Source organism: Botryllus schlosseri, chromosome 13, assembly GCF_051294905.1.
Source record: "Botryllus schlosseri isolate E-star chromosome 13, Bs_hap1, whole genome shotgun sequence".
NCBI classification, from domain to species: domain Eukaryota; kingdom Metazoa; phylum Chordata; class Ascidiacea; order Stolidobranchia; family Styelidae; genus Botryllus; species Botryllus schlosseri.
The window spans coordinates 7,799,979-7,864,094 of NC_137248.1; the positions used below are offsets into that span (position 1 = coordinate 7,799,979).

Sequence of the window (64,116 nt, forward strand, 5' to 3'; positions counted from 1 at the left end):
ACAAGTCGAGTCAATACACAGATTGACTCAAGTCGAGTCGAGTCAACAAAAATTCCCTGCTTCAGTCGAGTCATGACTCGAGTCATTACAACCCTGAAATTATGAGTCTGTTAGGGCATGTACGTACCTACATCTTATTCCTTCCACCACACAATTTCACAATACTATACTCCAAATACTGCGAACGTATAGAATACAGCATAGCTTGGTGATTTTAACCACCCACCACACACCTTTTCCCTATTTATTCAATAAGACACAAGAACGAGCACTTGTCCACACTAGTCCACACCCCGAATGTTAACGGAAATTGAAAGCTTATTTTATAGCTATTAAAGTGATACCGTGTACTGTATGATCTCAACTGCCATTCATTCATTCATTCAGAAAACACGAAAATACTAAATTGTCAGGTAACGCAAGTGCAATATAACACTAATATACATTATACATATTCATAAATGAGATTACAATCGTTGCTACATAACAAATAAAAATTTAGTTAATATATATCTATAGTTCAAAACAGTTGTACACAGCAAAACAAAATAGTTATATCCTATAGAAAACTAAACATAGATATATATTTATATATATAAATGAGGTTACAAGATAAGTGCAATTCAATGAACATGATTCGTTATTGAGAAGGGAATATAATTCATTTCAAATCATTTTTTACACAAGCGACATAAGTAATATTTAGTTTCCAATTTGATTTCCAATATCTTCTTCAATATTAACGAGTCTGTTTGAATCACACACACGTTGCAGTATTTTCTGTAAGTGAAATTTTTATTCCAGATAGAACTACAGAATATCCCCTCTATAATAGAGTCCTCTTTTTCAGCAGTGAGAGGATTTTCATCAGTTTCTTGCAAGATCATGGTTGAAATAAATGATATGTTATGGCCACATCTATTCAAACAGTCATGTGTCGCATAAATTGAAATAATAGCGGTATCATTCATCAACACCTGGACTAATAGAGCTTGAGATAAATTTCCTATTTTAAATTAATCGTTTGTCAATGGTAGGTAAACCTGATTTCAAAATGACAATCAAATATACAGAAATAAGTTAAATTGTTACTATATATGTTATATGTAACTAAAGCAATAAGGCCGATCATTGGCTCTAATGTAGATGAATTTGGAATACAAAATAGCGTAGCAACTAATGATCAGCTATATTGTCTGCTGAGGAACTTGTATAATATAAGGCAGGCAGCAGTAGTGCGTCAAAGTCTTTACATTGTTAGTATACACAATTTTCTAATATTCTACATTGACGGAGTCTTGATTGTCTATCGCAGAGATACGCAAATAGCTCTTCTTGACACTTTCCGCTATAGGCCTAGGTCATGATAAATATTCATTTACCGGTAATATAGGAATCGCTTTTGTGCAATAAAGAGCGTTTCAAACCTCTCTATAGAGAAATAAAACGAGGACATAGTTCCAAAATCCCAGATGAGATTTGACCAGCCTGTTAAAATCCCAGGCCAATTCCTAAAGTCATTGGAATGAATCAATTTGGACAAGTGTAAGCAATGGAAATTGGTATAAGTAATGCGTCGACATTGTATCAATCTGTTAAAATAAGCATATCTAATCAAAACTGTGTTAGAAGACATATTGTCTATAGTGCGCAGCGAAGAAAATGCATCAGTGACACTAATAACAATACTGCCTGATAATGCATAGGTATAATATATGATCGCATGCAGGCAGCACCCAGCAAGGCAGCTATGATACAAAAATCGGCGATAGGAAATATCTAGTACACTGTAATAAGGAATATAGTAAATGTTGAACTGAAAGTTGTCCGGCTTGCTTCTTTCATCATATCAACCTTCGTTTTAGTTTGAATTGTATGTGAAGGACCTGAAGAAAAAGATCATTCTCATTAAACAATATTACTAATGTCAATGATATAGTGTCAAGGATACAAGACTTCCAGGCCAAGGCTGATTAAATCGAAGAAGTAATATATTACGCAGATGATTTCTATACCTCCTTTCTTTCCATTAAGTCTCAATCTTTTGATATTTTGACATCATAACATTAATATTGAATGAATGAATGAATGAATGAATGAATACACCTCGACACTCGAAAACCAGCTATAAATATAGGAGTAATACAAACCTGTCCAATCTAGCTGAGTTTTGTAATACTATTACCGTAATTTTCCAAGTATAGTACGCCCCCATGTATAATACGCACCCCTAAAATAGCATGTAAATTCTGGGAAAAAGCCTGTACCCATGTATAGTACGCACCCTTCATTTCAGTACATGAATAGTTCCGAGATGTCACTCTTGAACAATCATTACACAACGATCGCTAATCATTATACAATTAGCGGGATTGTCTTTAAAGGATAGTAGATAGCAGCCAAAGCCTGCGAGGCGGGTGGCGCGATACATCTTCAGCACGAGGAGACCTTTTACAGATGCGATTGCTAATCATTATACAATTAGCGGGATTGTCTTTAAACGATAGTAGATAGCAGCCAAAGCCTGCGAGGCCGGCAGCGAGTTAGTTTAGGCCAACGAACCGACATCTTCAGCATGATGCCTATTACAGATGCGATTGCGCCTAGGCTAACGGTTATGTCATGCGCAACAGGTCTGTTCGAGATGCGACTGATTACGCAAGCGATTATATCTTGCGCACATGGCCTCTTGTATATGCGATTGTTCGGGCCTGTGGTTGACACGATGAATTGGCGAGAATTGCCGCTAGCGATTGTCTATTACTGACCTCATTTCGCTCGCGTACAAACAGCAAACCAACCCAGCAGGAGATCGCGTGATTGTGCACACGGCTGTCGTTAATTAGCAACACGCTTCCGTTAATTGGCAGCGTGTCACACTCTAAATACGAATTACTACCCGCGATGGCTGAAAGTGATGCGCGGTTGGAAACAAACATGAAGAAAGGTGTGATTTCAAGTTTTTTATCGAGGGAGATTTTTTTCAAGCGTGTTGTTCCCACGTATAATACGCACCCCCCGATTTTAGGCCAAAAAATCGTGTAAATTTTGCGGATTATACATGGAAAATTACGTTAGCTAAAAATTACTCACTTGAACGCATCATTTGCTGACTCCATAACTTTTCCGTCTGTAAAATATAAATTATAAGGGTTAACCCCTTGCACTATATTTCCGAGAGTGGATTTCCAGAGAGTTTCCATTGAAAATAGCTTAAAAAACATATTTTAATTCATATCAACTTATTGCAGAACTAACCAACAATAAAACTTAATTTGACAGATTTGTCTCTGAGTTGTATACAAATAAGTTTCATTGATATCTGTGCTGGAACTGAGATCAAGATGGCATAAGAATTTTTCTTGCAGTCATAATTTTACGAATTCTAGTGTATAAAACTACATCTAAATCTTACGTATGAGTTTAGTAAAAGTGGTCATTGAAGGCTGTGGTCATTGACGTGTTACTAGGGATGGTGTGAACGTGAGGTTCACGTTCGCGTTCTGTGTGTGAACCTCGGAAAATTTGAGGTTCGCGTTCACAACAGAACCTTGGTAGGTTCTGCACTGTGAACCTTTTTCATACATAGCAATTTTGACTTCATTATAAGATCTTTGGTTCAAATTTATTGACTTTCAACTGCGGGCCACTCTATGCATGGAGCTGGCAGCATAAACATTCAACACTAAACGAGCATGCCCTTGACAATCTCAAAAAATTACTTGTATTGTTACAAACGTTTGCTCGAAATATCCAGCTTTCCGTTTGTGCATATTTAGTGTCTCTGTGTTGTGAGCTTGACCCGCAATCACATGACATCAAGAGCGAAATACACTGTATTTTGTCAGCAAATTATCCTTATTCAACCAATCAATGAGATTGATATCGTCTTCTGATGTAAAAATCTAGCAGGCGTACGGGGTCAATCTTGACTTCATATGTATACTGTACTGTATCATAAAAACCAAATCCGTGCGACTGGGGTGTTGGCTATACTGGTGTATATCTTGTTAATGGGGTAATATCGGTAGGGGTAGCAAGTATAGAAACTCATATTACACTCTGCTCAATATCCATGTGGCAATAGTCAGACGCCGAATACATTGTCCAATCAGGTCGGAATTGTTGGCAAAGCGACGCAAGATACTGATTTTATGGGATTATTATATCATTTGATTGCCTCAGTTGATACATTTGGCGACGTTTAAAACGTCAATATGTACTTAACTACTGAGCTATTATGTGGCCCCGAGTCGTCGCTCGGTATCGTGTACAGTAGATTAATATAGGCATCACCTAATTGAAATATGGGGTTGAAATTAGCAATATGACGTCACGTGACGTCATGAGGTTCACGTTCGTGTTCACACAGAACCTTTCAAAAAGGTTCACGTTCACACGAACCTGAACCTTTCAGAGGTTCACACCATCCCTACGTGTTACGCTAATTTCCTAAACCAGAAAGAGAACCATATCGTGGAAAAGTAGCAGTCCAATTCAAATAAATCAATTCTTAGCTGAGCTAAGTGTAGAAGTAGTATAGATCGACAGATCAAACCACTCGGATAACCAAGGTAACCGAGAAAACCTACTTATATTTCAATATAGACCACTTCTGTTAGTAAACGAGCAAGATCACAAAAAAAATCGAAACTTACAATCGCAGCACTCACTTCCTTAACAACATAACAGCGAGGACTATAATGACCAACACGGCAATGGCCAACAGCACACCGAGAACGATTGCGGCGGTCAACGTGGAGTCGTCACACGCCGGAGTTTGACCCACCGGGGCTGAAGAAAAAGGCAAGTTTACGATAAGAAATAATCAAGCATAGCAGTCGCCGATAGCCCAACTGTCCAGCTGAAGTTTGCAACCTGACAAATAGCGCATACCTGCAGTGGGTATTGGTATTGTACAGCTGGTTGGGGTGGATGCAGATACGTTTTCCGTTGTGCCAGCTCCTAGGCCGGAAGCGGGATAATTTCCATACACCGTGATGCTGCAAAAATCAATTCCCTGTCATGTGCTACCGTTTTCAAAGGCAATGAAGATGATATCTCCGAGAAAACCAGTCTCCCACTTACCAATCTACCAAAATCCTGTGTACTGGCTACTTGATAAAATTGTTAGGTTGCCTAATTTAAGCCTACACACCAAATTTGGTTCAATTCCAACCGGTAGCGGCATTGCTACAGGAGAAGAAAGTTTCTATTTATTATATAAAAATAAATAACAAAAAATTTGAAAACTTTCTGTTCACCCTATGAAAGTGTTAGGTTGTCTATGGAAACGATGTTCACCAAATTTGGTTCAATTCCAACCAGTGGAAGCGGAGCTATTACCGTCGAAAAATTTGGATTATTAATAAAATAGTATTTACGGCGATCAATTCCTTAATTATTTATTACAGTGGTGCCCACCGTAAATACTATTTTATTCAAATCCAAATTTTTCGACGGTAATAGCTCCGCTTCCACTGATTGGAATCAAACCAAATTTGGTGAACATCGTTTCCATAGACAACCTAACACTTTCATGGCGTGAACAGAAAATTTTCAAATTTTTTGTTATTTATTTTTATATAATAAATAGAAACTTTCTTCTCCTGTGGCAATGCGGCTACCGATTGGAATTGAACCAAATCTGGTGTGTAGGCTTAAATTAGGTAACCTAACAATTTTATCAAGTGGCCAGTACGATTTGAGAAAAAAAGTCATTTTTGAAGACCCCTACTGACCATCCCTGGTAATCGCTTCAAATTTATTAGAAAAAACATGAAATTGCGCACCTGTAATTATCAGAGGCAACGCGATTGGGAATGGTATAACTGGTTGCGTTAGTCGTATCTGTCATGCAGTAAGTTCCGTCGCAATCGGTCTGCAGACAGAAATGACGTTGATCAATAGGTCAACTCAGAATGTAGGAGTAAAATTTCGTACCCGATCATAGATGATGACATAGTTGGTAACACACGCAAGCGGTGTTATCATAATATTAAGTGTGTCTGAGTCGCCCGTAGATACAGAAATGACAGGAGCAGAAGCTGCGAAAGAATCAATATAGTTTCGGTACGAATATCAACATAAAAGCGTTGTAAATGCGAATGACCTTGCTCACCCTAAAACACATATTTTCAATACAATTTAACTCACGTTGTTCTCCAGTTCTACATATGACTGATCCTTGCTGAAGATCGACATGGTCTTGAACGCTGGGATCGATATCAACTTCTACGATGACATTGTAGTCCATGCATTGCGACAATGCAGAAATTGTGGCAGTATTTTGTACAAATTCACGAGTGATGTTGGAAGTCCCTTGTCGAATTGTGTAGCCCTGTAATAAAATTGTTTTTGTTTACTTTAAAGAAGGCCATATCAAACAAACTTTTCTGGTAGTCATCTAATATGCCCCGTGTAGATTATTGCGGTAAAATCCAAAAAGACATGGCATGGTCACACTGCGCTAAAGGAAATAATCAAGGTCCAGACCCACCATTTTCTTGATGACGCATATTATTCCTTGTGACTACAACAAAGTCTAAATCATTACTACTGTTATGTTGTCATAATATGTGATACTCGAATTGAATACCAGCTTAATATACGACTCATATTCGAACCAATAGTAGAGTCGGTTTTGCTCAGCCCTACCCATGAACATTAACGTACCTAAGCAGGTTCAGGTTACGAATTTATCTCATAACTGAATGCATGAATCCATTTCATTAGATACCTGTATTGGAAATACTGCATTAATAATCAGCAGCTCACCTGGATAATACTAGATGTGGCACCAGGTCCAGAGACACTGTAGCTGACTTCGACGCTGTTGTTGGTCAGTGACGAGCACGTCACTTCAGGACGAATTGAAACTTAAAAAGGAGAATACATGCAGGCTTCAAGATGTCATAAGTAGAGCACAGATGACCACGTACACCACGACGCATAAGTGCTGGCATTGTGCAGGATTTGGATTAAATTAGAGGGGTCCTTCCGAAATGGAGTGTCAGCATTAGACAGTGTTTAAGGTTCCGAATTCAAAATCTCATTTCAAATTGATTACACAAGTCTGCTCCAAGCATCAACTGCTTAAAGACAAACAAATTAGTCTAATAAGAGTGATTAAACCAAAGGCTTGGGGCCAAATAATTCAAACTAATACATGACACAATCATTCACAGATGAAAAACACCACATTCTCAAAAACATGATTTGGTAGCAAGTACTTGATTTAATGAGAAATTCCGCAGTGGCAGATACACCTTCAGAAAATGGGAAGAGCATGAACACAGTGCATTCATCAATGTGACATAGTAATAGATACTCTCAGAAAATCAAATGTAACAATATATCATAGTTATCTGGCTACAAGATCGCAGCATTGGCTTGAATGGTCGATACACACTCACCTCTTGTAGTGCAAGTAATTGAACCAGGTTGCACATCAATGTCTGCCTGTGATGTTTTGTTAATGGTCACCATCACCGTGTAGTTGGTGTAGGCTAACAATCCCGAGAATGTAGCCGTCATTTCGCCGAATGTTTTTCGCACCGTGTTCTCCGCCGTTCCAGATGGTGAGATGACAACAGTATAACCCTGGTTACATTGTGAGATGGCAAAATGGGAAATTGTAATTACAGCTTTCCTATGACCTATTTAAATTTCATCGATGGCTCACAAGCACCGAGGCAGGGATCAGTAGATACCAACCGAAATGATGAAAACGACAAAACTTTCCTAGCCACAAAAAACATCTACCTATAACAATGCAGTGTTGGGATCAAGTCACTACCTTCGAGTCACGAGTCATTTCGAGTCATTGCACATTTTGACTCGAGTCAAGTCAAGTCAATCGATTTTCGAATGCGACTCGAGTCAAGTCAAGTCACTCGATTTTTGGAGGTGACTCGAGTCAAGTCGAGTCAAGTCAAGTCAAGTCACGAGTCAAGTCACAATTCAAGTCAAGTTGCTTTTGCGAAGCATGGGGCAAGGTAACGTCGTTGCATTTTGCTAGCTGTCTGAAATACATATTCAATGGCCATTGATCCTGAACCGATGAGCAAATATAGAGTTCAATATACACGCAAAAAGGCGTTGTATCGCTCACATATACGTAGAACAGCTAAACTATGTAAGTAATTGCATAGCCTCGGTTTATAGTTACCAGCCAAATAGAGAATAGAGAAACGAATAGATGACATGCAATACGTTACCCATTTTCAAGTTGATATGATACATTTCGAGCCTGCGCCAATGGTTGATGACTACATAAACTATATTATAATTCAATTTCAATAAAGCAAGAGGTCAAGGTAAGAACAGAGATAGACATTTTGCTATTAAATGACTTTACTGTACTATTTTACAACAACGTGTGTCGTAAGTTTCGATCACTTCGTTTGTGATCAATTTATTTGTGAGAGAACAATGGAGGCTCAGTAAAACGCACGATCATTGAATAATTGGTCGCTCTCACGGGTTACACCAGCGTTTCGTGAACAATCCGACCATGTGCAAGATACAGGGATTTTATCGACGCCGATTACTTAATGACTTGAAATTGACTCGTGAATTTTGCTCCGAGTCACGAGTCAATCCACATTTTTGATACGCCGAGTCAAGTCAAGTCATTTTAGCAAAGTGACTCGAGTCAAGTCAAGCCACACGAAAATGGTGACTCGAGTCATCCCAACACTGTAACAATGTAGTAATATCACATTTAGAACATCTTACGATCGCCAGTGGTCTAAAACAGACATACCTACGGTTTTAATGTCATTGTCCAGATATATTTATTGATTTGGAAAAACAGACAGGTAAGGTTCACGAAAACCAACGTCAGTTAAGTCATCAATAGTCATCATTGCTCATACGATGATAGTGTTCTATGTTACATACACATAGACCAGGCCATGTTTAATAACTCACTTCAACATTGGAAGATGTGAATGCTGCATCGTCTGGCGACACCGTGTAGCTCACATTAACTGTATTTTCACTGGTAGACTCGCAGCGTACAACTGGTTTAAACGATGCTGTTAAAATAAACAAGGTCGTCAGTTACCCAAAAATAGTCAACTCTACAGGTACACATTGCCATATAGCAGAAAGGTGGCAGTCGGTCATTCTGAAATTTATAATTTAGACATTAGGACACCAGAATGTTTAAAACACGGTTTGGCTATTCCGAATGTCAATTCTGGACACACAAATAAATGGAAGTGGTAAAAAAACGGAAGTGTCAACAGTTATGAATTAAATATAATGGAATTGGTTAAATCAAACGATATCTTACGTTTAGTAGCGGCAGTCGTGGACGCTTCATCAATGAAGATATTGGCGCCAGATATTCTGCTGCCAGATATAAATATGGAGTAATCGGTTCCCGGGGTCAATGAAGAAAAGGAAGCTGTTCTATGAATTGGATCAGTTACAACTGCAGTCGGCACTGCACCATTCGATGAGATCCCGACTGTGTAATTCTGAAAGTAGCACATGAATACAATTCCATTCAAACAAAATTTGTGGCGCAGGCAAAATTTGGTATTCCAGAAGGTACAGTCCAAGATTGAATATAAATTAGTAATTTTGTCACTAAAAAGCTTTAGCTTTGATATTTTTGTGCTATTTTCTGTATTTCCATTTCAGTGTGCCATGTTTGGGGTTCTATTGACAAACCGCAGAAATTTATGTAAGTTATGATTCATTCTAGCACAATTTCACAGTGTTCTGAATGGATGGTAGAATGAGCAGATGCGTATTGCAAAATGAATATCGCGAAGAAACATAATTTACTCAAGTATGTGTTGCAACAAATCTTAGGGATACTAATACTATTCGTCTGATTGAAAACTGTTGATCACGGCAATCTACTTCGCTGGATTAAAAGTTTCACCAGACAACTCGGGATAATCCTCACGCAAAATAGTAAAGGCCTTCATGCGCCACGATTAGGTTATCATAAAGTTGGCTTGATTAAGTGTGGATTATCTCGTTCATCAGGATCTAACAACCCATGATTAAAGAAAACCGGTTGATCACTGCGCATAAAGTTGATCGATATACATTTTTATTATCATGATTTACCAAACCTTGACAAACTGTACACGACGTAAAATTCCTACAAAGAAATATATTCGATGATGACCATGACACGAACGTGAGGAATGCATAGGTAATGGCTGCAGCCTGCAGTCAACAATCACCGAATTATGACCGCACTATTGCATAGCAATATATCTCATCTATATTCTATTATCTGTTGCCTTGCTACACTTGGGTGCTTTTCACACCTCCATTTTCCACTTTTATTTGAAATAGTTATGACATGTCTATGAAATTGCTCCTTCTACTCGGAACCGAGCATAAATTTACAGCTTCAGTCTACTTCTGCTTGAGTAGCAAACAAAGCAGTCTACTTTGACCCCCTATTCTCACGCCAATGGCACAATAAGCTTACATCGACAAGTGAAGAATTCACGCCGAGACGAATGGGAATCGGGTAAAAATTCACATTCACATTCTCCGTCGTAGCAGTTGTCTCCGTAACAAACTGGATATTATCTGTGAAGAAGTGGAAACTGGTGGAATATACACAATAGTAGTTTAGGGATTTGATCAAGTATCTAAATTTTAGTTGACTACATTTGAGCATGCGGCACATCGAAAAATGACAGGCGATCATGTGACACTTAAGCATGTGACTTTTTAACCCCAAAATCAACACACACCCAAACTCTAACCCTAACCAGGTTTCTAAAGACTCGAGTCACGATTTTCCGATGACTCGACTTGACTCAAGTCATTTTCTCAAAATACAGAAATGACTCGACTCAAATCGAGTCAATCTGTGCATTGCACATGACTCGAACCAAGTCATATGACTCGAGACTCAGACGGCCAAGACCGACATTTCATTGTAATTTCGAAGAATAGTAAAGTAACCACATTATTGGGATTTCGTCTCTTGGTACTGGTACTTGAAAATGTGACGAGAAACTGCTAAAAAGTGAGGGAAATTAGTATATTATAAATCCGAACCATTCGATATCACCAAACAGAGCTATAAAAACTGAGTTTAACAAGACTTAACTGGAAACTGAGCATTCAACTCAATGACTTGGACTCGGACTCGAGTCATAATACCATGACTCGGACTCGACCCTCTGTTCGTTGACTTGGACTTGACTCAGTGGTGAATTGAAAATGACTCGACTTGACTCGAGTCAAAACTGTAGAATTGAGAATGAATTGTGACTCGGAGACTTGTGACTTGGTTACAACCCTGACCCAAGTCCTAACTTTACATCACATGCTCAAATGTGGCATGTTACTCTGAGGTCATATCTTCACGGACATTAAATTTCTCCCAAACCAAATCTTTAACCCACATGCTTAGATGTCGAACGGCATTAAATTTCTTTGATTGAGTCGAAGGTCTCAGACTTCTATAGGTAAATTCACCATAAAAGTCGATTCGTCCCAAAATCGAAATTTACCTTCTTCGCAACTAGCGTTCCTAATCTTCTCGACCGTGCTCTGAGAAAACCAAACGCTTCTGCTGGTCAGCGGGTTCCCAACGTCCGAGAACAACAGCAGCTGATTAACGTCCGCGTCTTGACCAACGGCGACTGCGATCATGAGGTCAAAGTTGATCCTGGCCAAGTCAATTGCTGCTTGGTCATGAGCCTCCCTTCCCTTTCCATCGCTCAACAAGATGAATATTTTAAATGCCATCTCATTGGTTACCATCCCATTGACATGTCTCAGCCCTGTGTATGGTCTGGTCCCACATTGCAAGGATGCAATGCCTTCGACGGCTGCACGTATTTCTTCCGAAGAACTTTGTATGACTACACCCAAAAGTTCAGTCTGTGCAGTGCTAGAATATTGGACTACGTCGACACGTAGTTTATTTTTGAGGGTTGACGGATTGAAAGCATCCACGATTTCAAGAATGTAGTTTTTCATTTCGGTGAATTGGATTTCCGTCAACGAGTCACTTCCGTCGATAAGAAACACGAGGTTGATCGGAATTTCCGTGCATTCTCGGACTAAACGAATCAATCAAAGAGTTTAAAATTAAGACGGAGTAATGGATTAACTGCATAAGAATTCAAATTTCCAGTTTCAAGTTAGTTATCTTTTGTACGAACATAGGAAACGTTAAAGCTTATTGAGGTAAACTAGAGCATCTTATCGGGCATATATTCAACCTTATTGTGACAGATATGTAATAATTCGATACTCTCTTTAAATATTACTGATGCAAGATTCCAGTCAATTGGTGATAACTGATTTTCGAGTGCCAATGAAGGCCTCCCAACCCTCGACGATTATATTAATAAGATCAAGTGCTTCCCTATCATGAGGTGGCGACTCTGTTCACCATCTAATATCCCCTGTATCTAGAATATGCAACAGAAGACTGTGCCTGTGCACATGGGAATGAGATTTACTGGTATCTTTGCAAGCAGCATTGAGTAACAAGTAGCAACATCGTAATTATCTCTTGCCTAGTTCAAAGAACTTCACAATTTGCGGTTATACAAAATGCATGAATGGCACTCAAATATATGATCAAGTCTAACAATAGTACTAGAAATCAAATCAGTCAGCTACTCAATTCTACCTAGCTTTAAGACCTGCGCTTTCCGTTATACGTACTATCACTGCATGTTCCACAATTTCGCAGCCCTATTGTATATTCTTTCAAGAATATGCGACATTGCTATGCACGAGGAATAGCGACTTACAGTCTGTTTCACATTCCACCGTCGCCGTGTCAGGACTCAAAACAGCTGAAGCACCATTATCCAAAATTGCAGTGATGGTGAAGGAGTATCTCGTAGAAGGAGACAAACCGTAGAAAGACGCCATCAATTCATTGGCAGATTTTAGAGTTGTTTCCCCCGTCACTCCGTTCAGTGACATGACAACACTGAAACCCTAAAACAAAACATGCTAGATATCTTGCCATGATACCGAAACTGATCTCATGCCGCTATAAACCATTCTGATTGAAACCTTATATAATTCCAACTTAGTAGATCATTACATTACAAATGAACTAATCGATAAGACCTCACAACAGGTATTGTATTTGATTCCATATTTCACTGCAAGTCATGGACCCTAGTCACCCAACCTTTATTTTAAGAGGGCATTCGGACTCGCGTGACGAGACAAACGTTATGAATTGTTGAGACCAGCAAAAGGAAGTTTAGCACTTGTCGCAACCCTATCATAATGTTATCTATGTGTGCTACCACGTGACATAATTGGTTACAGCAAGAACACAACACAATCTGGCATCATTTATATCAGGGGCGGGCAACTTGCGGTCCGCGTGATTCTGAGCGGCCCACAGACAGTTTCTACCCTGAAAGAGAAATTCCATCTTGAAAACATGGACAAAGTTTATGCGTCACTGAATGAATCCAAATTTGCCAACCCGAGCAAAATGGCGTTGAAAGTACTTGTTTTGTTCGGATCCAGGCCTACGTACATTCGCGAGCAAATACTTTCGATCATGAAAATTAGCAAGACAAAGATGCGTCCCAATCCAAGGGTTTCTACGTCTGACATGAAGCCAGACCTATTGAAGTACATTACGTCAATAAATTCATTAAATACTGTTTCTGGTCTCTTTGCTGTAAACTGTAAGTTTACATTAAATACAATTTATTCCTTGTATAGGTGGATAAATACGCGGTTAATGTATGGATTCAGGAATTCCGCACGCCAACTACTTCATTTCCCATATCCGTCCCGTCAACTGGAGAAGTTGCCCGCCCCTGATGCATATGGTATTACTTCTTTCATGATGAATTAACTGAAAGGATACTGCGCCAAATGTCCTACTATCAGCATAATTGGAGTATGGCAATTCACGTCATATCGGTTGAATGACTTCGTCGACAACAATTTTATAAGCTAGCATGTCATTCGTAAACACGAAATATCATATGCTTCACACACGTTCTACTGATCACCAAAACTGTGACCAAAAAGTAATTAAGATTTAACATAACAAGGTACATTTTCACATCACAAATTGAAGTCAACTACAAGTAAACCTAATAGCAATTCCACGGCAAGAACGTGGGAATTTTTCTTACAAAGGACAACCAGATACTGGAAGCATACGCCCGGTAATACCAAAAAATAAACCCTCTATCCATCCAATCCGGTAATGCACTTACAGTAACAGAAGCATAACCTGCAGGGACCGTCCCATAGCTCACAGTCAACGAAGAGTCATTACCAGATTGACATGCCGCATTCACCGACACCACATCTGCAAAATTACAGTCAACAGATATCGAAAGGTGGCAATTGTAAAAATGATGTAAAAAATCCTTACAATGAGAAATCAAAACAAACTTCAGAACCCATTTTATTTAGCATTAATTAATCAGCTGATATAAACGTACCATATGTACGACATGTTGTCGACACTGGATTCACTTCAAATACCGCATTGGTGGCCTTTACGATTTCCACACTGATGATGTAATCTGTCGATGACTGCAATCCAGAAAACGTAGCTGCCATCGCAGAGCCAACTGCGTTTGTGACCGGATTCTGCGACATTCCGCTCGGCGTTATTGCGACGACATAACTCTGCGACAGAAAGAGGTTTCTTGAGCACCTTTGAGCCTTTATAGGTCATAACGACACTTCCAGTCAAATTTACGTTTAACGAAACAATAAATGTCTGTCTGTTTCATGAATTCACAATTCGGACAGGGCAAAATAAATCATATGATATATATGATTTGATCCAAAGTGACAAATACTGCAGTAATCGAATAAATTGTTTACGGTACGTATACACTTTATGGCGCATCTTGTAAATATTTGGACGCAATTCTCACATAGGAAAATATCCAATTGCCATATTTTGAATCAACGCTCAAATCGGTTTCAAAGTACTCTGGTCCTTCAGCTCGATATTAGCCTTTTCTAAATACTCACTTGAATGTAGGAGGAGTCGGTGCCAACAGCGGGAGGATTAGTGGAGTAGACCACGGTAATGGCTGAGTCGGTAGTGGCATCGCATTGGACAAATAGATTTACACGCTCTAAAAGTTACGAGAACAGATTATTATGTGAATCCAGTGACGTAGAAGAGCTGCTTCGATATGATGCATTCATCGAATGTTAAAATGTGCTGTGTAATTGCATTAGAGTTACATTACAAGAGCTGCTACTTGGCAATCGAAACCAGTACAGCTACATGATTAGCCTACGGATCGACCGATCAAGGATAATCATAGAATTATCAAAGAAAAACTGAAATAATTCCGCTTCTACAGCTTGGAATTGAGTCAAATTTGTTTTGCATAGTTTTTGAAGACAGCCCAACAATTTCATGGGGCTGGTAGGAAAATTTGAAAAAAAATTTTTTTTGCATTTTCGGGCAAATTCAAAATTTTCAAACTGTACGAAACCCGCGAAAATTGGTTGGAATGAATTCAAATTTGAAGTGCGTCGTTTTTCAAGGTAACCTAACGATTTAATCAAGTAGCCAGCAAGATTCAGGAAAAAAAGTTATTTTTGAACAGCCCTGCGTACGGTACTTGAAGAAATCAAGACACTTCGTCAACGAGGACTACTGCAACGTAAATCATGTGAAAAAGTTCTATCCGATGAGATGATTGGAGTGAACCTGGACAGTCATTCAATCTTTCCATCTATAATACATCTTTGGACACATGGACATCCAATCCACGATTGTACTGGTGCAAGAACATTAACACTAGATAAACATGAACATAAACAAGATAGCTACCATGCACAAAAGGTAACACAGCCTACCTGTAGTAACACAGTTTACAGTGCCTGGAATCACTATAACTTCAGCGCCCGGAGTTGGCACGATGGTGACCGTTATCGTGTACACGGTGTTGGCGGTTAATGCAGAGAATGTGGCTATGCGTTGCTCAGCGATTGTCCTCGTCAAAGAATTGCCATCGACACCATTTCGCGAAATGGTAATTTGGTAACTCTGAATGTAAGGCAAAACAAATGTTAGTTGATTGTCGTGTGATGGAATGAACTTGATAGCTCACTCAACCGCAGGCCATGGTACCATGATTCATTCGTAGTTATGTATGGCCAGTTTTGGGTCAAAAAGTTACGAATAACAGTTAGTCCGAAAAACATTGCGATAGGGAGGCCTACTACACAATTATGTGAAACATAAACCTTGGATACATTATTATATATGGACCTTAACCACTCACTGTTGGATACAATTACGAGCATGCCACACTACCGAAGGCATTTCACAATGAGTGACTTCCATTCAGGGCATCAGGACCTGCAAGTGCCATGCAGTATGCAGCAGTGTTATATCTCAAAAATTTTCATGTTTTTCTAAAATTGATGCACAACACAACTCGTACTCGTGTACTGTAAGCAAGTAATCACAATATTGCACGACCATACAGTCATCGATATCAACCTACCTGGATGAGGGTAGAATCGGTGGCTAGTTCCGCAGGGATTGTGGAATAGCTTACAGTCAAAGTGTTATCATTGGCCGATTCACATGTCACAACCAGCTGGATGTGCGCTGTACATTAAAATAAAGAAGACTTGGGATTTAAGCTAGAACAGAAGGGCATATCTTGTATTTTAAGGCTGTGAAAGTAGAACTGACGCACTGTAACCTACTTGAGCACATTTCCCGTGCCTTCAACGACACTATGTCACATACGATCCAAACTGGCCAATTTTAAAATGAATCGATCGTAGAGGGATTTAAAACATGTCTTGCACTGGTACATTGTGGTAAAAGCATCTATGTGATCTGTAATACTTTGATACATCACTCACCTTTGGTGCGGCAATTTATCGACGCTGGCACTAAAGCAAAGTAACGCTTAGACACTTTGGTGCCGGTAACCGTTATGGCATAATTGGTGTTTGGGGATAGTCCAGTGAATGAAGACGTTAATTCGTCGAAATTTTTGACGAATCTGTTATCAGATGTTCCAGTTGGCGAGATTGTCACTATCAAATTCTGAAATAAATATGTCATCCTATGAAATACATGAGAATTGGCTTGATTTCAGAAACATTACATTTTCATATCTAATTTCAACACAGTAAATCTTAAAAACCTTCCTCGGGTAAATTTTCCTGAGGAAATAGGTCAAGTTTTTACGTTGGTATAAATTTCAAAACTAATATTTCTCACAATCTCGACACAGCACAGAAATATTATCAGGATACTGCCAGTCTAAACACCCATTAACATGAGTATAACATCCATCAACAACTCACTTGAAGATAATATGCGATGTCTCTTGTCGAAGGATACGTCGTGTAGCTGTAACTCACGGTCACGGACGTATCTGTGCTGTTCAACGGTTCACATGCCACGGAGATTATAACACAATCTGTAGAAGGCGGTATGAGAAATGATGTGGTAGGCTGATCAATGTGATCATAGCATGGACAGAAGAAGCATTAAATTCATTCAACTTCATTAGGGACCCATGTCCAAAATTGAAATCAAGTCAAAATCACAACTCAAATGAAATATAGCCTACATTGCTGATTGACTATAAAATAAATTAAAATTGCTTTTCAAATGATAGAAGTTTCAATTTTAGTTACTCTGACATACAGTACTATGAGCTGATACAGGAATTCGAGAATTATAGAGCATTGCAATTACTATGATGGAGTCATTCGGCTTCACCTGAAAGTGAGGTTGCCAAAACAAATCAGTGGTCAGCGATCCGCACTATGAATTACGCTGGATGCCTTCCCTTCTGAACTATTGACTGGAATTGCTATGGCTCACCAGCAACGGGCACTAGGAATCAAACATGAGACCTCTGGAATTGGAACACCAGTGGTATAACCAGTTAACCACCCAATCGCAGTACTCCGGTATCTTTTAATTTGAAGCTTTAAATCATCTATTTTTCGCCACAAATGTTGGAAAATATATTTTAAAGTGAATGCGCAATACTATGAACACATTTTGGCAGTGGAGTTGTGCCTGGCAATAGAGCTGTGGTCGGCTTAGGAAGAAAAAGCACCAAGAATTGACATTCATCTTATAAGAAAACTTGTTACCTTCATGAATTTGATCCAAGATGGATTGGGCGACGTTAGGCAGGACAGTCAAGTTTTTCACCCGCATAACTTCGCTATTGTGTGTCAAATCGCTGAGCACTTCCTGTTTAACATCCTCCACGTCCAGGCCTTGAAATAGAAGCATTCTCGGGAAAATTGCCCTGGCAGTCTCTACAATACTCATATCCCTAGGTTCAATAGAGTTTCCATCGGTAATTGTGACCAGGATTCTGTACTCCGACCCGTCATCGGTTCGACCAGCTTCCATTTCGTTAACATACTGGAGCGCGCTGTATGGTTTAGTGCCAGATCGCAATTGCTCAACGTAAATCGCTTCCGCTTCGCGTCTAATCTCATCGGCGGAATCTGTAACGGTCCGATTCAGCTCGCGTCTCTGTGTGGAAGAAAACTGAACCACGTCGATCCGTAGATCCTTTTCCCTTTCCTGAGGCTTGAACGCGTCGATAACGGTCAGCGTCCAATTGATAAATACTTTGTATTCGCTCTCCTCTATGGAATCGCTTCCATCGATCAAGAATGTCAGACCGATTGCTTTTTCTTCACATGTTGGAGTCACTGCAGAGAGGTTGCTTTATTAGTAGTGGTAGCTACGCAAAATGATTCGAGTAACCGAATCTGAATCGAGTTATTCTAATGATGGGAGTCGAGTAGTGACAGATGAGTTTTTAGAGTACTAAAATTACAGACTCCTTGCGCTTAAGAATGAATTTATCAACGAGAATTTTACTTTTGATTCAAATTTTCACCGCGGTAGGCTGTAAACATCAATTGATCAGCAAACGAAACATGTAGTATAACAAAGCTAGTCACTTTAGTGCAAATTACATACCTTATCTGTGAAGTCGCTATCAACTCAAAGCCTTGTCAAAAAGGGCAATGTTATAGGTAGGCCCTATAGTCGAAAAAATACCAAAAACCTTCAATGCGATGTAGGACTGGCATTATATATTTTTGCGGTAGCATAAAAATGGAGTGAGCAAACTACGACCCGTGCGGCCCGTGGCACGACTGGCACCTTATTGCGTGGCCCCCTAAACACTCAAGAAAAATAATATAATATATTTCACCATGACAATGATAAGTTATAGTCTTACTATGTTTATTTCTTATTTATGTTCATTTTAAAGTTTTCGCTTGCTAAACATCACAAAAAGTTTATTACTTTAAGTGCTGTGCTTGGAAAAACCGATTCGCACGTGTGTTAGGTAGATTCGTCCTCGATATGTGTAGAAATATTTCATATTAATATTATCTATATATTGTAGATACTGTTGCTAGTTGCGACATCGTAAGGGGTGATACGCGAATACTCGACTCAATGCGTAATACTGGATTCAAAATAGAACCACTCAGATAGGCCTACTTGATTTTGCCTGCCCTAGTTACCAAGAGCGGGCCAAACCGTGATCCTCGTAGGAATAAACGTTAGGCCAGAGTAATTCCGCATTCTCCGTGAGCGTATCTCACTAGTTATTGTGCTACAAAGAAACGACGTCAACAAAATCATTATTACAATCACAAGATCCCATGTCATCCCAGTGATAGCTGAATTTATTTCAGGTCACGCTCTATTCATAGTGAACATACAATACTCGTGTCACAGGCAGCACACCTTGATAACATTCAACGGGTCCACATCATGCAAAAACCATTTGCATTGTTGGATAAAAATATTGATATCTTATGCCATTTATAACATGATTATACAACACAGTATGAGCTGCACACCTCTCGTTGCACAAGTTGTAGACCCGGGCGTTACCACAATCTCCGTATCAACAGCCTTGCCAGTGATGGTGACAGTGTATGCTGTGTTCGGATTCAATCCTGTAAACATCACTAATTCATCATCTGTGCTTGTTTTTGTGATCAAGTTTTCGTCAGCGTCCGGCGGCGAAATTTCAACGGAAAATACCTGAAATGTAGAGTGAAATTGATCACAATTGAATGTATTGGCAGGGTGATATGATCACATTTCTAACGTGAATAACCAACCTAACGAAAAAGAATACCAAAAAGCACATGGTTAATTTGGCAACAAGATGAACAAGTTCTTACTCTGACGTCATTGATTCGGTTCGTTGAGCCGACAGTGGAGTAACTGATGCAAAGAGAGCTTTCTGTTACATTCTCGCACTTTACTGCGAGATCAATCCGATCTACAGTAGAAAAAGTATACGAGGAATGTATTAAAACTTCTTCTCAGACACGGGCTAAGAGGGTGGTGAAACACACAACATCATCTGTGTTAACATTTTTGGAGCTTCCAAACTTCCTTCCTGCACCTAAAAAATTTCACCTTTGCTACAGATAATATTCACAGTTATTTTAGGTCCACGATGCTTGATGGCATGACTCACTACATAAAAATGTTACTTCAAATAAGCTGAGTCAGTAGTCTGACTATGGAAGAGTCCTACGTTAAATCGTTTGATCGGAACGTGAAAAATAGAAAGTTGTGAAGGGCAAGTTCAACACTAGAAAAAATGTACATCAATTACATAAAACTGGCACGTGGAAACAGCGGTGTAACAGGAATATGCAAGGTCTTCGAAAACAATGAGCTTGAGCCTTCCATAGATTTGAAAAAATCAGGGTTGAATAAAATGAACAAAAAACACTATTTTGGAAATTATAAGAGCTTGCTCCCACCTGAATAGAAGAATTTAGGTGCATGTAGGTTAAAAAAATGTATACGACAAATGAAATTCTGTCGACAGACGGTGCTCTCTTGGATTATGCTGGATAGCATTTATTCAGAATCTCAATACCTGCATGCATTCCAGATATACCGTGTGTTGAAAATAGATGGCTGCAATAGCTAACGACGTATTAATCCACACCTGTGCTACTGGCATGGGAAATTAGCAATCGCACACTAGTAAGAGAAGCTCATTCAAAGTTTGTGTCATAATGTAGATTCAACTAACCTTTGGTGGTACAGTTTATATTGCTCGGTGCTTTGAAATTGAAACTTCTGGGTGCCGGTGGTAGGAAATCAAGATCAATGGTGAAAACTGTGTTTGGGTTCAGTCCAGTAAATCTCGCTGGTGTGTTGCTGATTGAATTTGAAAAGGCATTGACGTCTCTTCCGGTGGGTGTGATAGAAGCTGTATAATTCTAAATGAAAACAGCGAAGTCATCCATGAGTAGCCTAACCCAATGTGCCAACGATATAAGTTTAAACTGCTACAATAGGTCTACAATCTTCAATAGATACCGTAAAGTAGATACGAGTGGGAAATTTGTTAACTATGTAAGTAGCAGCATTTGGGTTATGAAAATCAGTCTCCCACATGTTTACAAGCTATTTTTCGAGCCAAGGTATAGAAATTACAGCATCTAACTTCATAAAACTACTATAATTGCAAAAGTCAGTATTTTACATCAATGCGATATCACAATGATGCTCAGCATAAGCTGCTGACAGTGACTGCTTTATTTTCGATAAATTTATCGCATGAAGCACCAAATAGTTGTCATGCTGCCCATGAAGTAATTGATGTCGCCTACTGTGTTCTTTACATCCCAACATTCGACAATAAACTTGGTATGTCGCCAATAGAATAACAGCAGACTACTGCACAATAGCAACACCCTGCAAACAATTCGTATATGCCAAGGAACCGGTGACTTAATTCAACACTGCCGGCATCTTAAGAAAGCCGAAACAAAGTGGCATGCCGGAATGATATGTCCAATATCCCAGGTTAGTAATTTGGGGCTCTGTTTGGCACTACTGTATTTGGCTGATTACTGTATCTTCAATTTTCAAAATTAATACAACAATGAGGGGTAAATCTATTTCAGCATTGAGTCATCACAAATCATTCTTTATAAGTCGGTGATAACAGAATATACTTTGGTAATGGATCGGATTAGGTTCGAAGTTAAATTAGAAGTTGAGCTGGGCTAACATCACCAAAACACATACTGACACTGGTGACATGGCCCAAGTATATTATGATGTGATGACATAACCAAAATAAATCCTTACCATTAGGGTTGTGGCTATACGCAAATATTATATGACTAGATTAAGTTATTAATCACTAATCCACAATAAAATATGTCAACTTTAGGGGCTGCCTGTAGACTAAATGAATTCCACATCATCAATCAATCTCATATTTCATATACATTACCGTGAAATGACTACCACGCATAGCGCTGTAGGAAAGTCACCGAGTACTACTAATATAAATTTTTCGATTTGACATTTCCATGTTGAATGTTGATATTAGATTTGCTGGGTAGTAACCTAGACACGACAGATTATCGCTTTGCCGATAATATTGAGTCGATGTCACACTTTGAAAGAAAAGAAATATCGTACCAGCCGTTAGAAGCAAAAAATGTCGGCAATGTTCGTGACTTCCCAGCATATGGTAGTAGGGAGTCGGAGAAACATATTCTGTGACTGCTAGGCTGGAAATATTAATAAATAAATATCTCAGGTGTCCAGATGCAACCTTACTAGTTTATTTAATGTCCAGGCATAGCAACGGTCGTAAAGCTGAATGGTCTGGATTTTGGAAATGCGCCTTAAGATCGGTGCCATATCGGCTGAATATATCGACGTTATCAGTGAAGGTGATAGGTATAATAGCTATAGATATGTCGGTTGGGTACTACACTACTACTAGTTGTAACAACAAGGCATGTTGGTGCTAGTGTTACTTATGTGAGAATATTCGAGACTACTGGCATTCGAAACAAATTGATATATGCACCAGGTCTGTTAGGAAGGATAGGGTGCCAGGTCACGTCACAGGTATGATTGCAAAATTTATGTACCGAGTAACGGTATCGTAAAGTGGTCAGACTTTTGGCTTATAGGAAGAAAGTGTGTGGAAACTTACCCACATGGCCTAAATCCCCCCCCCTGTCCCCGAACAGTTCTTTTGCAGAGAAATACCAATATCAACATATGATCTGCCTCTATGCATATGCCTTTTCTGCACCGTCATCTTCATGCTGTTGCCATTGCAGCACGATGAAATGATCCAATTGATACGAAAACGACCATGAATAGACCATAACCAACGTCATGTTACCGAATACTCACAATTTCCACTATAGGCAAATCGTAAGCTTACCACTTTCCACTACTAAACTACTATCCCACTGAGTTGGAAAGCCCCAGAAATGGAATCTCGGTTGTCGTTGATGGAATTTCCGTCGCCATCTTGCGGTCGGTATAAATTAATGTCGATTTATAATCCTGATTTACTGTCACTTCTAATTTTTGCTCTCTAAAATGGCATATCTATAAATTTATATAAATATATTGATACATCGTTTCTTTAGCAAAAAATACCTATCTTTTGATTCAACTTACTGAAAGTAGGGTTGTAATCTTGTTTGAGTTCCCGGGATTCCGCGTGCAAAAGCCGAGTTCAATAGAAACAGTCGAATCAGTAGATGGTAAACACGTTGCATTAGCTCCGATGCAAACTGACATGAATAAGAGAGGTTTTTTACATGCAATGTCACAAATCCAGACAAACTGTGGAAGACTTCACAACATTTTGTCGGTAGATGACAATAGAGAGTCTGCTTCTCAATCACAAATCGTACTCGGTAGGTCTTGGGTTCGTACCCCGGTCGGGTCAAACCCAGGCGGTTTAAGTAGTCAGCCATGCTACTCAAGTAGAATTTAAATGTTTTACTAAATTACAAGTAGAAGTAGTGAATTTTAAGACATGTCAAAATTACTTCAACTGCGAAGTAGAAAAGAAATATAGTTTCAAGAGTAGGCCTACATTTGATCGAGTGGGACGTATACGTTTAGCAGCTAATCGTTTATGGCTAAATTATAATTAGCGATATGCATTTCTGTGACTATCAAAAAATTAATACTTTTTACTTTTCAAAATCCAAACTGCAAAAAATATGTGGCATTTTCGGGCAACTGTTAAGTATAGAAGTAGGAATAGTCCAAAGTCAAGGTGACTTGTGTCCGTAGCGCCAGGATAGGCAAATCCTACTTGATTACTCGAAAAAAGTGGGAGAACCTATAGTAATCGATCACGTCAGGTCCTACCAAGGACTTGCTTGAAAAACTGGTATTCCAGGCTTCCACGCTATGTGATCAGCACAACGGGATAGCGTGGAGAGGTGATGCTGGCGACTCGCTAGCCTAACAGCTCCTTCGCATCCCTATCGTCAAAGCATATCGATAGTGCGGAAACGAAAAGAAACTGTCCTCTTCTTCCTTGCTGTTCTATTTGTGTCGTCCGATAGGTCGATAGGTATGGCATGAAGTAGTTGGTGCACAGTAGGCCGACAGTGTTCGCTGTATAGTGTCGAGGTGTAAAATCGGGTGATAAAATTGATATTTGACGAACAGGTACACTGCTGCTAAAGTTTCTACGCCAAGTTCTTACCTGGGTTCACGGCTTCTGCGATACTTCCAGTGGCATTCTTCAAGGAGACAAAATTGTCTGTGGTGATAGGCATCACTCCTTTACTGAAATCATCGAGCAAATCATCCCATTCGATGTCTTTTCCAACTCCCACAGCCACCATAAGATCGAAATAATTTTTAGCGTTGTCGACCGTCGTTTCATTTCGAACATCGTTTTCTCTACCATCCGTCATCGTAATCAGAACTTTATATGCGTCATCCCGAAGAGTCTTCGTAGTGATATTGAGAACGAAATCGAGGGCTCCGTAAGTTTTAGTTCCTTCTTTCATTTGAGTAATGTTTAAGACAATATCTCTGATTTCTTCGGATGAGTTTTCCACTCTTACGGCATCCAGCTCAGTTACGAACCTTTCGGAATATTGAACCACAGTCACTTGTAGCCTCGTTTCGTTAAATCTATTTGCTGGTTCAAATCGATCCACTGCAGACAGAGTCCAATTTTTTATCAACGTGAAGTTGTCGTCATTTATTGAATCACTCCCGTCAATCAGAAATATGAGATCGAGAGCGACTTGCTGCGCAGGGCAATCTTCAGCTGGAATAGAGACGTGATAAAACTACTTGAAATAGAAGTCGCGAACGAACGGTCTTAAAAGTATTGAAGTATAAGTGTTGGGACGACTATTATAGTCAAATTTTTCTGATGACATTGAAAAAATGACTTGACTAAGCGTTTCATAAATGTGGATTGACTCGTGACTCGAAGCAAAATTTTGCAGTCAATTTCGAGTCATCATGATCATATAAGCATCATTATCGACGAAGTCGCTGTACTTGTACGTGCGTTCTCTCGACACGCTGCTATGACCTGTGTGTGCAATGAAAGTCATTCAACAATTGCGCAGCCTTATTGCTATATTGACCTGCCGCTGGTATGTCACAAGTAAATTGATCGCGAACGCAGTGATTAGAACTTGCGTTCTATAAATTACTCAGCGCTCATTGCACACCTTAACGAGCCTCTGGTATGATTTAAATCGGACTAATACAGTTTATACATTCATATTACTGGTCAACAATGGGTGAAGTCCTATATTGTAACGTATGGATGTCTAGGTGTGTTGTGTATTGCATCATATCAATTTGCTTCAACTTTCTGAGGTTTGATATGCTATCATCTATCTGGCTGACTGTTAACGACGTAGTTTAGTAGTGCAACGTATATGTGAGTCATACAATGTATATTAACTCGATATTCGTCATTCGATTAAGAATTAATAGCGACCAGATCGGTATTTCAATCATCTTACAAAACGCAATGACTTGAATTATGCCTATGGTAGCCTACTTCGAGAAGTCGCTCTGACTTGACTTGACTTGTCTTGACTCGAGTCACCTCCTAAAACCGAGTCACTTGACTTAACTCTAGTCACTTTCAAAAGTGGAGTGACTTGACTTTACTTGAGTCAAAATGTGCAGTGACTCGATATGACTTGTAACTCGAACGTAGTGACTTGATCCCAACACTGGTAAGAAGTAGACTTTTGTGTTCAATTTACATTATCAGCATTCAAGACTGGAAGACATATAATTTCGACTAACACAGAATGACCCAAAACGATGCAATCACCTAAATTAGATACTGTTTTCGGGATTTGTGTCGCGGGAGTGGTTTGACAATGCTGAAAGCGATGCTGATCAAGCCGAACACTATATACTTAATTTGCACGTGACAAAATATAAAATGCTATAACTATAAGTTACGTTGCCTCAAAATTTGTTGTAGAAGAAATGCAAGTGGTTTAATAATATCACTCGTTTCAAGTCAAGGCAAATGCGATTCACGTTCAACCCACGTCATGTTCAAAATATGTTTTAAAAAATTGTTTATTTATCAAAAGTTTTATAATTATTTCATAATTGTCTAAATATTTTCGAAAAAAATATAGTATGAACCTTCGGACGGCTTGCACAAGAATTAGTCGATTTATACGATATTGTAACTCAATTGTAATTCCCAAGGAGGTTTATAACAATGCCAATCAACTGACGCCAGAGATGAAGATTCGTGACGTCATTTGCCCCATTTTGATATCTTAAATACTAGTGTGATGTTGAACCACCCTCACTAATCAAGCCAATTAGTTGGACTCCGTATGGTGTCGCGGTGCGATCAGTACATGCCGCGACCTGACTATCATATAGATCCCCTTTCCCTTAAATACCAAACAGCTCTAAATTCGATTCTTGTGCTCTCATAAACGGCGATTTTGTTATTAAATAATTCGTGCTTTGGCTATTGAGTCGAGTCGGAAATAGAAAGTACGGATTATTATCAGTAAATAAATTAGCAATATGTGTCTATGAGAAGCTAGTCTTGGCCCAATCCTACGAATTATGTCACCGGCGTTCAAGGGGTGGAATGAAAATACGACATCAGTAATAATCGCCTTCTCAAATTCTCAATTGACAGACTTATATCAGTCCATAAGTATAAGCCCATGGTCCCTAACGTATTGCCCACAATGGAAAGTTTTGCTAAAAGAAAACAAGACAAGGTCAGTTTTAAACATGCTTGCTCGAATTGGTTTTTGTATTAAATGCAACTCTAATCGAAACGCCGCTTGCGACAAGAATGCTGCCCAACACAAGCCACTGGCAATAATGGCTCACCACACAAAACTGCACAGACTCCACGATATGCTTTCATGCGGTTTGGCCTAAATTAGACAACGACAAGGCGCAGACTCAAATTAAGAATCAACTACTTACCCGATAATGGACAGTTGATTGATTGAGCACCGGCTGACACGATCGACGCGCAAACAAGCAAAAATAGTTTCAACATCGTCTTCGGTGGTACCCAATTTTATGTTCTAGCTGTTTTATCGTATCCAGAATCAAATATTTGATAATATGTAAGACATAGATATTCACAAACTCTCGTGGTTATCATATATCACTGATAATTTTGTAATAAACGATTTTATCCACGGTTTTTCTCACTTCTCTCAGATTGATGCTTAAAATTGCAATTCGATGATATCAAGCTATAACTAAATCAAGCACTCGGTATTTCATTGCTTCTGCCTAAACTGGGCGTAGTTCTCTAAATTACGCAAGATTTTTTCTATTTTGTAAACTCCGAAACTTTAGTCAATTGAAACCGGAGTGACTTTTTTGTTTCCTCCGTTTTCGGATAGGATTCCGGAACGGAACGCGAGCAACAATACCAAAGACGTGGGGCGTCTTTGTAAAGTTACAGACCTATAATCTACTTACGCCACCAACTTCGCCAGGATGCGATTATTCGTAGACTTTCAACAAGTAGCCTACCCTTCGCATCGGGTTTACTTTCCCTTCAACTATACAACACACCACGAATGCACGACCTGTTGAGCAATGGGGAATTGGAATAGTAACAATTTAATAACATTTTGCATATGCCGCGTATTTGTACAAACCTTTTGCTATTACAAAACATATTATTTGGTATGATTCAAAACTATAACGTTGAACCTCAGAATTCAGAAACTCCGTTCTCGTGGTGTCAATCGAATACTTCACCGATCGTATGAGTGACTCAACAGCATTACCTTATTCGTGTGCTTGAAATTAAATATTTCACGGTTCGAACCGATCATCATCATCATGAATCGACGTTTTAATTTTCAGTATACATTCAATCGCTAGCTTATAGTTCTTCTGGTTGCTCTGCGGAAGAGATAGTTCTTATTGATTCATCTTAATCATCATCATCATCATTTAATTAAAATTGTCATCAAATCAAAAACCACAAGATTGTGATGTAATGAAAAGATAGGACTGTGCCGAAACGACTTGGAGTAGTTTTCAATCAGACACCCACCTTGGCCTTAGTTGTGTCATGTTATTAAGATACCTGCACAATTCCACAAGGCACATTGATTTATGGTGTATAACTCATTTTTATAAATCCCACGTGCCCACCTTCCCATGTCCCAACGCTCCTTCGTATACTCCATTTGTACCTATTCGAATTTGTCAAGCACTATTTGGAATTAGAATGTTATCTTTGATTTGAGCTGAGGTATTACTCTAAGTCAGGCATATAGGTTATATTTTCGTCTAGCCCCCTTTGGGTGTGACAGTTACATACACTTTTCGCTGATTGTGTGGTGTATGTTGATGTCCAATTGACTGTACATGATGGCGGTGGGTTTTCTCAGTCATACTGCTACATCCAATATATTATATATATCTACTACGTGTGGATGATTTGCTACTCAATGGCGAGGACAGCTAATACTTGTAATTCAGTAATGAGCAGTGGAGTTGAAAATTCTAAAGTTTCTACTATTAATAACCTGCTATGGCGTACCATTCCTCCTTCAGGAATTCAGTTTATACCATAATAGTCATCGTAAAAGTAAAGAGTCGAGCAATCGCTATTTTACAAATAAATTGATAAGATATGTGAAATAATTGATCATCATTACTTCGATTTTTGTCGACTGTAATAGAATACGATTACAAGTTACAAATCACGATTACCCTATGTCTGATCTGCATGAGTAACGTCGAACTATATCACGGTTTGTTTTGGGATGTGTGGCGATATTTTGAAATCAAATTGGAACAGTGACGAAATCTTCATCCAAATTCATGATTTCTGTCAAATGCTGATTCCTACCAGCCATAAGTATTATGTGTAAATATATTAAATAAATTTCGGGGAGTTACTTATACATTGCCCTCATGATTGGGTTCGTGAAAAAATGTAAAAATATTATATGCCGAAGTCAAAGAAATTTGGGTCACGAAAATAAACGGGTTTCAATGGTCCCCAACCAAAGATGATTTCTTAACCATATATGAAGTATGCCTAACTCACTCAATGTGAGTAAAACGTCGAACATTGTCGCTATATGAAAATAAAGTTTTAGGCAGAGAATAATATAGACGAGTTACTTTAGAAAAGCGATCCTGTATTGCCATTTGCCACCCGCATGTCTTATCTGTAGGTGTACATATACTTGTGAATACATAGTGTTCCGGGCCAATATTACTATGACCGAATAATGTCAATGAAACTTTGAGCACGACAGCACTTGCTTGGCAAAGAGAGGCGATGGTTGACTTGCAACATTGCGATTGTAACAGAATTGCGTTTCAGGAAATAATGCCGCTATCTTCCTTGAATGCCAAGTGCCTGGACTCCATGGAATTTCAATTACAAAGTGAATAGTTGTTTGGCAACATTAGGGATCTTCATTGACCGTTACCTATCAATAGCAAAAACCAACGTTCGCATCCAACCTGATGCGGTAAGTTATACAATGAAGGCTATTGGAAGCTATCCAGAATCACGTAGCGGAAAATGGTGAACTGTGTGCCATTGTGCAAATGTAGGTAACTTCCATTAAGATTTTACAAGATATATCGCGTTGCGGTTGTGGCATCTGTGTTCCAGTATACGATTGCAGTGGTTAGCTGAACGGTTGCGCGGTCTACTGCGTCACAGCGGATTACGTACGATACCGCGGAGGTAGTTGTTTGATTATATATGTATCTATCATTCTATCCTCTAAACTGTTTCTACTATACAGAAATGGGTGGTAACTAGGGTTGCATCAGGGATATCTAGAACTAGTTAGAACTAGAACTAGTTCTAGATATCCCTGGGTTGCATTTAAAACAAATGGTGTTTGAAAATACTTTGTTTAAAGCCTGTTCTAAACAGCGTTTTAAAAAATGTCATTTCAGAAGAACAAAATTGTGTTTTTTTAAAGAATTGTATATTTGTGCCAAAATTTAAAACTAAAAACAATTTAAAACAAACATGTTATAAACATGGTCCTTGTTTAAAACATGTTTTTTTATTGTTTTCTTTTTTTATCAGTCATGACGCCACAAGTCTTTATTGGTGACGTCACAGTGACACAACATCGATAATTGAGAATTATAGTAAATATGGCTCCTTTGTCGAAAAATGTTTCCGACCTCTGTCTTAAACGGACCAAAAAATATGTTTGACCAGGTCTACATTGTAATGCAGGATTTTTACGATCGGCGGTCATCAGCATCATAACATCCATTCCGTACCAAGGATCTAAAATTACGTGCTATAACTGTTGACTCGACGACAATTTCGAGGGCTCCAACCATTCCATACCGTGTGCGCCGTCTATATCGCATAAAAATCGTCCGTATGCTCATATTACATGTTTTTTTAAAGTAGTTACCCAAGTAAGGCATAATTATACAACTTTTGAAAATAAAACACAAATTCGTTCTTTTTAAAATGGCGATGTTTTAAAACACTTCAAACATGCGGCCCGCGCAAGCATTTTCGATTTTCAAGTACTCGGCAATGGTCAACAGTCACATATCTTATTTATATTTGGGAACTTGAAATTCACTCCAAAACTGCTCCAAAAACCTCAAACTACTCATCATACACTAATATCGCAACATTATCATGCGGTGGAAGATCTGCAATTACGTCACATTATACCTGTTCATGGTGATAAAACATGACCCGTAGATGATTCGTGACTGACAAGTGTTATTTTGACTGGGGCGCGATCTTTCGTAGAATTACTCTAACTCGGACTGACTGGGTGATAAAATCGAGATGACTCATATGACATCATGACATGACATCATATCATCATGACATGACATCATATCAATTAGGGATGGTGTGAATCCTCAGAAAGGTTCAGGTTCGTGTGAACGCGAACCTTTTCGCAAGGTTCTGCGTGAACGCGAACGTGAACCTCATGACGTCACGTGACGTCATATTGCTAATTTCAACCCTTTATTTCAATTAAGTAATTGCATACATTAATGTATTGTACAATATATGTACTGTACAGTGTACACGATACCTATAGCGACGACTCGGGCCACATAATGGCACAGTGCTGAAGTACATATTGACGTTTTAAACGTCGTCAAATGTATCAAATGAGGCAATCAAATGATATAATAATCCCATAAAATCAAGATATTCCGTCGCTTTGCCAACAATTTCGTCGAGGACTTGCCAGAGAATATAAGCTTACGCCTTAACGGTCTCGGCCAGACCGACCAATGTATTCGGCGTCTGAGTATTGCTACATGGATATTGAGCAGAGTGTAAAACGGGTTTTTGCTACCGATATTACCACACTATCCAGTTATACAACAGTAGGCGACAACCCAATCGCACGGATTTGGGATTTGGTTTTCATGATACAGTTCAATCAAGATTGACCCGGTACGCTTGCTAGATTTTTACATCAGAAAACGATATCAATCTCATTGATTGGTTTATTAAGCATCATTCGCTGACTACATGCAGTGTATTTCGCTCTTGATGTTATGTGATTGCGGGTCAAGCTCACAGCAAAGAGCTTGATATTTCGAGCAAACTTTCGTAACGATGCAAGTAAAATTTTTGAGATTGTCACGGTGCATATACTCGTTTAGTGTTGATTGTTTATGCTGCCAGCGCCATGCATAGAGTGGCACGCAGTTGAAATGCAATAAATTTGAACCAAAGATGTTATAATGAAGTGAAAATTACAATATATGAAAAAGGTTCACAATGCAGAACCTAGTAAGGTTCTGTTGTGAACGCGAACCTCAAAATATCCGAGGTTCACACACAGAACGCGAACGTGAACCTCACGTTCACACCATCCCTAATATCAATCCTTGGTAAATTCTAAAACATTCTACCTATAATTGTGAATCATCAAATGTCTGCTAGCTGCTAAATTGTCAAGCGACAGTTTGCACGGTGTCGTGATGCATTTGCCCCTCTGCATTGTGTCTGTATCTCATCGTTTTGCCAAGTTATGCCAAGTTCAACAACAATTTTATTCAAATATTTAAAATGTGTTAATGTTCATGCCAGGCGAGAATATTACGATATTACGTCACATGTCATGTGTCATGTCACCAATTGCTTAACTACAAATGAGCTCATATATAATGGAGATAGAATTGTCATTTCAGAAGAACGGGGATTCGATTTTGAGCCTTAAGTACGCCACTGCGCACACGACGCACCACCACAACAGTGCCGATTCGACTACTAATTACGCCCAATTATCTGCAACGCGTGATGGCCAAGACGGGCGTGTATTTTAATTGACTTACGCGGAGCCGTGAGACTATAGCTCACGGAACCCCTAGTGTTCTGTGGAACACATGTTAACAACCAGTGCTTTAGAGCAGTGATTCTCAACCGCCGGTCCGTGACGACTTTCCTGCCGGTCCGCCAGGCATATTACAATTTTATACTTTAATTTCAAGATCCAATATGTTGAATGCTTTTCCATTGATAAAATAAATAAAACACCAACCAAACTTTAAAGAGATTAAACTTCGTGAGGGAGCATTAGGTCTGAAAATATGTTCGATTTGGCTTGAAGTTCAAACCGTGTCATTTGACGACATGCGAGCGACAACTACGAGCTGACTCGCTAAATCGCGCACCTTTTCACGATCATTCGTTTTCCATTTATTCATTTTGGGCACTATCGTAACTGCCGCACCCCAAACCCCCAATTGAAGGGGGCCGAGCTTGAACAGAAGGGTCGGGGGCAAAGTTATTTCGTGAATGAAAGAGTATTTTTGTTGAAACTTCATCCTACTTTTTTTCAAATTCTTTCCACGTTTCTGAGAAAAGATATTTTCCAGTGACGAAATAGCAATTTGGAATCGTGTACGTCTTTTAGTTTAGTACGCTTGGGTGATTTCAATTTCTATTCACTATACCACTATACCACTGCACCAAAGTAATTATTGCAACAGGCCAGCCTGAATATGTCTCATTCGTGCCCTAAATTGTCCAAGACGACACCTCACTCAGCTGTACCATACTATATGATAATTCTGAGAGAATGGAAATAATTATAGCAATGTGTACCTGATTACCAATATTATTGACCGATTCGATCATGAATTATAAAATATTTCAGCGCTTGGCGCGATTAGACTGTACAGACTTTCTGCCTACACTGAGTTGAACGAATGTGCTTGCAAGTAATGGTGAAATCATCCATCTAACTGTGAGGGGTAAGACCATCGTTTTCGGAGGGTTTGTCTGACGATGTGGCTTTTCGGCACTGATTTTGTGGATAGCCAAGTATAGCTGTTGCCAGGTATTTTCGTGTGGCGGATTTTATCCGTAGTAGCTAGAGTAGCCTGCGTTTGGTGGTAGTGGGCAACGAGCATTCAGCAAGGTGTCAGGAGGTACCGTAAAATCACATGGATTCCATCATGAAAATAAATAATTACGATCAAAACCCTCAAAATATCACTCTCTAGCACCATATACTTGCAAAAACGGCTGCATACTTTACATTTTGGGTTAATTCCAATTTCTGAAAGTCCACGGGTCCGCCAAATTTTTTTAAAATTTTTACCGGTCTGCAAGGGGGAAAAGGTTGAGAACCACTGCTTTAGAGAACAAACTCCAGACTTCGCTATTGTGTTGCAAAAGAGTTTTTTGAAGGTGAGATAGGGAATGAGACATTTTATCAGTATCGTGACGAGATAAGACCAGCACAATTGCTTGTTTGTTCTTGACTGAACTCATGTAGACGAGTAACCTTCTTCTCACCATCACCTCACCAAACGGGCGAATAGGACATTTGCAGTTCACTCCCAGCCACATTATATGTTTCTACATATTTTACTTTCGTAATGCTAAACTTCGTAACACCGCGATATCGGACTTGTGTAAGAAACGTATTAGCATTTTAAAAAACATACAGCGACGAACAATCATGTACTGCACGAATATAGCAGGCTGTAAATCATTAGCAAGACAAACTCTGTAAGCTAAATCATGAGCAGCAGCCAGTTCATTAGAATAACACAAAACCGAACGTAACGGTAACGATATTGAACTTAAGCGAGATATTGCAGGAACAAAGGTTAGTGTACCAGTTTTGTCTTATACGTATCGCCGTACAAAAACAATGCGAGTACAATCAGTACATCTCATCGCAATGTACAGTACAGAGCCACAGTTTGTAGCGGTCAAAGTTGGTCTCCAACTCAGTTTCAACTGAGCTGGTGTCCGAACTTGTCATGTCGCTGTAGTCGCAAATACACCGTTGCGTATCTTCGTTATGAAGGTGTCTTCTCCCAGCCCACTCGACTTCCTAGGTTACGCATCAGCGATCAGGACTCGGTGGCACCGATGAAGAAACCAGGTGGATTAGTGAATACAAATCACAGATAGAAAAGCTTTATTCTTTGTAATTCGAGATGTTAGTCAGCTTCGGAATCTGAAAATATGCATACATCAAGGATTAACGCTTGGCGGGAGCCTTAAATCCTAAAACGGGAGATTAGGGTCTGGCGTGGACCCAGGGCCGTAACGGCCGCACCCCAAACCCCCCAATTGGGGGGCCGAGCTCGAAGGGGGCCCAAAATTATTTCGTGAATTAACATAAATTATATACTATTTTTTGAAAATTGATGCAACTTTTTCAAAAATTTTTCGCGCTGCGCGCGATTTCAAGTTGCCAAATGTCTTGATTACTGGGTACTCTTCCCCCAAGAAAAGATACGCAAGATTTATAGAAGCGGGCATATCGGCGTTGGCCATTACCGCACCACGATGCACCAAGACATATAAAGTTTAATGCCAAGTAACATGCGACTCCAAAAAGTGTGCCAGAACGATCAGCAGCGAGTTAACCTTGGCCGAAAAGAACTGCCCTTATGCTGACCGAAAACGAGCAACGTGATAGGGGGTCGGTTTATCACCCCGTAGGAGCCCAAGACTCGAGTTTGTTTGGAGCCTGACGAAGTGCTGTTTCGTTCCTGTTAACGGGTGTCGGGTAGACACCCGGAGATGTTTAATTATTATTGAACGGACCTACCTTTTCAAACACACCTCACTCAGCTGTACCGGTAAATCAGAATACGCGAGCAGAGAGAGGATAAAAATTGATAGCAATATATATGCATTTCCCGATCATATTGACTGATTCAGTCATGAATTATCGAAATTTCTCGCGCTTCGCGCGTTTAGGCGAGAAAAGCTCACTAAACGGACACCCTATGCAGATGATGAGTAGCAGCCGTAAACAGCGTGGAGCCTGAGGGGGGTCTGGGGTTTATCACCCTATGGGGGGTCCAATACCAACGTTTTGGGGGGGCTGACGAAGTGCTGTTACGGCCCTGCGTGGACCCCATACATTACTATACGAAAGAATGCTTATTCTGTCGAAAATTGATACCTCCTGGGATGCATCAATACGAATCAAGCTCTTTGCACTTCCCGCATAACTCAATTTACAGCTTTTTACAGTCCATGCGAGCGAATTAAGACTGTTTTCAAAACTACTAACTTACTTGAGTAGATTTAAAGTCAGTCAATTCTACTTCTACTTAAAGTAGTTTAAAGGGGCTTATGGAATAAGTACCTCTACTCGTACTTGAGTATATTTTTTCTGCTCTACTTCTACTTGGGTAGCTTTCTTGACTACTTTGACCACCTCTGATAGATACTCAAATAGTAGTAGCGCCTTAAATTTCTACTAAATTGTAAGCAGAAATAGCAATTTCCGAAGCATGTCAAGACTACTTTGATTGAAAGTAGAAAAGGAAATGTATGTAAACTAATCCGGAAAGAATATAGTTTAAAAATAGATATGGTTGAAGGGTCGCAAAATTATAGTAGTTATCGGATGCGGCTGCCTTTCGAAGTTGAAAAATGTATTTTCACGGCTGATCCAAAATGAGCCATTACAAAACATATAGGTACAATATATGTTTCACAATTCAGGGTGTAAAATGTAAGCAATTTTGCCTGAACACTTCTCAAGTATAGCGTAAGTATATTCTCAAAACAGAATCACTTGAGTACTCCGAAAAAGTAGTACTCGGTCTCGGTTACTCGTCACCTTTGAGTATATACGTACGTATGAATGATTGTGTATATGTATTGTATAATTGTAAATACATGTACATTGTACAGTGCACTTACAATACGCTACGAATCTTCCCGACAGCAATTCACGCATGGAGTTATGTTTCCGCAACATGCTCCAACACTCGAACACGAACAACAGAAGCTGAAATAAAAAGAGTCTTATGTATAATATACTGTGACGATATGTATTATGAATTTGTGAAATATATAACGCGTAACGTAAATGCTCGGTAACTTGTGTAAACCGAAAATGTCTGTCGTGCATATTCTGCATCGTATGTTCATTGTTCATACATGTCACGTGATCAAGCGGAGGGGGGGGTGAATAAAATAATATACTATACATCAAATGAATTTACAAGTCGCCCAGTCGACTGGAAACGTTTTAGATATACCGTCGTACTGACTATAATAATCCGCGTAAGCGCTCTCTTAGCGAAAAGACTTCGTATTCGCACCAGATGGGCCGAAAAGGGTGGTAGGCTACACGAAGACAAAACTTAACTCAGAATTATATTGCGGTCATAAATCCTTCGTGCCTACTTGCATGGATAATTTGGATTGAAATGTTGTACTCTATTTATACCGCGGTATAGTCTGGGGCAGTGATTCCCAACCGCGGCCCCCAAAATATAGTAAGAAATCGATTTATGACAAAAAAAAAAAAAAACTTGTATTTATAAAATACTCTTGCTTGGCTTAGCCTCTGTAGTTTTTAATTATTATAGAATTGCAGGAAAGTTGTGAGTAGACTGCTAACATTACGTCACTGCTGTTTCAATGCAGTGTGCCCTAACTTTCCAGTTGAACGAGCAGTAGCTATAGATTAGTGTTGCCATACGTCCGGAATTTCCCGGACATGTCCGGAATTTCACTGTTAAAATTGCGTCCGGGAGGAATTTCTAAAATATGCCAAAATGTCCGGAATTCTGAAGTAAGCTCATAATTTTTTCCTAAATTAACGTAATATTATTTTTGGGCAGATTTATGCTATATGAAATCTTTCTTCGCGCTGAGCGCGATTTAGTATCACATGTATTGGTTTTAATATGGGAACACCACCTTCGCATAAACTGCGATCAAAATATATAAAAATGACATTCATTTACAGAAGTAAGTCTAATTGTAATCGCAATTACAAGATAACGGTATATTCTTAGTGTCGGTTTAGGCCGTTTGGATGCTTTATTCGAAGAAAGTGGTTCTAAACCCATGTGGGTAGTTTGCCTGTATTCTGGGGTTCTGGGGTTCGCGAAGATGTTGAACGTAATCAGCTTCAAAAATAGGCCGTGAATAAGTCTGGGCAAGTGTGCCGACCTTTAATTAGTAATCACTAATCAGCTTATCAAATTTTGAGCTGGCCACGGAACATTTTCAAATCGGAAATGGAGTCGCGACCATAAAAGGTTGGAAACCACCGGATGTGCGGTGTTTAGATAGCTCAGTGGTGCAGTGCGCACCGGCATTAGACTGATCAATAATCTGGTATCACATGAACGGTGTACACAGTTACCCGCCTTGTATTTTCGAAGTCATCATCCACCACCAGCTCTACCGCTAACTTTGATCATGTGGGCGTAGAGAGGATCAAATTATGTAGTAATATACTGAAGAACCAACATTATTGACGTAATTCATTCAAATCATTTAACAACCGGATGCATATAGAAACCAGATGCATAAAGTAACCACCCAGAAGTTGCATCGATTACCCTACGACGGGCCCAAGATCAGTGTTTATTCGGGCATGAGGGGACTGAAAAATGTGACTTTGGCCCTGGTTATAACTTACAACACAAAATCACATACTCCTAAACCGGATCGTGACCGCCTCTAGCCGATAGACAAAGCTTTGCTGGTATGACGTCATATTGTTCGTGTGCTCATACCTCCTTTTGAAATCCGCTAGTGGGCGCTAAAGAACGTCCGGAATTTGTGTTACAAAAATATGGTAACCCTACTATAGATATATATAGGTATTGATAACTTTCAAAACCGGAGGAAAATCCTGAAAAAATGGTAATTTTTTCCCACTTCGTGGTCGCTTGACCAAAAAAGAAAAATAGGCTCAACTCCCGGAAATACAGTTTTTTTCATATCAACAGGTGGTCGACTGAAAAAAGGTCAACTTTATAGCCCAGCTCCCGAAATAGCCGCCGAAGCGTTCCTACAGTGCTGACTTAATGTATATCAGTCGAATTTGGCCCTATATTCAATCAAAAATATCATAAAAAAAGACAAAATCTCAAAAAAAAGAGAACATTTGGGCGTCCTCCGAGGACACTTTCAAAAAAATCAAAAAAGGGGACAAATCCTCCTAAAAGAGGACGTATGGTAACCCTATGATAACTAGATGTGCAACACGTGACTCACGGTTGAATACACCGAGATGCGTACTGCTTAGCCGGCTAAAAGCAGCATAATTGGTAGTCCTATAGCCAGGGCCGTAACTGCCGCACCCCAAGCCCCCCAATTGAGGCGGGCCGAGCTCGAAGGGGGCCCCAAATTATTTCTTGAATTAGCATCATTATAGAGTATTTTTTGAAAATTTTCGCGCTGGGCGCGAATTAGATTCGCCACATATCTTGGTTATTGGGTAGGCTACTCTTCGCCTTAAACAAATTAGGCAAGATTTATAGAAATAGGCATATCGGCGTTGGCCATTACCGCACCACAACGCACCAAGACATATAAAGTTTTAGGTCATGTAACATGCGACTCCAAGAAGTGTGCCAGAACGATCGGCAGCGAGAAAACCTTTGCCGTAAAGGAATGCTTTTATGCTGACCAAAAACTTCGTTTTATATACAAAATACATATAGGTTTAATTGTCCATATAGGCACCTAAATGACTGGCGCCGAATGTTCCTGTCTTGGCAATCTCAACCTCACAAGACAAAGACCATCCCGCACGAAAAAAAAATTATATGCCAGTGAAGAAATACCAATCTGAAATCGTGTGATCTTTCAGTTTAGTAGGTTTGGGCAATTCTACATTTTTTGATATAGCAGACAGGGGGTCACGAAATAACATCATGTAAAGAAGTCATACCAAGGGGTCCGCCCGCCCGAAGATGTTCAATTTTACGGGGTCTACAGTTTCAAAGACACCTCTCACTCAGCTCTACCGGTAAATCTGATTACGTGAGCAGAGAGGACGACAACCATGCAATTCCCGATCTTATTCACCGATTTTCTAATGAATTATAGAAATATTCGTGCCTCGCGCAGGCTCACTAAACAATACAACTTTAATTTCGTGGCAAAAGCGAAAAACGTGATGCCGGGTCAGTTTTCACCCTATTGGAGCCCTGGGGGCTGACGAAGTGCTGTTACATTCCTGCCAACGGGTATACCCCCGGAGATGTTTAATTATTATTGAGGGGGCCTATACCTTTTCAAACACACTACACTCAGCTCTACCGGTAAATCATAATACGTGAACAGTCACAGGATGAAAATTGATAGCAATATATGCAATTTCCGATCATCTTGACCGATTCAGTCATGAAGTAAAGAAATTTCTCGCGCTTCGCGCGTTCACGCGAGAAAAGCTGATTCACTCAATGGACACCCAATGCAGCAAATAAGTAGCGGTAAACAGTGTACAGTTTTGAAATCTCGCCAGGGCAATAAAACTACTCCGAAATAGCCATCAACGGTCGATTGTTCTGAACAATGGGAGCGCGGCAACACAATGACCATAACAATCGCTAATGGCGTCGAGCGATTGATCGGAACAATGCCAATTTTCATATTTTGATGACTATTTGTGCCCGTTTCATTGCCCTAGTATTCGTGCGGCCCCGACCGTACTCCAAAATTTTAAATTTGGTCCTCACACCGAAAAAGGTTGGGAACCACTGGTCTGGGGTATAGGCTCAGGTTTCGTGTGCCATGGTCTGTATATTCACACCCGCATATCAGGGTGTTACACTGGTGGCCTATAGAAGCGGGCCTTGCTAAAAGTCGGCAGATACGGAATCATAATAAATAATATTGGCCCTTGCGTAAATGACCATGACCATGACCATATGACCATATTAGTAGAAAAATACAATGAATACCACAAACAACAATAACAGTCATCAAACTATAATAATGCTATTTGAGGAGCTTTTTGGAAGTACAGAACTTCAATATACTATTCAATGATAATGTTATGGCTACAGAAGAAGTTCGTGTACCATCTAAAAATAGTACATCGAGCTTAACCGCTCTCTTAGCTCCGATTATTCTCAACTTAATTTATGTGACGTCATATATTGTGATACTATTGTTGATATAGAACGTTCTTTCCAATTCCCTAAAACAGTGGTTCTCAAACTGGGGGATTCCAATTCCCCCCCCCCCCACCGCCTTGGGGCGTGGAAGCATCTGAAGAGGGCCGAAGCTGCGATCAACTTGAAACATTTTTCGCGCTATGCGCGATTTCCCTCCAATTCATTCTTATTGCTCCATATATAGTCCGAGTTTAATATTTTAGAATTATCTCATCAACAGTCATAACCTTCCATGCCATCAAACTATACATTGTGCGTGCTAGCATTATGGTTGCATTTTGTGACATGACGATAAGGGGGGCGCGAAATTTTTCACTATCATAAAGGGCGGCGTGTCTAAAAAGTTTGAGAACCACTGCTCTACCAGTTGCTGACGATTACCCCTGGCGAGTGTCATCCGAAAATATTCGGGTTCAATTCAATATGAATATACTATTCAATAGAATATTGAAGTTCTGTACCTCCAAGAAGCTCCTCTAATAATGCTATATAAGGAAATAGGTTTACAAGAAAATTCTAACCCGTTTTTCCTTATGAGAATGACGGCCAAGACGATTATTAACCATATCGCGATGGCAAGCAGAACGCCAAGTACGATAGTCGCTGTGTAATAACGGCAATCAACGCAGCAAGGCTGTCCTGCCATTGTATCATTCCGTGGAAGCGTGACTGTGGTGGCGGTGAAAGATATTGTTGGAATATTGGTTGAAGGAGATGATGTGGTTTCGGGTGTTGTAGTCGATGTAGTACCAGTCGTGGAGTCGGATGTGGTTGATTGTATATTTTTGGTTGTGGCCGTGGTGGTCGTGAAAGAGGTTGCCGGGTTACTGGGTGAGGAAGGTGACGTGCTTCCGGTTGCAGGTGGCTCAGTCATAACAGACGATGTGGTGCCAGGCGTAGACGATGAGACATCGGTCGTGGACGGGGGTGAGGTGGTACTAACCGGCGTGGTGACTGTTGTAGTTGTAGACGTATCATTGTAAACTGTAAATGAATTAGATAACGGAGTAAATACAAGTCTAAATTCAGAGGTGGTCAAAGTAGTCAGCGTCACTACTCAAGTAAAAGTAGAAATATCGCCGTACATTTGCACTCTATTACAAGTAGAAGTAACAACGTTAAAGACACGCCAATAATCTTTCAAGTTGGAGAAGAAAATGAAGGCCTTAAAAGTATTGAAGTGAGTAGTTGCAAGGAGTAAACTTGGTCGATGGGTCGAAATCATTTGGAAGTTGATCGGAGGTGGCCACTTTTAAAATTGCAGGGTGCATCTCCGCAACTAAAGATCGGAAAATGACAAATGTCACTATCTCTATAGAAATATTAGGTACATATTTTTTAAATGATGCAAGCACACATCAAAACTACTTTTCACTTTACAGAAATGCAAATTATAAAAAGTAAAAAGTTTTTCCTAGAACGGTGATAAGTATATGTGTGAGTAGTCTAAAAACGTAATCATGTGAGTAAGTAGCACAAATGGGGAAAACCTACTTCGGTTACTTGGAAGAAGTAAAAGTAATTCGTTACACAGTCATGTCTGGCTGTTGATGGTCTTCTAATTCCAAAAAATGTTTTGAAAATCGATATCATGCTTTAAAATTCTCATTCTTGTCATCGAGAAACACCGTGATTCATTGGACCATCTTTAAATTATGTGCTACCCCGAAAAGGCCTTAATTGCTACTGAATTGAAAGTTTGGCAGTCTAAAATGTACTAAAATACCAATACTTCCTACGTCACAATGCCTATTATTTAATGCAGAGTAGCAAGTTCGACGACAACATAACTAGAGGACCAAACGACTACATACCAATCTATGTTTCTGTTCGGAAATTAAATCCGGGCCACACAAACCTGTGGTATAGTCAAACCAAAATCCTTTGACGAAGTCCGTGTTATCGACGGTGTAGTAGTCCATGTACAACGATGTATAGTTAAAGATAACTGTCTCTCCAATTGTTTTGTTAAAGCTCGGAATATCACTTTCGTTATAGTGAAATTGGACCACGTTGGAATCCAAATCATCAGAAATCATTGTCCATTCTCTGTGTTGAAAAAGATGCGTGATTTTTCAAATGCTAACTATATACTCACACGGAGGGCTAACATGGTAGTCGTACCATATTAATCACAGAGTGAAACGACTTTATGGTGCAGTAGTGGAAATCAAATCATCGGCATAAACGCATTATGGTTGATCCTGATGCATTACATGCTAGGTCAATCCTCATTCGGTGCAAATGCCAAGAAATGCGACTACGGGAGTACAAAATTAATGATCATCATTTGTCTGTCAGGCAAATGGCGGACTATGAAAAACCATTAAGTTGGCATGGTAATGGCCCGAGCATTATCACACAGTAAAATATGACTAAATACATAGCGACAATAATATTCGGGTAAATATCATAAGAATAATTCGTCAGTATCATATACAATACACGGGTTGAACAGATCTAGTAGCATGAATATATGTAATATATTATGGAAGGGTTTTCGAGCCTGTGGAACATGGCCGCCTATGAAATAGTACCACTATTATTAATATTAGTGGAAAAGATAGTAACGCTTTCCCAGCTGCGTCACGGACTTGAAGATGGCGGCGTTGTACGAAATTATACAAAATATTTTCAAGCTTCTGCCAGGTAAAGAACACCACTTTTTCGAGTGTTGTAGATACGGGGCAGTGGAACTGTGACAAATGCATCGGGGGAAGAGGGTCTAGCCAAGTGGTTCCCAACCTTTTTCGACTCATCACCCCCTTATCAAGCTGGACACAAACTTTCGCCCCCTCCATATTTACGGATCCGAAAAAAGACTTATAAACGGGACATTTATTCACCTATCTAATACGATCGCATGTGAATTGACTAAAAAAGGCCGAAACTTTCTGTTGCGTTGGCCTTTGTTGCAAACAACTTTCTCGTCATGTATGCAGAATAAGCCGTCTTCACGTGTATTTTCTCGCCGTCTTAATTAAAAGTATCTCACTGGACGTTCTAACATTTTCACCCGTCCCCCCTATAGCCGCCTTTGGTATTGTTGTCCCATTGTTTCTCAGAATCGCTCGCTATAGGGAGCGATATCGCCCACGTTTTAAACCACTGGCTATAGCTTCTTCGAAAATGTTTAGGCGCAGGGGTGTCAAACTCAAATTGCGTCGCTGGCCGGATTCACAACTCATTCCCAAAAGTGCTACCTGAGGCCCTTCATATTCGCTGGAATACTTTAGTATCAAGCATTATACATAGTAGTATCTATAACATTATATCATATCGCGGATCAAAAGGGTTCTATTCTAGCAATACCTTTATTCTCGAACAATGGAATTGACAAAAATGCGATGATTGTTTGGTCTAGTACAGATATGGACCGCTAAAACAGTGGCGCTAACGACGATATAAGTTGGCATATTTACATGTTTCCTTTTTAGTCGTAATCTTGTTGTGTGGAGTACAAGAGATTTAACTGTAAACGCGGATGTTGGAATTCGTTTATTATTATCAAATCGCGATTCGGGTTTCTCTGGAAACCGGCACCTTTTGAGCCAGATGTTATACAGCAGTGCGATAACAGATATTTGAATTTTATTCTTGAGTAACATATTTCCATGTAACCTGCATATAACGGTACGTATCGACGTTTTCGCTTCTGTGAATATCTGTTTTTCGTACATTTTTACATAGAAATCTGAACGTAGTGTGCATATTTTGGCTTTCTCGAAATTGGGTGTCGATGTTATCGACTTGTTGCTAATGGTAACGAGAGTGAAACCGCAACACCGCAGTCGGGTGGTTATAATGTGACCTATGATCAGCATGCTCGACATTTGCAGTCTTGGAAGTTTTTCTAACAAACATCTCAACATTTGTTTCAAATGTGCTGGGTAATACAAGCAAGAATTGCTTCGCGGGCCGTATGTTTCACACCCCTGGTTTAGGGTCTCTGAGCAATAAAGGTATAGAGATACTGTCTTAAAGAGCAACAACAACAAGTCCCCGTCTTTAGTATATATATTGTATTCTCACCTGTTAGCTATTTTCAATGGGCCATGCGTATCTAGACGATCCCCAATGTACAATCGGTTTCTTGCAGTGATATTGAAGTCGACGATAGTGAAATTATAACCTGTTTTGCATATTTTCGACAAATTAGCACTTTGCAGGTATAAAGGTAAAACATATTTGTCTTTTTATATATCTTATTTATTTCTTCGGGCGCTTTTGAAATCCTTGTACTAATCCAGTCTGTCCAAGTCCTGCGTGCGGACGAATAACCATGGGTACGGGTAGAGAGGTGTAATGACAACTACCTTTTTCGACATTCGCAGATATTGCGGGTAAATTTGGTCTTATTATTGATTATGTTCAAAAATATTTACTCTCAGAATTATAATGGATCCACGGAACAAATATAGATTCATGGCAATTGTGAACATCCTTCCGTTACACATCGACTTTGTAAATGCTTTCAGATTGACATATCTCGTTATCACAAAACCAAACAGTCCGATGTCCGCGGACCACGCTGAGCAACGTGGATAGAGTTCCTCTGAAGTGGGACGGTCTACGGCTAATAAATGGAAAGTTTTGTGAATTTTGTTCAAACGATCGCTTTACAAGCAAATGCAATAATTTACACCCGCACTCACCAATCACTTCTGTGCCGGGAACGTGTAGATCAACCAATTTGTACCCGGCTGGCAGTTCATTGGGGTACTTGTTTGAATTACCGTAACACGGGGATCTTATCGTGCCGGTAGGACGAGTCCTATGCAATATCTCCCACTTGTGATGCGGTCGCTCTGTCTGGCACGAGAACTCGTCTGGAAGGTGAAGTTGCGTTTAAAATAGGGCATATTGCGAAGCATACGCGTGTCTCAAATCAAACCGTTTTTAATAATTTCTATTTTTTAAGATTACATTCACGTATAATATATTATATGTATGTATAAATTTAAGAAAATTTTAATTCGAAACTCTGTTCAAAAAACCTGCTATTTAAAGCGTGTTCGATATTGACTTACCGTCGTCAAAAAACTCTGTTTGTGTTTCTGAATTAACACCAAACTGACCAGCAATGATACATACCAACAGAACTATAACTCGCGACATTCTGAAGCTCGTATACTTTAACTGGTGGCAACTTGTATATGATTCTAAACAGGCGGATAGCTTGTAATCTTGTTCACACTGATGATGAGAATTGCCATTATATATTCATATATATATTATATTTTAAATTTAAGAATGCACAAGCGACAGTCGAAAAGGATATGTGATCTATTGACCGAATTATATATCAACGCTCCTACCACGAACATCCATAACGCAAGATTCACTTCAGATATATTCCTAATCCAGCACGTATATATACATGAGTCAACTTGGATATGCTATACGTAGAGTATTATAACATTGCACACATTTGGGATTATATAAATATGTTGATGAAACCTAGTAACACTTTTTCAGTCGATACCAAATCTGAGACACCAACGAGGCTATATAGAGTTATATTGACAATAGAGAAGTGTCGTAGCAAATTCGCATCATTTTATACGTTTTGGTGGAATTTCTCAATTTCGCAATCAATAGCAATATGATAAGGCAGAACGGAGTTTCGATGAAAAAAGAGTCGCAGCATAAGCATACTTGCATATCTTTTGGTTTCGCTATGTATGCTGACGGAATGGTATATAGTTAGGTGTATATACTATCGATAGAGAGAAAATTCTATTTATCATTCTTCCACAATGCCTATTAACCACGGAATCTGGTAAAGTAACAAATTTATATTTTATTTGCTCCTAAAAGATGAAGTTTATTTTAGACATATTCTTATATCACCGGCGTATAAATTGAGGGTCATTCAAAATAAGCAAATATACCAAGTACCACTTTTGAATATGCTTGATTTGGTAATGAAGCACGTGAACCAATTTCTTGGACTAAAATTAAGTGAATCAATGGTAACGAAGTTAATAAGTAAACAAAATTGGCAAATTTCTACCCTCGCTGTGGTTAATCAAGCTTATCTCAGAAATATACTTTAATACAGCGCTTGACAATTTTTTAAAGCTGGCATAATGAACTAATTTCCTTGAAGTAGCAATTGCAACTCCATCGAGCCTATATACACCGAAGTAATGCAAATTTAAGACACTGGGTGACTGGATATAGTGTCATAGCGTGGTTCTTCACTGCAACATAGTGTATATAATGGTATGGGTCGGCGATTCTATTTATTGTTATCCGCGCAAAGTTACGTAATATAAGCTATATACTATGGTGTGATGGACAGATAGGAGGATTTCGAAACAACCAGGTACGGTCTCTCAATCTACATCCAATATACGGCCTAATCCCTGATTGAACAGTGTACGACCTTCTTTCTTTATAGCTGCTTTTCGTTGCTTTCTTGCATATTCGCCGGATATTTCTCTGGTCTTTTCGCTGTGATGAAAGAACGGCAACGTATGGGGTCATGAGCCTAAAGATAAGCCTCCGACACTTAGAAGCTTCCTAAGTCTCGAATCGGGGTCCCTCGCGTCGATGGTCGTGAATTTACCAACTGAGTCAACCCTTCCACGTAAGCAAAAGCCAATAAAATCGATTTACGTTGTAATTGTTCATTAAACTTTACGTTTACGAAATTTATCTTCAAGTTTGATCGATATTACATTAGATTGATTCATAGACGATCATATTTGCTCAATATGCCCTGTAACCTATTTGCAATAAGACAGTATAGCGTAATGGCTACTACCATTTTGAGGTGGTGATAGTTTTAGCTGAGAAGTGTACTGTGGAAGTCGATAGTACAACTCGTTCCCCGCAGTAATGAGGCAATGAGTATATTTACATTAGTCCATGTTTGATCAGAAATGTTCCAATTGAAATTTTTGACTTGAATTTCATCAGCACGTTGTACGGGTGAAGATCATCTTACAGTCGGTGGATGGAATGACTCATTCATTAATATTCGTTTATTATTATTTTTATCGATTAAAAACACCGCAAGATTGTGATGCAATGAAAGGAAAACAAGGGAGTGATACAGGGGTTCATTTAAATTGCATTCGGTAACGTACAGTCGAATATGTCGATAATATTTAATTTCTATGGGTACTATTTTAGAAAATAGAAACTCATCGCCGCCGCCACCAGAACTTGATCGATGGAACGCGAAAAACAAATAATGATCCCTGTTTCACTACGAACGAAACCAAAAGTTTAGACGGGACCATGGGTTGCGCACATAACTTGTGGTCAACGTGACATGCGTCGCATAGTTGTACCTCGACGCACGAAATCGCCCTCTACAGTATTACAACACAACCAGTAGACCAAAACGTTCCAGTACGTTCGTCTTACGATTACCTTTATTGCAACGGAACAATTAAAACGCATCAGGAACCGAGGCCAGAAGTCGCACTAATGCCATAAACCACAGCCTTTCTCTATATACTTGAATTGTTATAGAATAATGCCAGGTGGTTGTGTAAAAGACCCTGACTTATCACATGCTGTTAACCTTCTTTGCGGCAACGCGTATGAATAATTTACATCGATGTTCGATTAGCTATTTTAGTCATTATTACTGCATTTCGCTATTGTCTTGTCGAAGGAAACGATAGACGCAGGGGTGGGCAAACTTCTGAGCTCGCGGGCCGCATTCAACATCTGAATCCATTCGCGGGCCGCACTATATAAAATTGGGATTAGAAACCAAATTGCAATATTGGTATTTGATTATATAATGAGGACAGGGAGATAATATATGTGCCAAACATCGCCTATGATGATATCGTACACGCGTCAGAAACATAGTGGCGAGATGTCAGAGGCTGGTCGACCTGAATAACCAATTTGTCAAAACTTTCGAGATGAAAGTCGGTTGTCCCGATTCATAGAACAGGATTTAAATAGAAATCTTTGGGCACTGAGCAGCGATCTGTTCATAGATTTACTAATTCCAATTTTAGTTCAGTTTCAGGACACACAATGCTAACAGCATCATACGCATCTTCAAACACGCTTCTACTATGTGTAGATAAAATATGAATACCCCAATTCTACGCATATAACAAATCTACCTAAGACACGCGCTAATCGTTTTTTCTTCATAAGCAATTCACTGAAATATTTAAAACTTGAGTGGCCAATCTGAAATCACACTCGTGAATCGAATTATGTCAATCTCCTATAGAATTTCTGTGATGTTTAGCAGTTGAAACCTTTCAAACTGCGTGGGCCTTGATATCGGGCTGTCGCGCCACAAATTAAACATAAACAATAATATAGGAAGTATTTTACCTTAGAATAGTGGTTCTCAAACTTCTTAAGACATGCCCCCTTATGATGGTGAAAGATTTGGCGCCCCCGTTATCGTCTTATCACAAAACGCAACCAGGATGCCAGCAAACCTAACGAATAGTTTGGTGGCATGGAAAGTTTCGAATGGGGATAATAGTAGTAATATGTTTGGGCGATCGACGCCCATTCGCGATTTATAAAGAACAAACAAACATTATCAAGATAATAAACAGTGTAAGAATTAGCTCATTCTCAATTTTGCAGCAATACTTTTATGACCTTGTGTGCGGCAATAAAAAAAGGGGGAATAATTAACGATAGAGAGAAAACGAATCTGGATTGACCTTTGTACTCAGACTGGAGTACTTCTACTTGTACTTTTCCACTCGCCTCCTGATTATAATACATTGTAATTTTACTGTATTTTTCCACGATTCACAGCTGACTTCGGTCGTACACGACGGTGATCATAGTTGCCTGCCCTGACCTGTTGTTCCGTGGTCCAATTTAGTGGCTTGGGAACAATAACCCGTAAAACTGGTTGACTTGTTGTTCCGCGGTTGATTCATTTTCGTGTACGGTGGGTCATAGGAATAATTGCCGGTCGTGACGTCAGTATAGTTTTCTTCCGATCCATGAGATCCTGGTGCGTGTTTTAGGTGTCTATACGTTCGGCTGTGTATAGTGACGCATGTAGTCTGTTCCATACTGTCGTACTTGCTCTTGCTTTGTTGTCGACTTAAATAGTAAGGAGAAATGTTCTGGTTATAAATATGTGTGTCATTTTGAGTCATATCGAGAACCAGAATGTCGTGTATTAGAAATAGGTATCAGGCGCCCCCGACATAGATTAACTTGAATAAAGTACCATTTAGAATATAATAAGTAATTAAAGAAATAGCTCATTCTCAATTTGACTCGCATCAACGTGTTAATTTCCGATATTGTAGTAATTGGTGCAAGCAAAAACTGCTGTTCCACACCTTTACCGCTTTCTAGCGTCTTAGGACAGACAGTCCCAACCAAACAATGTGATGGGTTCTTTTTACTGCTTCACGGTTGGTCAAGCGTAATCATCCCGGTGTCTGCAAATGATATTCAATTTACCACGGGATATTAATTTTGTATGCTGTACATGATATACAACTTGAATCGATCTGTTGGCGAACTAATGCTTTGCCCGTCTGTAACATACACATATCGATCACGAGCTCACCACGCACTTTTCGTTCGAGGGCGACTCATTTCGCTGCAGACAATCAGTTGTGTTCGCGTGTATCGTAACATATCCTCAAGACTTGTTATGCCAACACCTCCACGCATATTTACAATATCATACTAAGGAACTATTGCTTCGACAGCCACGCACTATCGCTCGAAGTCGACAAATTTCGCTACAGACAGTCAGTTGTGTTCACGTATGTGTCGTAAATATATCCTCAACACATGCTATGCCAATACCTCCAAGCATATTTGCATCATACTTAGGGTTCTGGTCAGGCTGATTTAAATCATCACGTGTCGACAATCGATCGAAGCCCGTCAACTGGTATTTTGAAAGCTACCGGTATGGTGTATTATTGTGTATGGATTGGTGCGGTATTAGAATTGTGGTTACGGCTCGTTGGAGGTGCGAGGATCAGGTTTATAGTATACTATAACTACTTAGCTCGGATACGACGCGCTGCTATCGTTGCTTTGTCCAAGACCTAATTCACGATAATCAATCTCGCTGTCGAAAATGACATGCGGCCGGGTAGACTGCATAGCGCCATTTTGTTTTGTGATCCATCCTGCTGTGCCGAGGATCGAAACATATCCTCAACACATGCCAACACCTCCAAGCATATTTGCAGCATCATACTACGGATATATTGACTCGGCAGAGTGTTACCGCCAGAGAATTGCTGTGTCACGTCTTCGGGCCTTGCATTTTCCGCTCGGTTACTGCGAGTACGATGTTATTTCAATTGTCCACGAAACGAATCGGGGTAGCTCGTTTCATTCGAAATCGGAATCCACTGCGACTATAGGATTGCAAAATCAAAGTCCAAAAAATCCGACTGGCACGTAAAGTACTGGTTTCTCCATATATTAGGCTGGGTAAAATGTAACATAAATCCAACTCTCAAAGACACTGCTGTAAGGGGAGTGTCGTTGTACATTAATTTGCGTACAGCGAAACTTTGTATGCAGTGGTGCAATAATGAGGATGAATTGTGCCAGATCACGTGAGGCAATCGAACCTTCTTTCGGTGAGGTGTAAAGATGAGCGGGGAGATTTCGAAATCTGACTCCACCCCGACTCGGGTTGCTAAATCAAAGTCCAAAAAATCCGGCTGGCTCGTAAAGTCCTGTTATTTCCACATGTTGTGAGGGTAAAATACAGCATAAATCCGACTCTCAAGGCCATTTGGCCGCATCCAGACTGGCTTCGCTGAAAACTGATGAAATCTGCGCCGGGTCCGGAGATGTTTCGTGACCTCCTCCGTCCAGACAAGATTGTTCTGCTGTAATATAGGTGTCGTTGTATAATAATTTACGCCCAAGAAGACTTGGTATCGACCCTTTGGCGGAATTCTGTTTGGTTCGTCTGTACAGGTGTTATTAGTGCGATCAGATTTGGCGCCTCAAGGAGTATATTGGTAAAAATCACACAACGATGACAATAACTTTACCGGTCAACATACGGTCAACGATGCGGTGTGATGTACGTAAATCAGCTGTGATCAATCGAGCGTGACACAATCGCTGTCAGTCATCAATCTGCGACTTGACAAAACTCGCGTTTTTTGGGTTGACAGCAACGCGATATATTTGATGTCCCCGTCGACCCTCCTAATAGGGTTACCATGCGGCCTCATTTAGGGGAGCATATGTCCTCCATTTCCCAGATATGTCACCCAATTCACCTAAATGTACTCTCTTTCTGTCAGTTTGTCCTCCTTGTTAGCTCAACATTTCCAAAAAAAAAACACCACAAGTAACGCAAAATGTGGGCCTAGATTACGAAAAGTCGGGTACGTAGCCAAATCGGAAAAATGACCCTATGATGGTATTGTGCAGGCTATTACGTGGATACGTGGGCGTGTGTAAACATGTGAATAGTAAAAGCGCCCCAAACTACCGTGAAAAAAGATCGAGCGCACTCGACCATGACGGGGCCACCTTAGTACAGCCAAATGATCCCGTGTCGTACCGGGAATAGCCGAGGTGGTGGTACATCATTCTCACAAAATGTACTCTGGAACGCGTGTGAAATCGACATTGTCCGCTACTCGACTGACGCAAGTCGCCACTGCAGTCCCTCTCTGTGTATACACAATGTGCTGAGCACTGCAGATCCAGACGAGACTACGCATTCTGGCGAGGTTATCGAGATAGCTGGAGCGATTTACAACACATGCTACATTTACTTCAAACGGAATGACAAAATATGGTTTTGGAGTACTCAAGTAGTTTTAAGGGAATGTCAGTATCGTGATATCGCTTTCTATCCTAATTATAAAAGAGTAGGTCCCCATAAAACTGTCGAGCTCAAGCACGTTGGTAACTGTGATAGTAGACAAAACTGACTCGAGTACCTCAGAAATAGTGACTGTATTTCGTTGCTGACCACGCGCCTGCTTATTCACACCGACTGACTCTCCTAGTAAGCAACTGCGCCCCCGTCATCTTCTTATTGCTCAAATAATTTTACAATACGCGAAATCCAATCTCATTTGTCGATAGTTTTATCAGCACAAAAGTCACAGTTACACAAGTCTCGTAAATAGGTGTCGATACACTACAATCGTTTTATCGCCACTATTCAACTCATAGCCCGATCACACGACTGACGTTTCCGCAGATCAATTTTTGACGTTTGATCAACTCTTGCCTGGTTATGGGGTTTCTAATCACAGGGCGATTGAGATTAGGGTGTGTCTTTTCGATACGTTGCGCAAACTCGATACCTTTCGTTCGGAGTACGTATTCACACTGCGGAAACCGTTTTGCATGTTCTGTCCAAACCTCGTCTTCACGGTCCCAACGAAGCCCGCCGTCACAGTAAAAGCATTTGGTTCTGTCCGAATCAACGTAGTAAAACCCCGCTTTTGCTAACTGTTCAACACTAGCTCTAATTTTATTCGGTTCCCAGCCCTTGTCGATCGTTGCGATTCTTTTTGACAACGACGACATGAGAGGGTTCACGGGTTTAAGACAAGGAAATAGTTGCTCAAGACATCGCCTTTCGTCTTCGGAGGGTTCCTCTGGTTCTTGCAGATGTAAAGTGAGACGTCGTATTTTGTCGTCAAGCAACTTATCCAAATTGTCTCGTTCGTACTCGGTTAACGCCACATTCCCCGAATCGTCGCCACGTGCGAAACAACAATCCGAGCGATACGTCAAGTGTATTTCAGATATATCGTCTGTAGGCCTCCAATTGCGTAGAACGCCGGAGCAGTTGAAGCACTGCGTTCTGTCCAGGTCACCGAGGTAGAATAAACCTTGTTTTGCCAACTCGCCGACCGCCCGTGGTATGGGATAGCTGGGCCATTTCTCAAAGGTTTCGCGACGCTCCGACTCCTTTCGCAAGTCGAGATTCCTAACCCGATACTCGTGCTCTTGATCAACGATATTCGCAAAGTTGATGTTGGCGTTTCCAGCGGCTTTACACTGTCTCAGTAAACTTTTGAAATTCGATTTCACAATAGGTATGTTCAACGCGTCTCGTACACAATTCGCGTCATGACGCCGTGCACTCGACCCGGTCCATCTTTCGAGGTACGCACTGCACCCAAAGCATTTGATTTTGTCTTCAAATCCTAGCCAGTAGTATCCCTCAGACGCTAAATCGGTGCGTGTTGCGTATGATACTTTAGAGAATTTGGCGAACGTGGCGAGTCTGTATAATTCAGTGCGGTGTGAACCGGAAGCGATATACACTCGTTTCTGTCCGGGCGGATCAGAGTATCTCTCCATTGACGTTATGCCAAGCTCTTTCATAAACATGGAGTACTAAGACAGAGCTTTTTGTGTCTAAACGTGTCCCATAGGTCAACCGAGTCGGCTCACACATATATTCCTAGTTTATCCTTGAGAGCTGTATAGATTACCGGTAGCTGTACTTTTATGGCTGATTGACAACCGTTAGCTGTCGCTATTGCACCATTTACATATGTTTTTACCAGGAGCGGGCAACTTCTGCAATCCGCGGGGTGTGTATAGCAGAGTACCTTTGCGGTGCGTATTGCTGAATCGATGCATTTTTCGACCACCGATCAACATATACAAGGAATAAATCGTATTCAATCAATGTATTTTAGCAACAGCAATGTCACTACAAAGTCATATCTCGCCGATAATAACGAGGACAATGTGGATTTGAGAACCGTATTTTTATACAGGCACCGCCATGTCTGCTTCTCCCTAATCAATTAACACACGGTGCAATACTTAAATAAGATTTCATAGTGGTCTATAAGCCTGATACCCTAAATTGACAGAGATATCAATTCATTACAGTTGTTTTCTAACGACGCTACAGACAAGTATCAGTAAACACAAAACGAATTGTCACACTGTTGCGTCAATTCACCGACGACTCAGTATGAGACACGCTCGACCAACGAATATGCATGGGACAACCGAAACAGGTGACCTTGCGTGGTGGGTATTTTCGATAACACCGATACGGCAACTTTATTCTCTCTACTGGCAATGTGATGGAGAGCGGCTTAATTCATCAGACAAAGGCTGGAAGCAACAACTAGCAAAGACAAATCTAATGGCCACACCGACATTCACAGGTATTCGATAGACCCGATCATACCGAGGTCATCCCACTTCTGTAATGGCACGGGTACGAAGCATTTTGAACGGTGTTGCTCGGTCGTGGTTTTTGGCCTTCCAAGACCTCTGTTAGCATCAGTCTATCTCACTGTTGGAGTGCCAATGTCAAACGTCGTAATTGCGATCACTCGCTCATGTGTAGAATATAGAAATTGACGCCTGTACTATTTGCACGACCTCATGGCTTTGGTAAACTTACTAAAGCGGAAAGTCACTGCCAAGTTGAACATTGATTGATCGTTCTCTTGTTAGCGTCGATATTCGCTCGTACGTGCTTTCATGTCTTTGAATTTTTGTTATCGTCGAGTGTGGTCATAAATAGACAGGGGGACAAATTTGATGCGTTCAACACAATACGCGTTTACCACATCTCATTCCGGACCGTAACCGATCGTTGACCGAGCCTACGATAAACGTCGCTTTTTACTCATAGGTAAGCAGATGATCTGTGAAAACACAGGCGCTAACGTGTCATTTCGTTATTCCTTCAACGTCACATGACCGCCTATGAAGGCTTTTTGGGTGCCCACCAATACAGTGTTGAAACGTGATCCATAGTAGTTTACACCTGGTGTGGAGCAGTGGAGCGGGTGCAGAAAGTAAATTAGACAACACAAACCAGTTGACTACATCGATGAATATACGAGGGCTCATCAATTTTGTCAAGTGACTTTTGAATGGATGTTATTTGTTTGTTGTTTGATGGATAAGATTGTATTCAATCATAAACTTCTAATATACTTCTTGTGGTGCTAAAGCTGAATATACAAATGAATCAAACAGTATTCCGCCAATTGGGAGTAGTTGCCCGTCGTCGTGATTGATCTCCTAGTTCGTGGTGGTAACAAAAAATGTATAACACAAAGTGTAAATCGTACAATAGCGACAACTAACTGTTTTCAGTCGCCCACAACAATACAGCTAACCAGTAATCTATAGAGCTTTCAAGAATAAACTAGGAGTATAAACGGTTAGCCCTAACTTGTCGTTCGACGACTGATTAATCCGATATCGTCACGACGGGGCTCGGTAGTAATTGCCCGTACGACATAGTAAATCAATCTCAAAACCTAATGCAATCCTAATTCAGCAAAATTGCACAAATACTTTTTTTTCTAAATCCTAATCAATGCTCATCTCTGGTGTATACGTACAAGTTTTGTCAAAGCAACAGATTGATGGAGCGTGGCTGACGTTGATTGCGACACTCGATCACAACTTCCACTGGTGGAATTTTTCGAACGGTAAATCCAAGGCTAGGTCGATGGGGTCAAACAGCATTTCTCTCACGGTAGCACTCCGCCGAGTCAATACGTCCATAGTATGATATTTTTTCGCAACTATGTTTTGTTGGGGGTGTTGGGGATAGTTTGCGGTACACATTTTTCACAGGTTGCAAGTTACGATTGGGGAGGACGTATTTTTATATCTATACCGCTAATTTCATTAGATTGACTATAAAACAATGTCATTTCATCTGACTCGACTACCGAAATACCTGTCAATTACTTGTGTTGTGCGAGTTAGCTAAATGAAAGGTCACTCACCGAAATCGACCAGACCTACATTTCGCGTTATTCGTGGGTTTTTTTGTTATTTTAAGTTGAAAATGAGGACAAATTTACAAAAAAGGAACACATTTTGGCGAAGGTTGTACATATTTGGGAAAAGGAGGAGGACAACCCTATAAATATAGGGATCGATGTGAACATCAAATGTATCGCATTGCTGTCAACCCACTCGAATATGTGAGTTTAGTCAAACAGGAGATTGACGACTGACACCGTTTGTGTCACACTCGATTTTGCCAATATACTTCGTGTTCAAAAGTGCGTTTAACCCAACGGAAAAACCACTAATTACGTTACTATTTCAAACTACAAACAGAGTGGGGGTTTATTTGGCAAAAATAACATCCATTCAAAAGTCACTTGACAAAATTGATGAGCCCTCGTATATTCATCGATGTAGTCAACTGGTTTGTGTTGTCTAATTTACTTTCTGCACCCGCTCCGCTGCTCCACACCAGGTGTAAACTACTATGGATCACGTTTCAACACTGTATTGGTGGGCACCCAAAAAGCCTTCATAGGCGGTCATGTGACGTTGAAGGAATAACGAAATGACACGTTAGCGCCTGTGTTTTCACAGATCATCTGCTTACCTATGAGTAAAAAGCGACGTTTATCGTAGGCTCGGTCAACGATCGGTTACGGTCCGGAATGAGATGTGGTAAACGCGTATTGTGTTGAACGCATCAAATTTGTCCCCCTGTCTATTTATGACCACACTCGACGATAACAAAAATTCAAAGACATGAAAGCACGTACGAGCGAATATCGACGCTAACAAGAGAACGATCAATCAATGTTCAACTTGGCAGTGACTTTCCGCTTTAGTAAGTTTACCAAAGCCATGAGGTCGTGCAAATAGTACAGGCGTCAATTTCTATATTCTACACATGAGCGAGTGATCGCAATTACGACGTTTGACATTGGCACTCCAACAGTGAGATAGACTGATGCTAACAGAGGTCTTGGAAGGCCAAAAACCACGACCGAGCAACACCGTTCAAAATGCTTCGTACCCGTGCCATTACAGAAGTGGGATGACCTCGGTATGATCGGGTCTATCGAATACCTGTGAATGTCGGTGTGGCCATTAGATTTGTCTTTGCTAGTTGTTGCTTCCAGCCTTTGTCTGATGAATTAAGCCGCTCTCCATCACATTGCCAGTAGAGAGAATAAAGTTGCCGTATCGGTGTTATCGAAAATACCCACCACGCAAGGTCACCTGTTTCGGTTGTCCCATGCATATTCGTTGGTCGAGCGTGTCTCATACTGAGTCGTCGGTGAATTGACGCAACAGTGTGACAATTCGTTTTGTGTTTACTGATACTTGTCTGTAGCGTCGTTAGAAAACAACTGTAATGAATTGATATCTCTGTCAATTTAGGGTATCAGGCTTATAGACCACTATGAAATCTTATTTAAGTATTGCACCGTGTGTTAATTGATTAGGGAGAAGCAGACATGGCGGTGCCTGTATAAAAATACGGTTCTCAAATCCACATTGTCCTCGTTATTATCGGCGAGATATGACTTTGTAGTGACATTGCTGTTGCTAAAATACATTGATTGAATACGATTTATTCCTTGTATATGTTGATCGGTGGTCGAAAAATGCATCGATTCAGCAATACGCACCGCAAAGGTACTCTGCTATACACACCCCGCGGATTGCAGAAGTTGCCCGCTCCTGGTAAAAACATATGTAAATGGTGCAATAGCGACAGCTAACGGTTGTCAATCAGCCATAAAAGTACAGCTACCGGTAATCTATACAGCTCTCAAGGATAAACTAGGAATATATGTGTGAGCCGACTCGGTTGACCTATGGGACACGTTTAGACACAAAAAGCTCTGTCTTAGTACTCCATGTTTATGAAAGAGCTTGGCATAACGTCAATGGAGAGATACTCTGATCCGCCCGGACAGAAACGAGTGTATATCGCTTCCGGTTCACACCGCACTGAATTATACAGACTCGCCACGTTCGCCAAATTCTCTAAAGTATCATACGCAACACGCACCGATTTAGCGTCTGAGGGATACTACTGGCTAGGATTTGAAGACAAAATCAAATGCTTTGGGTGCAGTGCGTACCTCGAAAGATGGACCGGGTCGAGTGCACGGCGTCATGACGCGAATTGTGTACGAGACGCGTTGAACATACCTATTGTGAAATCGAATTTCAAAAGTTTACTGAGACAGTGTAAAGCCGCTGGAAACGCCAACATCAACTTTGCGAATATCGTTGATCAAGAGCACGAGTATCGGGTTAGGAATCTCGACTTGCGAAAGGAGTCGGAGCGTCGCGAAACCTTTGAGAAATGGCCCAGCTATCCCATACCACGGGCGGTCGGCGAGTTGGCAAAACAAGGTTTATTCTACCTCGGTGACCTGGACAGAACGCAGTGCTTCAACTGCTCCGGCGTTCTACGCAATTGGAGGCCTACAGACGATATATCTGAAATACACTTGACGTATCGCTCGGATTGTTGTTTCGCACGTGGCGACGATTCGGGGAATGTGGCGTTAACCGAGTACGAACGAGACAATTAGGATAAGTTGCTTGACGACAAAATACGACGTCTCACTTTACATCTGCAAGAACCAGAGGAACCCTCCGAGGACGAAAAGCGATGTCTTGAGCAACTATTTCCTTGTCTTAAACCCGTGAACCCTCTCATGTCGTCGTTGTCAAAAAGAATCGCAACGTTCGACAAGGGCTGGGAACCGAATAAAATTAGAGCTAGTGTTGAACAGTTAGCAAAAGCGGGGTTTTACTACGTTGATTCGGACAGAACCAAATGCTTTTACTGTGACGGCGGGCTTCGTTGGGACCGTGAAGACGAGGTTTGGACAGAACATGCAAAACGGTTTCCGCAGTGTGAATACGTACTCCGAACGAAAGGTATCGAGTTTGCGCAACGTATCGAAAAGACACACCCTAATCTCAATCGCCCTGTGATTAGAAACCCCATAACCAGGCAAGAGTTGATCAAACGTCAAAAATTGATCTGCGGAAACGTCAGTCGTGTGATCGGGCTATGAGTTGAATAGTGGCGATAAAACGATTGTAGTGTATCGACACCTATTTACGAGACTTGTGTAACTGTGACTTTTGTTCTGATAAAACTATCGACAAATGAGATTGGATTTCGTGAATTGTAAAATTATTTGAGCAATAAGAAGATGACGGGGGCGCAGTTGCTTACTAGGAGAGTCAGTCGGTGTGAATAAGCAGGCGCGTGGTCAGCAACGAAATACAGTCACTATTTCTGAGGTACTCGAGTCAGTTTTGTCTACTATCACAGTTACCAACGTGCTTGAGCTCGACAGTTTTATGGGGACCTACTCTTTTATAATTAGGATAGAAAGCGATATCACGATACTGACATTCCCTTAAAACTACTTGAGTACTCCAAAACCATATTTTGTCATTCCGTTTGAAGTAAATGTAGCATGTGTTGTAAATCGCTCCAGCTATCTCGATAACCTCGCCAGAATGCGTAGTCTCGTCTGGATCTGCAGTGCTCAGCACATTGTGTATACACAGAGAGGGACTGCAGTGGCGACTTGCGTCAGTCGAGTAGCGGACAATGTCGATTTCACACGCGTTCCAAAGTACATTTTGTGAGAATGATGTACCACCACCTCGGCTATTCCCGGTACGACACGGGATCATTTGGCTGTACTAAGGTGGCCCCGTCATGGTCGAGTGCGCTCGATCTTTTTTCACGGTAGTTTGGGGCGCTTTTACTATTCACATGTTTACACACGCCCACGTATCCACGTAATAGCCTGCACAATACCATCATAGGGTCATTTTTCCGATTTGGCTACGTACCCGACTTTTCGTAATCTAGGCCCACATTTTGCGTTACTTGTGGTGTTTTTTTTTGGAAATGTTGAGCTAACAAGGAGGACAAACTGACAGAAAGAGAGTACATTTAGGTGAATTGGGTGACATATCTGGGAAATGGAGGACATATGCTCCCCTAAATGAGGCCGCATGGTAACCCTATTAGGAGGGTCGACGGGGACATCAAATATATCGCGTTGCTGTCAACCCAAAAAACGCGAGTTTTGTCAAGTCGCAGATTGATGACTGACAGCGATTGTGTCACGCTCGATTGATCACAGCTGATTTACGTACATCACACCGCATCGTTGACCGTATGTTGACCGGTAAAGTTATTGTCATCGTTGTGTGATTTTTACCAATATACTCCTTGAGGCGCCAAATCTGATCGCACTAATAACACCTGTACAGACGAACCAAACAGAATTCCGCCAAAGGGTCGATACCAAGTCTTCTTGGGCGTAAATTATTATACAACGACACCTATATTACAGCAGAACAATCTTGTCTGGACGGAGGAGGTCACGAAACATCTCCGGACCCGGCGCAGATTTCATCAGTTTTCAGCGAAGCCAGTCTGGATGCGGCCAAATGGCCTTGAGAGTCGGATTTATGCTGTATTTTACCCTCACAACATGTGGAAATAACAGGACTTTACGAGCCAGCCGGATTTTTTGGACTTTGATTTAGCAACCCGAGTCGGGGTGGAGTCAGATTTCGAAATCTCCCCGCTCATCTTTACACCTCACCGAAAGAAGGTTCGATTGCCTCACGTGATCTGGCACAATTCATCCTCATTATTGCACCACTGCATACAAAGTTTCGCTGTACGCAAATTAATGTACAACGACACTCCCCTTACAGCAGTGTCTTTGAGAGTTGGATTTATGTTACATTTTACCCAGCCTAATATATGGAGAAACCAGTACTTTACGTGCCAGTCGGATTTTTTGGACTTTGATTTTGCAATCCTATAGTCGCAGTGGATTCCGATTTCGAATGAAACGAGCTACCCCGATTCGTTTCGTGGACAATTGAAATAACATCGTACTCGCAGTAACCGAGCGGAAAATGCAAGGCCCGAAGACGTGACACAGCAATTCTCTGGCGGTAACACTCTGCCGAGTCAATATATCCGTAGTATGATGCTGCAAATATGCTTGGAGGTGTTGGCATGTGTTGAGGATATGTTTCGATCCTCGGCACAGCAGGATGGATCACAAAACAAAATGGCGCTATGCAGTCTACCCGGCCGCATGTCATTTTCGACAGCGAGATTGATTATCGTGAATTAGGTCTTGGACAAAGCAACGATAGCAGCGCGTCGTATCCGAGCTAAGTAGTTATAGTATACTATAAACCTGATCCTCGCACCTCCAACGAGCCGTAACCACAATTCTAATACCGCACCAATCCATACACAATAATACACCATACCGGTAGCTTTCAAAATACCAGTTGACGGGCTTCGATCGATTGTCGACACGTGATGATTTAAATCAGCCTGACCAGAACCCTAAGTATGATGCAAATATGCTTGGAGGTATTGGCATAGCATGTGTTGAGGATATATTTACGACACATACGTGAACACAACTGACTGTCTGTAGCGAAATTTGTCGACTTCGAGCGATAGTGCGTGGCTGTCGAAGCAATAGTTCCTTAGTATGATATTGTAAATATGCGTGGAGGTGTTGGCATAACAAGTCTTGAGGATATGTTACGATACACGCGAACACAACTGATTGTCTGCAGCGAAATGAGTCGCCCTCGAACGAAAAGTGCGTGGTGAGCTCGTGATCGATATGTGTATGTTACAGACGGGCAAAGCATTAGTTCGCCAACAGATCGATTCAAGTTGTATATCATGTACAGCATACAAAATTAATATCCCGTGGTAAATTGAATATCATTTGCAGACACCGGGATGATTACGCTTGACCAACCGTGAAGCAGTAAAAAGAACCCATCACATTGTTTGGTTGGGACTGTCTGTCCTAAGACGCTAGAAAGCGGTAAAGGTGTGGAACAGCAGTTTTTGCTTGCACCAATTACTACAATATCGGAAATTAACACGTTGATGCGAGTCAAATTGAGAATGAGCTATTTCTTTAATTACTTATTATATTCTAAATGGTACTTTATTCAAGTTAATCTATGTCGGGGGCGCCTGATACCTATTTCTAATACACGACATTCTGGTTCTCGATATGACTCAAAATGACACACATATTTATAACCAGAACATTTCTCCTTACTATTTAAGTCGACAACAAAGCAAGAGCAAGTACGACAGTATGGAACAGACTACATGCGTCACTATACACAGCCGAACGTATAGACACCTAAAACACGCACCAGGATCTCATGGATCGGAAGAAAACTATACTGACGTCACGACCGGCAATTATTCCTATGACCCACCGTACACGAAAATGAATCAACCGCGGAACAACAAGTCAACCAGTTTTACGGGTTATTGTTCCCAAGCCACTAAATTGGACCACGGAACAACAGGTCAGGGCAGGCAACTATGATCACCGTCGTGTACGACCGAAGTCAGCTGTGAATCGTGGAAAAATACAGTAAAATTACAATGTATTATAATCAGGAGGCGAGTGGAAAAGTACAAGTAGAAGTACTCCAGTCTGAGTACAAAGGTCAATCCAGATTCGTTTTCTCTCTATCGTTAATTATTCCCCCTTTTTTTATTGCCGCACACAAGGTCATAAAAGTATTGCTGCAAAATTGAGAATGAGCTAATTCTTACACTGTTTATTATCTTGATAATGTTTGTTTGTTCTTTATAAATCGCGAATGGGCGTCGATCGCCCAAACATATTACTACTGATAATATATTTTGAAATCTGAAATTCCGACTAGAGCAATAATCCTGAACATGTTTTAAACAGTGTTTTAATAAAAGGCCTTTTGAAAAATAAAAATAAAATATTTTTTTAGTTGTAAAATCATGCCATATACTTTACAAAAAACATGTTGTATGAGCCTGCGGACAATTATCACCCGATATAGCCGACATATATCGATATGGGATGGTTGGAACCCAAAAAATAGTCTGTTCAACTGCAATAGTGCATATATTTCGTCAAAGGAGTTATTTTTACGCTACATTTTTTCAATTGTCATTGTCAATACACTATGACGCAGGGTTGTAACCAAGTCACATGGCTCCGAGTCACGAGTCAATCTTACTTTTGTGGTTTTGGCTCGAGTCGAGTCGAGTCATTTTCAATTCATCACCGAGCCGAGTCCGAGTCCAAGTCACCGTTTTAAGGGTCAAGTCCGAGTCATAGTGTTATGACTCGAGTCCGAGTCCAAGTCACAGTATTGAAGTCATGTTCAACTTATGTTTTCAATCCTGCTTGGGTGATATCGAATTCCTTGCCTTCCAAACATGCTTATTTTGTCCCTATCATAGTCTTGCCACATGTTTATTTAGGCGGATAACGGACAGTTATTTATTATATAAAAATAAATATCAAAAAATTTGAAGATTTTCTGTTCACCCCGTGAGAGTGTTAGGTTGTCTATAGAAACGATGTTCCCCGAATTTGGTTCAATTCCAACCAGTAGAAGCGGAGTTATTGCCATCGAAAAATTTTGATTTGTATAAAATAGTATTTACGGTGGGCACCACTATAATAATTAAAGAATTGGTCACCGTAAGGCGTAAATGCTATTTTATTCATAATCCAAATTTTCAGACGGCAATAACTCCGCTTCCAGTGGTTGGAATTGAACCAAATTTGGTGAGCATCGTTTCTATAGACAACCCAACACTTTAATTGGGTGAACAGACAATTTTC

General features: G+C 40.3%; 2 protein-coding genes across 5 annotated transcripts; both read right to left on the reverse strand.

The window, feature by feature from the left end:
- Positions 1-230: 230 nt before the first annotated feature.
- LOC145453166 (uncharacterized) lies at positions 231-27,479 on the reverse strand. 4 transcript variants are annotated; one of them, XR_013919638.1, is made up of 28 exons: positions 27,269-27,478; positions 24,516-25,091; positions 23,468-23,583; positions 21,057-21,246; positions 20,185-20,285; positions 19,855-20,041; positions 18,106-18,681; positions 17,302-17,417; positions 16,852-17,038; positions 16,482-16,588; positions 15,829-16,018; positions 14,986-15,092; positions 14,442-14,631; positions 14,211-14,305; positions 12,762-12,954; positions 11,505-12,059; positions 10,466-10,569; positions 9,302-9,488; positions 8,935-9,041; positions 7,416-7,602; positions 6,778-6,878; positions 6,157-6,340; positions 5,944-6,047; positions 5,793-5,881; positions 4,897-5,003; positions 4,659-4,794; positions 3,092-3,130; positions 231-1,880 (listed from the first exon to the last, which is right to left on the reverse strand). XR_013919638.1 is itself a non-coding variant. In XM_080331143.1 (28 exons), the coding sequence occupies exons 1-27, from the start codon at positions 27,342-27,344 to the stop codon at positions 3,103-3,105; spliced, it is 4,881 nt and encodes a 1,626-aa protein (XP_080187269.1). In that variant the 5' UTR covers positions 27,345-27,479; the 3' UTR covers positions 231-1,886; positions 3,094-3,102. The 4 variants fall into 4 exon arrangements, 3 of the variants coding, with proteins under 3 accessions (XP_080187269.1, XP_080187270.1, XP_080187271.1); XM_080331143.1 differs by having other exon boundaries at positions 231-1,886; positions 3,094-3,130; positions 4,674-4,794; positions 27,269-27,479; XM_080331144.1 differs by having other exon boundaries at positions 4,674-4,794; positions 27,269-27,479.
- A 6,666-nt stretch (positions 27,480-34,145) lies between these two features.
- LOC145454269 (uncharacterized) lies at positions 34,146-47,085 on the reverse strand. The gene is made up of 7 exons (XM_080332268.1): positions 45,736-47,085; positions 45,361-45,534; positions 44,738-44,837; positions 42,564-42,754; positions 41,227-41,689; positions 36,477-36,564; positions 34,146-34,767 (listed from the first exon to the last, which is right to left on the reverse strand). Exons 1-6 carry the CDS (start codon positions 45,821-45,823, stop codon positions 36,483-36,485), a joined length of 1,098 nt encoding a protein of 365 aa, XP_080188394.1. The 5' UTR covers positions 45,824-47,085; the 3' UTR covers positions 34,146-34,767; positions 36,477-36,482.
- Positions 47,086-64,116: the final 17,031 nt, after the last annotated feature.

Excerpts from the sequence above, each read along its gene's own strand:
- LOC145453166 (XM_080331143.1), bottom strand. The coding sequence starts at position 27,344 with ATGTTGAAACTATTTTTGCTTGTTTGCGCGTCGATCGTGTCAGCCGGT. Across the intron at positions 7,603-8,934 it reads TCACATCTTCCAATGTTGAA|GGTTATACTGTTGTCATCTC; the intron begins GTGAGTTATTAA and ends CAATGTAACCAG. Across the intron at positions 5,882-5,943 it reads ATGTCATCATCTATGATCGG|ACCGATTGCGACGGAACTTA; the intron begins GTACGAAATTTT and ends TTCTGTCTGCAG.
- LOC145454269 (XM_080332268.1), bottom strand. The coding sequence starts at position 45,823 with ATGTCGCGAGTTATAGTTCTGTTGGTATGTATCATTGCTGGTCAGTTT. Across the intron at positions 44,838-45,360 it reads TCCCGGCACAGAAGTGATTG|GTTATAATTTCACTATCGTC; the intron begins GTGAGTGCGGGT and ends TATGCAAAACAG. Across the intron at positions 36,565-41,226 it reads ATTCTCATAAGGAAAAACGG|CTTCTGTTGTTCGTGTTCGA; the intron begins GTTAGAATTTTC and ends TTTTTATTTCAG.